Source organism: Gymnoscopelus microlampas, assembly GCF_963454915.1.
Source record: "Gymnoscopelus microlampas genome assembly, chromosome: 1".
Classification (NCBI taxonomy): domain Eukaryota; kingdom Metazoa; phylum Chordata; class Actinopteri; order Myctophiformes; family Myctophidae; genus Gymnoscopelus; species Gymnoscopelus microlampas.
The window spans coordinates 4,444,620-4,516,708 of record NC_139962.1 but is presented as its reverse complement, the minus strand read 5'-3'; the positions used below and the strand labels follow the sequence as shown (position 1 = coordinate 4,516,708).

At 40.7% G+C, this 72,089-nt stretch overlaps 1 protein-coding gene across 2 annotated transcripts; it reads right to left on the bottom strand.

Moving 5' to 3' along the window:
* Positions 1-12,212: 12,212 nt before the first annotated feature.
* LOC311045889 (N-lysine methyltransferase SMYD2-A-like) lies at positions 12,213-39,006 on the bottom strand. Of its 2 annotated transcripts, XR_014600823.1 has the most exons (13): positions 38,622-39,006; positions 33,943-34,006; positions 33,276-33,386; positions 30,160-30,220; positions 28,997-29,124; positions 24,084-24,151; positions 23,336-23,438; positions 21,719-21,829; positions 19,684-19,807; positions 18,419-18,593; positions 17,919-18,027; positions 16,704-17,056; positions 12,213-16,281 (listed from the first exon to the last, which is right to left on the bottom strand). XR_014600823.1 is itself a non-coding variant. In XM_084057957.1 (12 exons), the coding sequence occupies exons 1-12, from the start codon at positions 38,792-38,794 to the stop codon at positions 16,973-16,975; spliced, it is 1,311 nt and encodes a 436-aa protein (XP_083914083.1). In that variant the 5' UTR covers positions 38,795-39,006; the 3' UTR covers positions 16,470-16,972. The 2 variants fall into 2 exon arrangements, 1 of the variants encoding a protein (XP_083914083.1); XM_084057957.1 differs by lacking the exon at positions 12,213-16,281 and having other exon boundaries at positions 16,470-17,056.
* Positions 39,007-72,089: the final 33,083 nt, after the last annotated feature.

The window sequence follows — 72,089 nt, the reverse complement described above, 5'->3', positions numbered from 1 at the left end:
GTCACTATATTATACAACCTAGTATACATATACTGTACCCTGTCACTATAGTATACAGCTTAGCGTAGGCCTACATATACTGTACCCTGTCATTACATAAACAGCCTGGATACGTATACTGTCAGTACTACAAATAGAACCAAATGGACCAGTGATGGGTCCATTTGGTTCCATTTGTACATACAAAAAAACTCAAAGACACACTAGAAGGAAAAAAAGTTATAACTTTATTCAAGCAAATAATGAAGAGAAAAGAGGGGAAGTTAAAGTATGGAGGTCAGGCAGAAACCTTGTATGTCCAAAATTGTTACTTTTTAAAATAGACACAAAATAACCTGCGTGCCAATGGATCCAATGTAATTATCATGATCTTTGCGTTGTGAGCTTGTAGATCGGCCGTTTGTACTGCTTTAGTGTGTGACACCGTCACACGGTATGACCAAGTAAAGAAATGTATTTACGACAAAAAAAAATTATATATATATATATATACATATACATATACATATACATATACATATACATATATATATATATATATATGGAGATACAAGGTTTCTGCCCGACAACCAATGATAGACCGTGTCACTACTATCACTTACCTTGAACAGCAGCCACGACAACAGCAAATGAAATAAAAAAAACACTAAGAAAGAAGCAAATGACACAGCGCACATCATTTGCTTTCTCTTTTAGTTTGCACAGACCTACAGCATAGATGACTGTTAACACAGTGTTAATGGGGCTACATGCTACCATAATGATACCAGATATAAATCACATAGCTCCACATCACATACATTTGTACACACAAACCACTAGTGAAGAACTAGTGCAATAGACAGGCAAGAAGAAAGAAATGTGTTTGTGAAAAGAAAGATAGACAAAAATAAAAAATCGATCAAATAACTCAGACACAAAAGTAAATAAAAACAAATAATGTTGTTATTGCTTTATTAAAGCAAAGAATAGAGAAAAAGAGGAGAAGTTACGACCACATATGGTCGTATGGGATGTGGACCGATGTGATCAAAGCTTTGGGCGCAAATGACGTGAAACAATAAATAAAATCACATAAATCCACATCACAGAAAGGCACATGGTCCTATGTGATGTGGACCAACGTGATGAAGCTTTACCCACAAATCACGCGATGCAAATGACGTGAAACGATAGACGACGTAAATGACCACATACATGGTATGGTAGCATGTAGCCCCCTTAACAAGCAGCAGCTGAAATCAAAAGGTTCCTACCTTCCTGCCATCTTCACTTACGGACTTCTTCTTCTTGTCATCTTTGTGTTCTGTAAAGACACAAAAAAGACAACAAAAACGTTGAGTTGAGCAGGCCTTACAGGGTGACATTTTGGAAGCCAAGATGGTCTGTAGAGCCATAAGCTGGTCACTGACAGGGCTGTGTCACCATTATGGCATTTTACTTGAGTAATTGTGATTAAGGATTTAATTGTATTGTACATGAACATTGAACATGTTTGAAAATAAATCAACATTTTTGTAACTAGAAGAGTGGGCAACCGGGAAAAGTGGGCACTTCAATGTGTAATTGGACATTTCTATTCCTCAAAGTAAGTAATTAAGTAACTTAAAGGAGTAGTTCACCCACAAAATGACTTATTTTCTATCAATTGCACACGCCATGAAGCCTTGAATTCATGGATTTGTTTTTGTCGCATTCCTATGCCAATAATTAGATTCCCGTCTCCTACCGGCTAATGTATCCGGTAGGATACACAAAGTCAATTATTTGTGTCTCCTACCGGAAATACACCCGGTCATCAAATCATTGGCTTAGTAATGAGACAAAAACTAAATCATGAATTCAAGGCTTCATGGGGTGTGCAATTTATAGAAAATACGTGATTTTTTGGGTGAACTACTCCTTTAAGTACATGATTTGAAGACGCTTGACTGGCCTACAGCCACTGTGGGCATAAAACAATATGTTTTAGGTCTGATAATGATGTACCCACCCGTACATGTTCACATCATGTATACTTTATATTACTTAAAGGGATAGTCCACCCAAAAACATACTTTTTTCTATCGATTAGTCACCCCATGGAGCCTTGAATTATGGACCGGTAGGCACAAAGGAGACTCTTTGTGTCTCCTACCGGAACCGCTGCCGGTCATCAAATTATTGGTTTAGGAATGAGACAAAAACAAAAACATATCCATGAATTCAAGTCTCCATGGGGTGACTAATCCATAGGAAAAAGTGTTTTAAACTATCCCTTTAAGACAGGGGTCTTCAACGTTTTCAGGCCAAGGACCCCCTAGCTGAGAGAGAGATGAAGCAGGGACCCTTTCTATATTGTATAGAATTGTGTTTGAGATAAACTTTTGCTGCTCCTTTTTCCCCTCTACACCTATAACTCTTTGCTAAAAAATAGCCGATCTACAAGCTCACTACGCCTCGCAGCGCGAGGCGTTGTGAGCTTGTAGATCTGCTATTTTTGGCTTAAGTTCTCCTCAGCAAAGGGATGCTAGGGTTCAAGTGGTTAATGTAAAAAAGATTTGGCGGACCCCCTGTAGTAACTCTGGGTCCCAGACCCCCTGTTGAAGACCCCTGCTTTAAGAACATTTTGCAAATTCTTCATTTTGCTTTACATTTTGGGAGAAACATTGCCAATTTAGCAAAGAGGTGCCATCTGTTCCTGTATCAAACACCATGTTCAAGTAAAGTCTACAACGCTTATCATTTCATCAAGTTTCAGAAACAACTAAAGACATTGGCTCTCAAATGTTTTCATATCAAGGACCCCCACATGAATATTCATTTGGCCAAGGATTGGGCCTGTTCCTTACTTCCTTCACATTACCACGTTACCAATGATACAAATGAAGGCTTTGTTCTATTTAGTGCAGCACAGTGGTTCTCAAAGGACACCCATAACTCTGAGAGTGTACAAATGGAACCAAATGGACTGTAATTTGTTTCCATCTGTACACTCAAGAGTTACACACCCGTAAGGGTCCATTTGGAACAGAGCCTTCATTAGCATCATCGTAACACCTGTGAAGGGAAGTGAGTAAGAGGCCCGATTTATTTCCAATATGGCCGCTGATTCCAAAACTCCAGTTTGTGCCTCCTACCTCCAGCATGGCTGTGTATTACAGTGAAATTGGTGACCTTCAGAAAACATGCGACCATCTCGTGGACTTCACAAAAACATCACCATGTCCAAATGTAAATAACAACCGTTTGTTTATGAACAGAGCAACTCTGTTCATAAACTAACAGCAGTCATTTACTTTGGATGTTTGACATGTGATGGACACGATGGACACATCTTTTGTCAGGTCACCAATTTCTCCATAACACTGGAGGAGGCAGAATGTTGAGGGTTGGGATTCGGCTCGAAAATAAAACCACAGACGTCTTGGTTCAGCTCTCAGCCGCTAGACCAGTGGCTCTCAAAGTGATGTCTGATATCAGCCATCAGTTACCATGAGTATAAAAACCCTAGGGTTTATACTAGACCGGTCACAATTATTACGTAATAGCCTAATTGCAATTATTTGAATTTGCAATTATGTTTTGCATAATCGTCATATGTTAAAAATGTTCATATATTTTCAAACATTTTGTGGAAATAGCAGATCTACCAGCTCAAAACTTGTTGCGATGCGACACGTTTTGAGCTTGTAGATTGGCTATTTCCACTCTGCTAATCCCACTATGAATGTATTTGTTGTAATTAAATGATGTATATTATGTGTCATATCTACCTTGCGCAACTTTTGTTTACGAAGCCCTAAAAGCCAAAAATAAACTACATTTGTATTCATAATGTTCCAATGCTCAACGTCAAACACAATTAAATCTTTGATCACAATCAATCATGTGACAATGAATCGTCAACTTCCATTTTGTAATGGTGACACAGCCCTAGTTTATAATGGCCAGCAGTGGTGGAAGAAAATACTGATTTGCTTTTACTTAAGTAAAAGTATCACTACTGCAATGTAGAAATACTCTGTTACAAGTTAAAGTCCAGAATTCAAAATTCACTTGAGTTAAAGTACAAAGGTACTGGTATCAAAATGTACTTGAAGTACCAAAAATAAAAAAAGTACACATTATGTAGAATATCCTGTTTCACAAGTTTACAAAATATATTAAAATCTTTTGAAAATAGCCGATCTACAAGCTCACAATGAGTCGCATCGCATTGTGAGCTTGTAGATCGGCTAATTTCAAATGGCCAAAATTATATAGGGCTGAAGTGGTTAATATTTTTTTTGTAATTATAGTCAAAATCTACAAAGTAACTAAAATAAAGTTTTCAAATAAATGTAGTGAAGTAAAAAGTACAATATTTGGATCCGAGATGTAGTGGAGTAAAAGTAAAAGTATCGAAATTTGGAAATACTCAAGGAAAGTACAAATCCCTTAAAATTGCACTTAATACAGTACTCAAGTAAATGCACCTAGTTACTTTCCACCACTGCTGGCCAGGTGTGATCCAGGTACGTACCGTGCGGGGCCTCCCGCCGCGTGGTTGAAGATAGCTGGTATTAATAGAGCCGCGTAGGTTGTATGGCACCACGTCCCGAGCACCGTACGCCTTGTATCTCAAACGGAGAGCGTTCGTTGGCACCGTTATACGTTTCAGCTACTCAGGGCCTCGTTGCTGCGTCGACTCCATCGAGGTTCCATCTTCAAGCCCCTTGTCCTGAGTTACTGACACTCTATTACCAGCTATCTCCTGATGACTCCATCCATCCAGGACCTTCACTGAAGAACTCATACAGTGAGTCAAACGCTGAGTCATAGCTAGAAGCCATGACTCAGCGTTTTTAACTCACTGTATGAAGTAGATTCAGTCCACTCTGCAGAAGGTCACCACATGATTAACCTGCAAGACACAGATATACACCAATATTACATATAATATATTGTAGAATAGATTATTAAGATTGTAAAACAAAAAAACAAACAAAAAATACATATATATATATTCCTTAAAGATAGGGTAAGTTATATTTGTTTTGTATATATTTGTAAAAGGTTAAAGTATTATATTCTGATATAATCATTGCTACAGAGTGTTTGTTCGGTCACAGGGGTCTCTCCAGCTCTTTAATAAACACAATATAGTACATGTTCAGGTAGGTGACACAATGTAAGCCAATCAGGAGAGGCACTGAAAATGCATGTTCTGTTTAATAAAGAGCTGGAGAGACATGGGAGACTCCTTTTACTGAACAAACACTCTATAGCAACGAGAACTACCAGAATATAGAGCTATTTAATATTGTTACTGAACAAACACTCTATAGCAACGAGAACTACCAGAATATAGAGCTATTTAACACTTATTTTAGGCTAGTGTTAAGCATACGTTCGAAACTGTCGGGCAAAAATCTCTCGTCCTACTTGATCTATGCTACAGCGTCGCATAAAGCATCAACAGTAGCAGATCTACAAGTTCGAAACGTGGCGCGAAGCGACATGTTTTGAGCTTGTAGATCTGCTACTTTTGCCATTTTTGAATCCTGAAAAGGTTTTGGACATAATGAGGTTTCCTCCCAATGGAGACGAGATTATAGTTTCACCTTAGCCTTGGATCAAGACTCATCATTATTGTTATCGATTTTGATATCGATATTTTAGATTAATCTAAAGAGTAAATAGAGTTTTTAATCTCCTGTTACAGTGTAGCGCCGTTATCTCTAGTATGAATGTGAAAGGTGCTGTACAAATAAGGTTTTATTATTATGATCTAGCCCTGGTCCAGAGCATCAGTGACTTCTAACGCTCTGCCAGGCGCTCTGCTCTGCTTATAGACAAGGAATTCCTGTCCTGCGAGGGCTCCAACAGTAGTGAAAATAAACAAAACGATTTCACTACACACCTAAACAAAGGCTGTTTTGTGTTGCTGAAAGTCTATTCTCGGAGGTGGGACCTCTCAGCACCTCACCTTCTCTGTAAAATACACTTTTTGGCCAGAAAATAATATTTCACCAGGAAAAAAAATGTTTTTGGTTGCTCCACTGCGCCCTCTACAGATCTGGTCAATGGAATGTTTCTATTGACCAGATTTTTGCCTTCCGGTGAAATATTTTCTTTTCTGATCAAAAAGTGTATTATACAGAGAAGGTGGGGTGCTGAGAGGCTTCCCACGTCCGAGAATAGACTTTCAACAAGTTTTTGGAGTGTTCTTGAACACTCCAAAAAATAGTGTGTGTAGTTAGTTCCATGTTAAAGTCTCAAACATCTTGATAAATGTATATTACTCTAAATATAAAGTGTTATCCCAAAGCTACAGATGTTATCCCACCATATGAACCCTTTGTGTTCAGCAATATTCCGTATTATTCAATTAATAAATGCTTTAATCTGGTCTGTCAGAACATCACTGTGTATATATGTACATCATTCAATGAGTGTAAGTGGCACTGATGCAGCAGGTGAACGCCGGTATTACACCCCGTGTAATCCAGGAAATACAATGATGTTCATCCACAAACGGGATTAAAACACTTCTTTATTAAACTATACTGAATATCAAGAGAACACCAAGACCCCGTACGGATAACATCTGTGGCTTTAAGATAATAACTTTATATTTACAATGTATACAGACATGTAGACGCACGAGCCTTAAAACACAGAAAACCACACTATTTGGGAAAGTGGCACTGTTGCAGGTGACCGCAGGTATTACACTCCAAGTGAATGTGGAAATAGAATGGCGTTCAGACACACGCGTGATTAAAACACGTCTTTCTTCAACGTTAAGTAATATTACGGAACGAACCTGACCCATATGGACGGGTAACATCCGTGTCTTTGGGTTTAAACGCATTATATGTTGGATTGGGCTCATTTATGGGGATTTATGAGACGTTTAAAACTAACAACAAACATCAGACTCGATCACCATAAATAAAATCCCTGACCAGTCTTAAAGCCTAAATAGATTATAAACCCACATGAATGTAATGTTTGTATGGTGGGGTTAGATCTACAAACCCCCACACAGTGAGTGTGGTTTAAGCCAGGTTTAAACTTTAGGTGACATTTAGTTGTGATCATTTGGAACAAATGTTTGTTGCAATAGCCTTGAATCAAGACTATTATAGTTGTATTTTCTCAATTTTTACTTATTTGCATATCAATGAGGTAAAAACTGATCAAAATGACTAGTTTGATGCATTTTCTCCCTCGGTTATAAAACACAATATTTCATATTTATGTCCATTTTGGTGTCATAATGATTCACAGTCCTATAACACCTCGAATGCTTAAATAATAATGGTGTTAAATATTAGTGGATAAAAACGTGTCATGTTGATGTAAATCAAACATCAGTTTTACCTTCACAGAGCAGAGTACTGTTGCGCGTCGCAAACAAAACTATTCAAATCAAGCAGGCGTGGTGCGCCTGCGCCCAATTTAAACCCATATTCACATCCGGTCTAAAGCCCCGCCTACTGGATCCGGTGTGTTGAACGTGTACGCGGACGCATCATTTCCGTTTCCGTTTTCCAACCGGATCTTCTTCCTGCAGAGTGAATTGATCCCTGCTTTCAAGTAATCAACACTAAATCATCAACTCCTGTGTGGAGGATGCTGCAGTGGTGTAAAGTAACTAAGTACATTTACTCAAGTACTGTACTTAAGTACAATTTTGAGGTGTTTGTGCTTTACTTGAGTATTTCCAATTTCCAATACTTTTACTTCTACTACACTACATCTCAGAGTCAAATATTGTACTTTTACTCTACTACAATTATTTGAAAACATTAGTTATAGTTACTTTGTACATTTTTATTATTATTACAAAACATACATTAACCACTTCAGCCTAGTGAAAATAGCTGATCTGCAAGCTCACAACGAGTAGCAAAGCGATGCCTTGTGAGCACACACAAGGCATCACACACACACACACACACACACACACTCACACACTCACTCACTCACTCACTCACTCACTCACTCACTCACTCACTCACTCACTCACTCACTCTCTCTCTCTCTCTCTCTCTCTCTCTCTCTCTCTCTCTCTCTCTCTCTCTCTCTCTCTCTCTCTCTCTCTTCCTGTGATAGTAGATGAGTGGTGGAAGAAGTAGCTTATATTCAAACTTTTATATTAACTTAAATTATTATAAACAAATGATAAACTTGTTATAATAAAAGTAGTGATAATATAAACATAGCTACTCTGTTACAAGTAAAGTCCATCTATTCTCAATATGCATATGTGTAAAAAATAATAATAAAACATGTTGGACATTCAGCTGATATGTGATTCTTCTTGTAGTTTAAATCGTGCATATTTAATGAGACAATTTACATATTTTAATAAATTGTCTATTTAAAACCACACATCAATATGAACTTGTTTTATTTATAGCTTCTGTTTCTCAAAGTGGGGTCCGAGGACCCCCAGGGGTCCTTGGTGAGGTTTCAGGGGGTCCCCAGCAAAATGATTTAATACAGCATCACAATCATTTTAACCACTTTATCCATATTAAATATCAGATATACAAGCTCACAGCACGCCACTGATATTTTAGAAATTTTTTGAAAAATCTGGAAAATGTGTGGGAAACGTTTAAAAATGTTTAATTTCTTAACATAAATCTTCTCTTCTGGGGGGCCCTGGGGGTCCCTGCCCTGGCACAACATCATTTCATATGGGGGTCCGTGGCCAAATGCATACATTAATTTGGGGGTCCTTGACATGAAAAGGTGTGAGAGGTGGTTTATAGCAGCCATAGTCAGACACATGTAGTGTCTGCTGATGGACACTAGATGGCGTCTGAACAGCAGTTTTGCCAAGTGCTGCTGGAAAAGGAAACCAGCATCTTATCTCCATTAAGATGGTCAATGTAGGGGGAAAAAAAATACATTTAGATTCCCATGTATGAAATATTACCCAAACTATTCTCTGACAGTGGTGGAAGAAGTACTCAGATATTGTACTTAAAAGTGGCAATACCACAATATAAAAATACTCTGTTACAAGTAATGTTCAAATGTTACTTGAGTAAAAGTACAAAGGTGTTGGCATAAAAATGTACGTAAAGTACCAAAAGTAAAAGTACTAAAATGTTAGTACTTAGGCCAATATGACCCCAGGGAACAACTTAGGAACTGTGACTAATTCTCTATCCGGGATGAAATACCCAAAATGACCATCTTGCTAAACCGTTGGAGCTACAGATTTACTGAGGTGCTCAAAATGTTCAGAATACTTATGATTAGGGAAACATAGTAAAGTGTAAAATTTCTAATTTGATATTTGACAGAACAGCTAAAAGAAACGTATTACAGTCCAGGGCCATAGGGATATTTATGCGCAAATCAATCTAAGAGCACCGCATTTGTCCCAGATGTAACCCAGGGCATGCTCTAATGAGCAGCCATGTGTATGTTGCTGCCACTCTCTATCAAGATGTAAAACACTGCCGATATTCCCTGAATATTGGATACAGCAACAGGTGTTGGTAGGATTTTGCCATGAATGGGAAGCGGTCGTGTCAGTCCATAGATACAGTACAGAAACACTGACCTGTAATACACTTTATTATTATACATCAGTGTACAGAAAAGAACAAGAGAATCAGAGAATTACGTTATGCATTCCTTTGGAGTGCCTTGATAATACATATATCCTCGCTGGGGGTCCTTGTCTCTTTGACATCAGTGGTGGAAAAAGTACTCAACTTCTTTACTTAAGTAAAAGTACCTATACTGCAATATAGAAATACTCTGTTACAAGTAAAAGTCCAGAATTCAAAATCTACTTGAGTAAAAGTACAAAAGTATTGGCATCAAAATGTACTTAAAGTACCAAAAGTAAAAGTACTAAAATGTTTGAAAATAGCCTAGGTATAAAAGAGGACTAAAGTGGTTAATGTATGTTTCATAACATCATCATTTATATCTAAAAAGTAACTAAAGTTTTCAAATAATTGAAGTGGAGTAAAAGTACAATATTTGCCTCTGAGATGTAGTGGAGTAGAAGTAAAAGTATTGGAAATTGGACATACTTAAGTAAATGTACTTAGTTACTTTCCACCACTGCTTGACATGAACCTGTTAGAGAACCAATGCTGTAAAACAATCAGGATTCAGACAGGTGCAGCAGCGGCCATCTTTGAATCCTCAGTCAGGGGATCAAAGGCCTTATCTAGACACCCTAGAGCACTGATTCTCAACCTTTATTAATGCCAAGGACCCCCAGGTTCATATGCATATAAGACCAGTGGTCCCCAAACTTATTAGCTCGAAATCCAGAAGAGAAATTTGTCTCCCTATAGACCCAAGCTAGTGAAAATAGCCGATCTACAAGCTCACACGTTGTGAGATTGTAGATGGGCTATTTTCACTACTTCTCAAACATTCGTTTTCTTTTTTTCCCCTTCTTTTATTTATTCATTACATTATTTTGAAAAATCATGACATTTCTTTTGAATTCATACATTTTTTTGCATCGTTTTGGATTTATTTTTGAAAATGTAATAATTAGAAACTAATTGTAGTAAAGTAAAAAGTAAAAGGGACATTTACTCGCGACCCATAAGAATTGGTCCGCGACCCAAAGATGGGTCCCGACCCACTGTTTGGGAACCACTGCATTAGGCCACCACAGAACCCCCCGTTTGACATCGTTGCTGTCGGGCAGAAACCTCTCATCTCCATATTGCATATTTTAACTTTTTTTTCCCGTAAATGAAGGCCCTACTTGATCATATTGTGTCACACAAAAGCATCTAAATGAGCAGATCTACAACTCTACATCTAAACTCGAGATCTGCTACTTTTGCCGTTTTTGAATTTAAATCCTGAAAGATAACAGATAAGGACATATGATAGACCTCCAGAAAAATGCTATTATGCGAACGCAGAATTTAACGCAAAATGGCGCATAATTATGTGGGGGTAACGTTTTTTCAAAAAGGCCGCATCGCATTGCATAATATGCGCTTCGCATCGCATATTTCGCAACTTTTCACATATTTCGCAACGTTTCGCATGTCGCATATTTCACAACTTCCCGCAATTTCACCGCATAAAATTGCAAAAAACCCTGCATATTTCATCGCAAAATCAAGGATTTTAACCCGCATAATCAAGGGTTTTAGCCCGCATAATCAAGAGTATTAGCCCGCATAATCAAGGATTTTAGCCCTGCATAATCAAGAGTTTTAGCCCGCATAATCAAGAGTTTTAGCCCGCATAATCAAGGATTTTAGCCCTGCATAATCAAGAGTTTTAGCCCGCATAATCAAGGATTTTAGCCCTGCATAATCAAGAGTTTTAGCCCGCATAATCAAGGGTTTTAGCCCGCATAATCAAGAGTTTCAGCCCGCATAATCAAGGATTTTTGTCCGTGTTTTTCTGGAGGGTCTAGAGGTTTCCACCCGACAGAGACGATAATGATTTTCCATTTCCGAGACACCGGTCTGTAAAATCCTCAGTGTAAATGTAACTCTCAGAGTGTACAGGACGGATCCCGCGTTGGAACAACATCATGATCATATCATTTACATTGAATTTTAACCCATTCAAATCGGGAACGCTTCTGGAGTAACCACTTTAACCATCGTTTCATACTTAGAGCTATTCAAAAATAGCAGACATACAAGCTCATAGCGCGGCACCGAGTGCCGCCCAATGAGCTTGTAGATCTGCTATTTATTTATTTTTATCGTGAAAATGTGTGCAAATCTTTGAATATATATATATTTTTAAAGCGAACATTTTAACTCAAATCTTTGCTTCTGGGGGATTCTACAAATGTCTTCTAAATCCTAACAAAAAAACAAAACAAAAAAACAACGTATGTTACTATATACATAGGCTATCAGTGGTTCTGAAACCTTTTCATGTCAAGGACCCCCAAAGTGATATGCATTTAGCTACAGACCCCCCCCCCCCCCATCTGAAAATGTTTTGTTCCAGGGACCCCCCCTAGAAGCAAAGATTTGAGTTAAAAGTGTATATATATATATATATATATATATATATATATATATATATGTATATTCAGAGATTTGCACACATTTTCACTATTTCTTTCCTCAAAAATAGCAGATCTACAAGCTCGTGCCGCGCCATGAGCTTGTAGATCTGCTATTTTTGAATAGCCAAAAAAGTCTTAAAATGTCACAGTATGTGGTCCCGGATTGAATGGCTTAAAAGAAAAGAAAGAAAACAAAAAAACGTTCATTTTGACATTGTTGTCACAAGAGCAGAAAGCAGAACCTTTATTCAAACAAAACATTCACATTTTCTCACAAATCATGCCGAAAAAAAAACCAAACGAGGCAAAAACTGGAACTGAGATCAGCGCTCATTAGTGAATAAATTAAATACAGCTGGTTCCTAGATAAGATGCTCACTGGTACAGGTCATACTGGGACCAGTACGACCGCATATAGTGGATCATAAAGCCTCGTGTGATGAAACGAAAACCAAAAAAAACAAAACAAGGTTCTGTTAAGACGATCAAAGCAACAATCAAGATTTGTTTTCATCTCTTCATTTTGCTACAGAGTAGCTGATGCAGGGTCACTGATATATGATTCACAGTTTTAAGAGTAAACACAACCAGAGCCTTTTTCCTGTAGACACGTTGGACCAGACTGGACTGTAATATAGCCACCGTGTTTCTGCTTTGAACCACTTAATACCCGGAACGCATCTGTGTCATTTTAGATTTGAGCTGTAATAACCATTATTTTATACTTTGGCTACTTCTTAAAAATCGTGGACATTTGTGCAAATCTTTGAATATCATTTTTTTTAAAGCGAACATTTGTAACTGTCAAATGTCTATTGTTGCCATACATCAGTGGTTCTCAAACATTTTCCATGTCAAGGACCCCCAAAATGATATGTATTTGGCCACGGACCCCCATCTCAAAATATGTTGTTCCAGGGACCCCCCAGAGGCAAAGATTTGAATTAGAAATGTTCGCTTTAAAAGTATATATATATATTAAAAGTTTTCAAGATTTTTCAAAAATAGCAGATCTACAAGCTCACAGCACGGCACTCGGTGACGCGCTGTGAGCTTGTATATCTGCTATTTTGAATAGCTAAAGTATAAAATAATGGTTAAAGTGGTTACACAGATGCGTTCCCGGTTTTAATGGGTTAACCACTTAAGCCCCTATATGCTTAGTTAGCCCGGAGTCCACCAGGGCTCTACACTAGGCCCCCCCCCCTCCGGTTTCCGCTCTGCGGAACATAACTATACTTCTAAGACTTTGCTGCATAACCTTTGTGCTTCTATAAGGTCAAGTGTCAACCGATGCGTCGCATCAACGGAAGTCACATCAAAACAACTCAAAATGTGTCGTGGACGACCCTTTCGCAGACACAGGACAAATGTATCGTCTCAGACGCTTCGTAAAAACCTTAAAGGCCAATTTTTCTGCTTTAAGCAACAAGTGTTGAACGTCACGTTTCACGACGTTGCGAGTTTGAGGCGTTCATACCGTCTCCCGACTCACGCGTGATAGTGAAATACAAGACCGGGAACGCATCAGTGTCATTTTTTGATTTCTTTGGCAATTAAAAAATAGTAGATCTACAACTCATGTATGAGCTTGTAGATCCGCTATTTTTGAAAAATCGTTTAAATGTTTGCAAAATCTTTGAAAAAAAAAAAATATATATATTTTTTTTAAAGCAAACATATTTAACTCAAATCTTTGCTTCTTTTATATTTTATTCCAGGGACCCCCCAGAAGCAAAGATTTGAGTTAAAAATGTATAATACAGTATATAATCAAGGATTTACACACATTTTTACAACATTTTTTTTTCAAAAATAGCAGATCTACAAGCTCATAGCATGTGAGCGGCTATAGGGGCGGCCATAGCTGAATGGTTAGTGAGCCTGCCTAGGGAGCCAGAGGCCCTGGTTGCCCCAGGTTCGATTCCAGGCCAGGTCAGCATATGTGTCGATGAAATGAAATTTGTCCCTGAGCAAGACTCTTAACCCCTAATTGCTCACAGGTTCTCATTGGAAACAAGACCGCAAGGACTTTCATGAACGACCTGTTAAAAGGAATTATCCTTATCCTTTATGAGCTCATGAGCTTGTAGATCTGCTATTTTTGAAAAAAAAACGTTGTAAAAAAATGACAAACATGACACGTTTGCTACGAATACATATTAATGCCGTCCAGAACATCGCTTTCAAAAAAACATCAGCTGTGGCTCAGAACACAAACCTACTGTGGCAACAACAGCACCGGGTTCTAACATGACCCGGGTCAGCTCTGGGTTCTAACATGACCCGGGTCAGCTCTGGGCCAGAACCACAGGAAAAACCCCAACTGGACAAAAGAAAAAAGAACTATAACGGTAGAAAACACTGTCACTAATCATCACAGTCAAGATGAAAGTTTCATTGCCCTGAAACATTTTCACTTCTTCACTGATATTCATGCATTTTAAATCTATTGGATTTAAGGATGTGTTTCAATATTTCAAGTCATTTGAACAATTAAAGAGTACAAAAACGCCATAATGGAGTTGCGGGAACTTCTTCACGTCACAGGCCTTGATGTACAGTATTTGCTCAGAGAGAACGTTGCATATTCCAATGTTTGACCTAATTTGCGTGTGACTGACAGAAATACACACAGCTTGAGCTGCCTAAGCGCTTTTCTGCAATGCAACTATGTTGACCCATTTAGACCGGGAAAGAATTTTTAGATTTCTTTGGCAATTCAAAAATAGCAGATCTGCAAGCTTCAGTGCCACGCTACAATCTTGTAGATCTGCTATTTTTGAAAAATCGTGAAAATGTGTGCAAATCTTTGAATATATGTTTTTAAAGCGAACATTTGTAACTCAAATCTTTGCTTCTGGGGGGTTCTACAAATGTCTTCTAAATCCTTACAGTTTTTTGAAAAAAACGTATGTTTCTATATCAGTGGTTTTCAAACTTTTTCATGTCAAGGACCCCCAAAATGATATGCATTTGGCCACCGACCCCCATCTCAAAATATTTAGTTCCAGGGACCCCCATGAAGCAAAGATTTGAGTTAAAAATGTTCGCTTAAAAAAAATATATATATATAATCAAAGATTTGCACACATTTTCACGATAAAAAAAAAATCTGCAAGCTCATACTGTAGCTTGTAGATGGGACGGAGCACCCTGGGTCCGGACGGAGCACCCTGGGCCCTGACGGAGCACCCTGGGTCCTGACGGAGCACCCTGGGCCCTGACGGAGCACCCTGACGGAGCACCCTGGGTCCTGACGGAGCACCCTGGGCCCTGACGGAGCACCCTGGGCCCTGACGGAGCACCCTGGGTCCTGACGGAGCACCCTGGGTGCCTCAAGTAGACACTAGCCCCAACCTTTGGAGAGTGAGCGCTGCTCGTACTCAGGTTCCTATGCAGAGGGCCACAATCGCTGCTCGTACTCAGGTTCCTATGCAGAGGGCCATAATCGTCTCGTTCAGTGCATGTGTATTTCTCTGGACGTGATGTCCAAAGCGCTCTGTCATTCAAAAAAACACTTTCAGTGGACACAGCCCCCTATTTTATTTGTTACAATAAGTGTTAAATTGCTGTATATTCTGATGGTACTCACTGCTATAGTGTGTTTGTGCAGTAACAGGAGTCTCTGTGTCTCTCCGGCTTTTTTGTTGAGACAGAAAATGCATTTTCAGGTCGGGATATCAATTTTATCCAATCAGGATAGAGAACCCAGTCAGGATACAGATTAAACAAGTGGAATTGGAAGTCATGACACAAAGAAATGAGCAGACACAACATTAGAACTGGAACACTGTAAACAAAAAAACAAAAAAAAGCTGATAAATGGGTACTCTCTCCTGATTGGCTGAAATGTTGTCACCTACCTGAAAATGAATTTAATTGTTAATCAAAGAGCTGGAGAGACATGGAGACTCCTGTTACTGAACAAATACTCTATAGCAGGGCTCTTCAACGTTTTCAGGCCAAGGACCCCCTAGCTGAGAGGGAGATGAAGCAGGGACCCCCTCTATAGTATAAAATTGTGTTTCAGATTAAACTTTTTTTGTTTACTTGGTCTGCTCTTTTTTCCCTCTATCACACAAAGATTTGGTGGACCCCCTGTAGTAACTCTGAGGACCCCCTAGGGGTCCCGGACCCCTTGTTGAAGACCCCCTGCCTCTATAGCAATGATTACTATCAGAATATAGAGCTTTAACCTTTTAACAAAAAAAAACTTTTTGTTTCAACCAAAACATAATATCACTTAATCTACCTTTAAACCATTGGTTCTCAAAGTGGGGTCCGAGGACCCCCAGGGGGTCCCCAGCTAAACGATGGACAGGGACCAAATGGACCCTTATGGGTCTGTAACTCTGAGTGTACAAATGGAACCAAATGGACGCTAACGGGTCCATTTGGTTCCATTTGTACACTCTCAGAGTTAAATTAACATTTTTACAATATGAATTGGGGTCCCAGAGACATACATGCCATTAAATGGGGGTCCGTAGCCAAATGCATGTCAAACTGGGAGTCCTTGAAATTAAAATGGTTGAAAATCACTGCTAGAGAGCCGTAAAAATCTTCTCTTATGGGGGTCTGTGGCAGTTCACTGGCTTATCTTCTCAAATGGGGGTCCGCGGGCTAATAAGTGTCTATTTGGGGGTCCTTGGCACGAAAAAGTTTGAGAACCACTGCTTTAAACAGTAACAAAAAAAGAGAAAAAAGAGCAAGGTAAACGATGCATGCCGTGCAGATGCAACTTGTTTTCTTTTGTTGCTTGAAGAGAAGGTGTTCCCTCCTTCTTCTTCTTCTTTAGTCAGATTTATTACTAAGTTGGTGTGCCAGGTGTCAGGCACCGAAAAGAGACCATTTACACAAAGCTCCCAACGCGCCGCAGGCAGCGTGGCGCGCTGTTCGAGCGTGTGGATCTAGCGCTCTCTCTTTCTTCTCCCTCCTCCTCCTCCTCTTCCTCTCTCTCTACTTCTGCTCCTCGATCTCTCGCTTGACCTCGGCGACGTAGTGGTGATCCTTCCCGTGGGCCACCTCCATGATGGCCGCCGCCTGGACAGAAGAAGAAAATACATTCACACCATCGTTAAAAGAATTTTATAATGGATTTGATCCGTTTAAACAGCCAGTTGTGTAAAGTAACTAGGTACATTTACTCAAGTACTGTACTTAACACATCGGGTGCCGATCACGGTCTGAACCGTGGGTTTACATAGTGGCGCTCTGGTGCCGTTCACGGTCTGAACCGTGATTTCAGTCTTTTTGTTTTTTTCGTTTTTCTCCGCACGGTGGGGGCTAGAGCAGCCCTGGTAGTACCCATTGTGATCTTGAGAAGGAAGGGCCAGATAGATCACCGGAAACAAAAACATGGCTTCCATCCGCTTCCTGTCTATTTCCTTCTTTAAAACGCCTACATCTCCGAATCCGTTTCCGGTGGTGAAAACCCCCCCCGACTGAAATGTTATGGTTCCAGGCTGTAGCCAGGGTCATCACTCAACATGAATGGATGCTTTTTTTTTACGTGGATTCACTGGTCGTGGAGTCTCGAGCTTTAAACAGCAAAGCGCAGTCAATGGGGAGAATGCTGGCACCCAACGTAAGTTGTTATGAAAAAATGCTGGCACCCGATGTGTTAAGTAAAACTTTTAGGTGTTTTTTTTTTACTTTACTGGAGTATTTCCAAGTTTTCAGTACTTGTACTTCTACTCCACTACATCTCAGAGGCAAATGTTATACTTTTACTCCACAGTAATTATTTGAAAACTACTAGTTATTTTGTAGATTTGTATAATTATTACAAAACAAACATACATTAACCACTTCAGCCCCATCTACATTTCGGCCATTTGAAAAAACCGAGACAGACAGAAAAAGAAGAACATGTCTATATATATATATATATATTGTGTTTTACCTTCTTCAGAGCCTTGACTCCCTGACTCTTCCTCTCCAGACCCAAGTAGAGACGCCCCAGCTTCAGATACATGGAGGCTACGTTCAGAGAGAACGGCGGATAGTGCACACTGCAAACCAGAGACAACGTCATTAGAAGCATTTAACCTTTTAACTTTCTAGGATTTATTATTTGTTTTACCCATGTAGCACTCTGAGATTCCCTGTGAATGAAAAGAGTGCAATACAAATAAAATGTATTATTAGGCTATTATTATTCATTTACAGGACTAGCAGATCTACAAGCTCACAACATGTCGCAATGTAACTACTTTTGTCTGACACTGTGGTATGACAAAGTAGCGGCATTCATTTACCTAAACACAAATAAAACATGAAAAAAATTAAATATGCAGAGTTTCTGCCGGACAGCAACGACATTAATGGACTAACAAACGTTCTCTTCTAAAGACACAGACACAGAACAGGGGACCTTCAGCTTTCAAAAGGGATTCTCCTGACCTGTAGGGCCCTACGATCTTCTCCCCGTAGCTCATGGCCTGGTCCCAGTCCTGCATGTACAGACACACGCCCATGGCCTGGTACATCATGTGCAGCATGTACACGTTGGTGTCCCCGAAGATGGAGGCCATCTTCTCCTGACTCAGCTCACACATCTCCAACAGCTCGCTGGGAGGTGCAGGGGGCCAAAGGTCAAGGAGGAGGAACCACCACCAGGGTTTTTACACTTCATTAAAAACCAAGACTAAACACTAAAAACAATCATTTTAGTTTATTGGTGCTCAAAGTGGGGTCCGGGGAAAACCAGGGGTCCTTGGGGGGGGGGAGGGGAGATATGATGGTGGGAAAACGGAAACAAAGATGATGTTTTTCAGTTAACTATATCACTGGTTCTCAAACTTTTCCATGTCAAGGACCCCCAAAATGACATGTATTTCGCCGTGGAGCCCCACCTAAAATATTTAGATGGGCTAAAATATTTTAGATGAGCTTGTAGATCTGCTACTTTTGCCGTTTTTGGATTTGAATCCTGAAAAGTAACAGCTTTGGACGGTTTCCACCCGACAGAAACGAAATACAGTATTTGATATTAATATATTTGATATCCCCAGCGAAATGTGTTAATATAGCAGCATCACAATAATGTTTACTTTTTATACTTTGGCTATTCAAAAAATAGCAGATCTACAAGCTCATAGCGCGGCACCGAGTGCCGCGCTATGAGCTTGTAGATCTGCTGCTTTTGAAAAATCGTGAAAATGTGTGCAAATCTTTGAAAATATATATTTTTAAAGCGAACATTTTTAACTCAAATCTTTGCTTTTGGGACCCCCTGGAACTCAATATTTTGAGATGGGGGTCCGCGGCCAAATACATATAGTTTTGGGGGTCTTTGACATGAAAAAGATTGAGAACCACTGATATATAGAAACAAATGTTTTTCATGTTTTTCACTGTTGGGATTTAGGAGACATGTAGAATCGGCTTCAGGTCTTAATGGGTTAAGACGAACTAAAACAAGTAAATAGTCTTTGTTTTAGTTTTCCCACCATCATATCTTCTTCACCTTCTATAAATCTTTGTTTTTTATTGTTCAAAGATGAACTAGCATCTTTGAACACAAAGATGTGCCTTGTTTTTTTTACAACTTATTTAGACTTTCGTCATAATATCTGAATAACTAAAACTAAGGCTGAAAACGAAATAAAAACTAAAACCCAGTCAATTCCTAAAACTAAAAACGACTCATGTGGATGAAAGGATATTCTTGTAGTGCTTGGCCCTCCTGAACTCCTCGATGACGTTCTTGGCGTAGTGGACCATGGTTTTGATGTCCTCTGGGTCAGGAGGAGGGTCCAACTTCTTCCTGATCTCCATCTTAGCTTTGTCCTGGAGAGAGAGGAGAGAGACAGGCAGACAGACAGACAGACAGACAGACAGAGGGGGTTATTATTAACCCACAATGTATATCGTTGCTGTCGGGCAGTAACGTCTTATCTCCATATTCTAACTTTAAGTTTTTCCGTAAATGAACGGCCTATACTTGATCATACTACATCGTCACACAAAAACGGCAAAAGTAGCAGATCTACCGCGTTTCGAGCTTGTAGATCTGCTATTTTTGCCGTTTTTTGATTTGAATCCTGAAAAGTAACAGTTTTGTACATGTGAGGTTTCCACCCGACAGAGACGAAATACAGTATTTGATGTCAAATGTAAAACTTCTTAATGTAGAAGAGAGGCTGCTCCAGCCAGCTCTACACACATCCTGCCAACAGCATCCCCGCCCGTTCTTCTAGACAACGCTGTCCCCAGTCGAGCCGTGGGTTGTTGTGTGTGTTGACAAACATCCACATGGAAACCATGGTTATTACTGCTAATCACAAACATGGACTACTAATGGGCAGGGTCTCATAAAACGTTAAACACTGGAGATGAATCAACTCTCCTCCACATAAGCATGGAGTACTCACCACTAAAACTCGTGTTGTAAGTGTTAACATTTACCACCCCTGGTTCCTAGTATCAATCACTTAGCTGGGGATACACTCAGGAACCCCCCTCAAGGTTCAGCTGGGGGTCCCCGAAGCCCACAGTGAAAACCAGTGGTCTAGAGGAGTAATGATGAGTTCTTAAGACGAGTGAAAAACAGAAAGCACCAAAATGGTGGCACCGCGCGTCTTGAAGGAGTAGCTCTGAGAGGATAGAACGGGGACATGAACACTGACCCGGATGACACAATGAGGTCACAACATGAGTTCTGCAGCCTCGCCGCACAGTCTGGGCTGATAGAATAACTCAGTATTATATCACTGCAGTGATATGTGTGGATATTTATGAATCTATATAGTCAGTTTCAGACATGCACTGTATTATGGAACTTTTCCAGACTTTAAACAGAGTATGAATGTATGAACGCAACATTCCGGCTCAGTAGGATCGGACATGCAAAGGACTTTTTTTTTTGCTGGCTGGACCCTTGACTTAACTCATTGAGTGCCATTAACGTGTTTCACGTGTTTTCAAAAACTTTTTGAAAAAAAAACAAAACAAAAAAAACAAGATATCGTCATCTGAAGATTTGCAGCTCCATCCACTCCTTGTTTAACTTATAACTTAAAAAGGCTGTATCTCGCTTCCTAAGCACTTTTTTTTACTTTGAAAAAATAAAAAAATAAAAATTGTAATGGCCAGAAATAGATAATAATAATTTGGGCACTCAATGAGTTAAGTCTGGGTAATGTCCGATTGAGCCCAAAACGGCTCAATGCGTGAATGGACGCGGTGATTGTTCGGTGAATTTACATTCAGCGAGTGGACGTGTTGATGACGCTTCTATTGTGGTGTTTGGGTTGATAGATACAGTAGAACCAGTTTCATTCTGCTTTTTACTAGCGTTTGAGTTGGAAACATTCACCGGTCAAACTTCCATGAAATGGCTCATAAGCAGTGGTGGAAAAAGTAATCAAATGTTTTACTTAAGTAAAAGTATCACTACTGCAACGTAGGTACCAACAGTAAAAGTACAATTTCTTTTGAAAATAGCAGATCCACAAGTTCGTGTAGCTGCTATTTTTGAATAGCCAAAGAAATCAAAAAATGACAAGAGATGCGTTCCCAGTCTTACAGGGTTAAGTGGGAGTAGCTAAAGTGTGAGTCCACTACCCAGACTGCCCTAACCTTATCAAACGGGTTACATTTACCTTCATGTGTGAACGCATCTGAAACGGACATTCTCCTTTTGCATGCAACATGTGTGAAAGGACCAATGAGAAAGCAGCTTATGTTAGTGTTGGGTACCTTGGACCTGGTGCTGCATTCCATACAGTCACAGGTGAAGAAGTAGGAATCTATGAGCCTCTCGTTCCTGTCCTCTGTCGGATACAGCAGATCTATGTAGCTGTTGAACATCTGGAGAGAGAGAGAGAGAGAGAGAGAGAGAGAGAGAGAGAGAGAGATTAACGTCTTAAATAAATGAAATGAAAACTAAATAAACTAAAATGTTAGTGAGGGACTAGTGGAGAAGAGATCCAGTAGAACTAAAAGACAAGTCATTTCATGTTTGGTTGTGCTAGGGTGTTGCATGCTGAAAATAGCAGATCTACAAGCTCACAACGCGTCGCCCTGCGATGCGTTGTGAGCTTGTAGATCGGCTATTTTCAGCAATCAACCAAGTGTAAAATCAGCCATTACGACGCCATCAAGGCACCGCCAACATACAATTTAGTCGACTAAATCAACTGTAGGTTTAGTCGACTATAATCTTATGATATTTAGTCGACTAAAACTAGACTAACAGTAAAACATTTCAGATGACTAAAATATGACTAAAACTAAATGGAATTTTATTCAATAGACTATGACTGAAACTGAATCAAAATTTGCTGTCAAAATCAACACTGGAACCACTTTTAATCAGGGGTCTCACCTCGTCCCCAGGGTTCTATCAGGGGTCTCACCTCGTCCCCAGGGTTATATATCAGGGGTCTTACCTCGTCCCCAGGGTTCTATCAGGGGTCTTACCTCGTCCCCAGGGTTCTATCAGGGGTCTCACCTCGTCCCCAGGGTTCTATCAGGGGTCTTACCCCGTCCCCAGGGTTTTATATCAGGGGTCTCACCTCGTCCCCAGGGTTCTATCAGGGGTCTTACCCCGTCCCCAGGGTTTTATATCAGGGGTCTCACCTCGTCCCCAGGGTTCTATCAGGGGTCTCACCTCGTCCCCAGGGTTCTATCAGGGGTCTTACCCCGTCCCCAGGGTTATATATCAGGGGTCTCACCTCGTCCCCAGGGTTCTATCAGGGGTCTCACCTCGTCCCCAGGGTTATATATCAGGGGTCTTACCTCGTCCCCAGGGTTCTATCAGGGGTCTTACCTCGTCCCCAGGGTTATATATCAGGGGTCTTACCTCGTCCCCAGGGTTTTATATCAGGGGCCTTACCTCGTCCCCAGGGTTCTATCAGGGGTCTTACCTCGTCCCCAGGGTTCTATCAGGGGTCTTACCTCGTCCCCAGGGTTCTATCAGGGGTCTTACCTCGTCCCCAGGGTTCTATCAGGGGTCTTACCTCGTCCCCAGGGTTTTATATCAGGGGTCTTACCTCGTCCCCAGGGTTTTATATCAGGGGTCTTACCTCGTCCCCAGGGTTTTATATCAGGGGTCTTACCTCGTCCCCAGGGTTTTATATCAGGGGTCTCACCTCGTCCCCAGGGTTCTATCAGGGGTCTTACCTCGTCCCCAGGGTTATATATCAGGGGTCTTACCTCGTCCCCAGGGTTCTATCAGGGGTCTTACCTCGTCCCCAGGGTTATATATCAGGGGTCTTACCTCGTCCCAGGGTTTTATCAGGGGTCTTACCTCGTCCCAGGGTTATATATCAGGGGTCTTACCTCGTCCCCAGGGTTATATATCAGGGGTCTTACCTCGTCCCCAGGGTGGATGTCCCTCACAGCTCTGACGTCGGCCACCGTGCCTTTATACGTCACTATGACGTTAGGCTGACAGCTGTGGTTCATCAACGCTACGCTGAACACAGGGGACAGAGAGAGAGCAGGACATTCAAATGACAAGTAATACAAGTTTTAGAATATCGTTGTTGTCGGGCAGAAAGTCATCTCATCTCTGTATCATTTTTGGGGCGGTGTAACCGCCCCCTATAAGTGAGGTTTGGACACTGACCAATCCTGCACCGTGATTGGCCAATAGTCTACAACGCAGTCTACAAAGTGACGTTTTTTGGAATGATGTCACATCCACGTACTTCTTCTCTCATTGACGATGGATCATCCCAAAGCTGTGTTACGGTGCCTAAAACAGCGGGCCTATTTTTTTTAATAGAACGACTTTATGCGATTTGGCGGACAAGTGCGCTATTTAATAGAACAACTTTATGCGCGATTGGCAGGAAATTAGTTAACATGAATCCAACACTGGTGATAGCGCTGTCAAACATTTCTATGAAGCTTTCTATGAAATCTATGAAAGGGTTTAATCTGCAACACAATTTATTGTGTTGCTTCATCTCTCAGCTAAGGGGTCCTTGGCCTGAAAAACTTTGAAGACCCGAGATCAAACAGTGCCGTAACTCTCAACAGGTCTGGTTCATACCAATCCCTGATGATGATAAGTGTGTTTTTAAATTAATACAAATGTTTAATCACACCATCTTACTCAGGAAAAACAGCCGATCCTAGATGGGAAAGCTCCTCATCCTCAATGGTGAAACCATTGCAGTTCACCTGGAGAGAGACAGACAGACAGACAGACAGACAGACAGACAGACAGACAGACAGACAGACAGACAGACAGACAGATAGACAGAGGGAGAGAGAGATAGCGTGTCAGTAATGTAATATCAGAGTAGGATCAGTACTTCTCTAAAAATACATGTTATATACACAAGCTATACTGTTCCTCCATTTTGCTAGAAACCCCCCCTGGAACCTACCCTCAAGGACCTTAGCAGGACCTTATAGGATCTTATAGCACCGGTGCTATAAGCTATAATTCCCATTCCGTATACACAGAATCACAGTGTGTGTGTGTGTGTGTGTGTGTGTGTGTGTGTGTGTGTGTGTGTGTGTGTGTGTGTGTGTGTGTGTGTGTGTACTGTTCCATAACTGAGCGCCCCTGAACTTGATAGAAAATTGATACAGACCAGTACAGAACGTTGGTGAACATTGAGAGATAATGTGTAAAAAAAAGAAAAAAGTGGCAGGCCGTCCAGTGCGGCCTGAGGTAAGAAAAGTGCCGTTTTCAGACAATACTGGACACTGGAAAGGAGACGGCTCTTTGTCGTGGCACTTGTGAGATACGCACGCGTTCAGGGAGACCCCCTCTACCACCCCACACTCTCCGCTAAGCGGGTGAGGTGTAATTTGAAAAGTGTGTTTAGACAGCATTGGTTCTCAAAGTCTACAGCTGATGGTCAACAGATGGCGCTGGTGGGACGTCCAAAGAACAGATGGGAAAACTTTGTTTAAGTTAACTTTGGGGAGGAGACCTGTCACAACTATTGTTAATATTATGATGAAGTTATATTAACACATACTGCTACTTTTGCTACTTTTGAATTAGAATCCTGAAAAGTAACAGTTTTGTACAAAATGAGGTTTCCACCTGACATAGTCGATATGAAACAGCCTTTCTCAGAGCTGTGGCAAAGAATAAATCAAAGGTCGGCAAGTAAGTTTAGCCTCATGGGCCAATGTTTTTGTCAGCCATTAGAAGGCAGGCCAGAACATAAATCAACGGCTAATTTAAGAACTGGAGCATGTGTGTGTGTGTGTGTGTGTGTGTGTGTGGTATAATTGACCCGTGTGTATAATCAACATATAGATAGAAATGTTTGAGTAATGTCGAGCGTCTACACCAGGGGTGGGCAGCTTTGATGATGGAGAGGGCCACTATATTTCCACACTCACTCCAGAGGGCCACATTGCATATACTGTACTGTCGGGCCATTCTATGTCACACGAAAGTTTTTGCCGTAGGCCGGGGCCCCGTCCTAACTACTTCTACAGTGAGAGACCACAGTGCAGCTCCCAGGGACCAACTCCACTTTTTTAACATAATGCCAGTACCTTGGTCAAGGGCAATGGCAGGAGTGTGTACTCGTCTTCTAATGAAGACCGGAGGACACCCACGCTAAAGAAAAAGAGAGAGGCCGCACACTGTCTTAACTCATTCAGTGCCAGACTTAATTCTGGCTGTGTGGTCCTAGTGCCAGGATTTTGCGATTCTCTTTTTTCAAGTAGTCACAGAATATTTATCTCCAGTATGATTGATCCCCTGATGGTTGCTAATCACTGAGGGTTTCACTGTGTGGTTTCACGAATGTCAACGAGGTCATCGCGACCTCGTTGACATTTGTTGTCCACCTTTGAAAATAGCATGTCTGGGCCAAAAATACATAGTAAAACACAGGAAAAAAGGTATTTTTTGAAATTATTTTAACAGGGAAGTGAATGGAGCAGTAAATCTTTGGATCGCGTTATCTCCTGGTTCTTTGTGAAAAACGAGAATCCGGCACCCGTCAAAATGTTTGGATGTGCGTGCACCTCATGACCGCTATAGAAACCCACGCAGCACGCAGTCCTTCTTATCCTACAGAGCCCAACAAGACCTCTCTCCTAGTTCGTGGTCTCGAGAAACAGTATAATGTTTAAGGTATGTAGAACGTTTAGCACGTTGGTTCTCAAAGTGGGGTCCGGGTACCCCCAGGGGTACTTGAGGGGGTTCCAGGGGGTCCCCAGCTACATGATGGACAGGGACCAAATGGACCCTTATGGGTCTGTAACTTTGAGAGTGTACAAATGGAACCATTTGGTTGACATGTGGCACAAATGTGTGCCTAAACTAGCTATAATAGTAGTATATAGCAGGGGTCTTCAACGTTTTCAGGCCAAGGACCCCCTAGCTGAGAGAGAGATGAAGGAGGGACCCCCCTCTATAGTATAACATTGGGTTTCAGATTAAACTTTTTTTGTTTACTTGGTCTGCTCTTTTTTTCCCCTCTACACCTAGACCTCTTTGCCGAAAATAGCCGATCTACAAGCTCACAACGCCTCGCAGCGCGAGGCGTTGTGAGCTTGTAGATCTGCTATTTTTGGCTAAAGTTCTCCTCAGAAAAGAGATGCTAGGGTTCAGGGGTAGAGTGCTAGGGTTCAGGGGTAGAATGGCCGGGTAGAGTGAACTGGAAAACCGCAAGGTTCCCAGTTCGATCCCGGGCTGGGGCGCTCCCCTAGAGTTAGTGTCGAAGTGTCCTTGAGCAAGACACTGAACCCCTAATTGCTCCCGATGAGCAGGTTGGTGCCTTGCATGGTTTCCTCCGCCATCGGTGTATGAATATGTGTGTGAATGGGTTAATGGCACAATCAATGTAAAGCGCTTTGGATAGAAGCGCTATATAAATGCACCATTTAGGGTTCAAGTGGTTAAGGTAAAACAAAAAATCATATCACACAAAGATTTGGCGGACCCCCTGTAGTAACTCTGAGGACCCCCTAGGGGTCCCGGACCCCCTGTTGAAGACCCCTGGTATATAGAAATATAATGTGACGAGACAATATATCGTCTCGTCACATGATCAAACTTGTCATGACGTCGGACAATAACATACATATGACGCAGCAATCATCATATTACCGTAGTGGCAGATGGGTGAACAGCCACAGCTAATGTCTGACTACTGCCATAAGTGCTAGTAGGACACGGCCCAAAAAACACACCTGATTGTCAGCCACACATGCTGGACGACAGTGTGACAGGGGCCTTAACGAGTTCAGGACAGCTGTACACACACACAGAGAGAGAGAGAGCAACGCACACACACGCGCACACACGCACACGCACACACACACACACACACACACACACACACACACACACACACACACACACACGGTGTATGGCATAGAGGAGTGTGTGTGTGTGTGTGTGTGTGTGTGTGTGTGTGTGTGTGTGTGTGTGTGTGTGTGTGTGTGTGTGTGTGTGTGTCAGTGGTGGAAAAAGTACACACATTTTGAAAAGTATCAATACTGCAATGTAGTAAAAGTACAACATTATTTTTACTTAAAGTACTAAAAGTAGACAGTACTCATGCAGAATGTTCTGTTTCACAAGTTATCATATGTCTAAAATGTATAGAAATCTTTTGCAAGTAGCTGATCTACAAGCTTGCGACGCATTGTGAGCTTGTAGATCAGCTATTTTCGAAAGGCCAGAATGTATATAGGGCTGAAGTGGTTAATGTATGTTTTGTAATAATAATCCAAATCTACAAAGTAACTAGTAACAAAAGTAGCTAAAGTAAAAGTACAATAATCTGCCTCTGAGATGTAGTGGAGTAGAAGTAAAAGTATAGAAAATTGGAAATACTCCAGTAAAGTCAAAGTGTGTGTGTGTGTGTGTGCGTCTGTGTCTGTGTGTGTGTGTGTATGTGTGTGTGTGTGTGTGTGTGTGTGCGTCTGTGTCTGTGTGTGTGTGTGTGTGTGTATGCTGACACAGAACCCATGCAGACCAGTAAAGATCACACAGCTGTCACACAGACCACACCCCTCACAGACCACACCCCTCACAGAGGTTCTTCTCGGTCCCTGGTTCCCAAACTGGGGGCCGGGACACCCAGGGGGGGGGGGTCCCCGAATGATGAACCTAACCTAACCTAACTAAATGTAATGCCTCAACTCCTACAATTCCAAGTGCTTGTCAGTGTGTGTGTGTGTGTGTGTGGGGGGGGGGGGTCCCAGTGTTGATTTTGTCGACTAAAACTACGACGTAAATGTTCGTGAACTACCTTTTTTCACTGACGAAAAACTAAATAAAAACTAAACTAGAAAATGTGCTCCTCGGAGCACAGGTCTCCGCCAGTTTATAAAGAAATCTTGGCTTAATCCTGTCTTACCTCACTTCAAAAGATATAAATGATCTTTTGAAGTGACACACCTATTTATAGGTCTCTATTTCATCATGCGTCTCGCTAGCCAATCAAAGCACACCCTTTCAACATATTGTCACGTGTCACGTGAAGCTTGGTGTCAATGTTAGCTTGGTGGACACACGGAAGGACGAGAACAAAAACATAGTCTCCTGGCGGAGACAATAAAAACTATTGACTAAAGCTATGACTAAATATATTGACAACTTCATCAACAAATAAAAACTAGACTAAAATGTTAGTGAGGGACTAGTGGAGAAGAGATCCAGTAGAACTAAAAGACAAGTCATTTCATGTTACGCTCGGGTGTTACGCTCTGAAAATAACAGATCTACAAGCTCGCAGCGCGACGCGTTGTGAGCTTGTAGATCTGTTACTTTCAGCATGCAACCAAGTGTAAAATCAGCCATTACGACGCCATCAAGGCACCGTCAAAACACATTTTAGTCGACTAAAACTAGACAAAAACTAAAACATTTCAGATGACTAAAATATGACTAAAATTGGAATTTTATTCAAAAGACTATGACTAAAACTAAATCAAAATGTGCTGTCAAAATCAACACTGGGGGGGGGGGTCCCCAGTTCATCTCAAATAATGTGCGATCGGGAAGGTTATGTAATAATTGTGGCCGTTGGGTCTCACCTGTGCAAACAGCTCCGTCAGAGTCTGGTCGTCGGGGAAGTCGTGGATGTGTGTGGAGTAGAAGTGATGCAGCGCTGCGATGTCCGTCTGGTTCATCTCCTCCTTCTCGCTGTCCAACTTGTCCAGATCTGAAAGACACAGAGATATTACACTTTGCACCTCTTGGTTCTCCAACATCTCAGTGTCACTAAAAAATCACACCCTGTGTGAAGGAAGCGGTGCCTTTGGGGCGGGGCTTAACTCATTTCAGTTCGTCCCTATTGGTGGTCTGAGTCCACTTACCAAATTTGTACTTGGTAGCATGCTGCAAACTGGAATAATGGCTGTTTAAAGCCCAGCCAATGGGCAGACAGAGGGGGCGGGGCTTAAGTAATTACAGTTTGTCCCTATTGGTGGTTTTAGTCCATGTCCAAAATGTGTACTCCGTAGCATGCTGCGAACTTGAGTTATGGCTGTTTAAAGGCCAGCCAATGGGAAGACAGAGGGGGCGGGGCTTGAGCAATTCATGCTCGGCCCGTATTGGTGGTCTAAGTCCACATACCAAATTTGGACTTGGTGGCATGCTGCAAACTGGAGTTATAGCTGTTTAAAATCCCGTGCTCATCCCGTGCTCATACGGGCGGACGTCCCTGGACCCCTCTTTGATAACCGGTGGCACGTGTGGCAAATGAGAGGAGAGATGGCATAGGCAATCTCCAAGTCCGTGTGTGTGTGTGTGCGTGTGTTTGTATGTGTTGCTTCTTTGCCGTGCTCATCCCGGGCTCATACGGACACACAGACGGACACACAGACGGACACACAGACGGACACACAGACACACAGACACCGAGTCAAAGCCACGTACAGAGCGGTTGGCACCGCTAAAAAGTGAGCTTCAGACGTCCTAAAACGAACTGAAACGACTACTTCTCCACAGTGGTGTAATGTAACTAGGTGCATTTACTCAGGTACTGTACTTAAGTACACTTTTGAGGATTTTTTTTACTTTACTGGAGTATTTCCAATTTTCTGTACTTTAATATCAATCTCTACAAGTAACACAGATGGAATTTGACATACATGCACACACGTGCACGCACGCACACACACACCATGTAATTAAGCATACCCACACACATGTAACCAAGAATACGAAACATAATTAAACACACAGGCCTACTTACGAGCCTCAAATTCAGATAGGAGCAGCAGTCTTTCTGAGGGAGTGCGTTCTGTTGTGACTTTCTGGAAACACACACACACACACACACACACACACACACACACACACACACACACACACACACACACACACACACACACACACACACACACACACACACACACACACACACACACACACACACACACACACACACACACACACACACACACACACACAAAATAAAAGGAATGAATTGAATTGTTTTCTCTAGCTGATGGTGACAAAGACCAATGCAGTACAAATGTCTTGTCTTCTTCTGGTCAAAAGTTAACTTGAATAATTCAGTTGTTTGGCTGCTATAAGCCAATAAGTGTTCCCAGTGCTGTGTTCACAATTAGGAGCAGCGACAAAAAAGAACTGTTTACAAGTAATTTTCTCCAATGACGTGATGAAGCACCTATTGATCATACTACACACGACAAAAAAGGACAGGTTACAATTGGTCTATTTGTTTATGGCTCATTGGGGAGAACCCTTCCCTCCTTTTTTCATCATATATTTGAGTATAATTTTCAGGTCCATAATTACCCAACACGTAGCTCAAATAACCTCAGACCCCCAAAGGCCCGTACCTCTCAAAGCCAGTTTAATATAGGCTTCAGAGGGTCAAAAATATGGAATTCTCTGCCATTACATCTATGGAAGCTGTCTTCTCACCAATTTAAGAAGGTTCTAAAATCGCTTCTCTTAACAACCAAATCCTTCCATACGGTCTGCCTAATATAATATAATAACATTTCCCCTTGAGGTTTACGTTTTGGTTCCCCTGACTTTTATTGTTGCAATATGTTTTTGCTGATTCTTTCTTTTTTTGTAACAGTGTCCATATTGGTCTTTTCCGTTTGGTACTTCATCTGTATGACATGTCTATTAATGTTTAAACTGTAATGGATGTGTATATTCCAAATTGATGTTAATTTTATCCTATGAAGGTACAAATTGTCCCGGAAAATGCCACTTCTCAAGCCCCTGGAGGGTTTTTAGGCATTCTCCTTCACATTTTTACCGAATCTTTGTGTATCATTTTTAAATGTTCTTGTAAGTGATAATAAACAACAAACACTCAGTGTTACACAAAAGCATCAAAAGCACTTTTGCTATTTTTGAATTTGAATCCTGAAAAGCAACAGTTTTGGAGGTTTCCACCCGACAGAGAAAACTATTTCTTTGCTGTTAAAGCTGCACTCTGTAACTTTCATGTCCTACTGGTCTGGAGATTCAAACCCAGGTCACACAAAATATTATTTAATTATTTTTAATTAGATTTTTCCCCCCAAAAATTAAAAAAGAGAAAAAGTAATTGAAAAAACACGGCCCCTTCAGTGTTTTCAATGAATCCATCATGGTTAAAATGGAGTTTACTTTGAAGTACATGCTTAGTAATGTATGAATAATGCTATACAAATGATGAATTCATGATGAATTAAGTATTCACTAATGCTGAACTAATGCTAAATAGTGTATAGTTGAAACGTTTCCTCTACCTCCTGAGCCACGTCTAACCCCATTCGGTTAGACGTGGCTCAGGAGTTCTCAAACTTTTCCGTGCCAAGAAGAAGTATAAATGGTTAAAGATCCTGTATTATCCAGACCAGTGCTACTATCCCGGCTATGCTTCTAATCTTGGATCAGATCTGGGGCGGCAGGCAGAGAGGGTCAGGAGGTCGTGCGGCCGTTTGGGAAGTTGCCTGGTCCAGTTAACCACATGAACCCTAGCGTCCCTATTCTGGGCATGACAGAATAGGCCAACATTCACTTAACCCATTAAGACCTGAGGCCATTCTTAAAAATGTTTTCTAAATCCTAACAGTTTTTTGAAAAAAAATCTTTTAAAAAATGTTTCATGATTTTTCATAAATAGCAGATCTACAAGCTCATAGCGCGGCACTCGGTGCCGCGCTATGAGCTTGTAGATCTGCTATTTTTGAATAGCCAAAGACATCTAAAGTGACACAGATGCGTTCCAGGGACGCATCTCTGTCATTTTAAGATTTCTTTGGCTATTCAAAAATAGCAGATATACAAGCTCATTAGCGTGGCTATGAGCTTGTAGATCTGCTATTTTTGCAAATATTTGAATATATATATATTTTTTTAAAGCAAACATTTGTAACTCAAATCTTTGCTTCTGGGGGGTCCCTGGAACATCATATTTTGAGATGGGGGTCCGCAGCCAAATACAATTAATTTTGGGGGGTCCTTGACATGAAAAAGATTGAGCACCACTGATATAGAAACATACGTTCTTCAGAAAACTTTAAATTTAGAAGACATTTTCTAGAATCGGAACCTCAGGCGTTATGATAGGTTAAAATATCAGATCTACAAGCTCAGCAAAGAGATCTTGGGGTAGAGGGGAAAAAAAGGAAGGGGCCAAGGATGGAGCCATGGAGGACCTGAGTAAACAAAGTACATAGGGTTTAAGTGGTTAACCCCTGAACGGCCAGGCCAACAGAGTGGCAATACAATTCTGTTGAATGCTTGTATAGAGTACAGAAGTTCTGACGTCACTCGTTCATCCCCTGGTTCGTAAAGTAATTTCTCTATGGAGAATAACATTGGGTCATCATAGAATCGTCTCATATAAGAATTGTGGCGAAAATGTAACTAATTCGTTGGAAGTAACATTATCGTTTTCTCACCGTCAGTTGATGCTTCATATCCATAAGAGTCAAACCACCAGGGTTTATTTTTGGAACACAGTTCTTATTTGACGCGATATTAAACACATCTATGGACTATGGGAATTCAGAACGGGGGGGGGGGGGGGGGGGGACCGCGACCCAGGTAGGATGTGTAAATTACGTCAGACTTCGGTGCTCTATACAATAACAATAAAAGGGATTCTGATTCCACTTTAAAAAGGGATAGTTCACCCCCAAAATGACTTTTATTCTATCGATTCGTCCCCCCGCGGACACTTGAATTCATGGATTCATAAGACAACAGTCTCCTACCGGAACCGCTGCCCAATTTGGGCATCAAATTATTGGCTTAGGAATGCGACGAAAACTAGAAAATATGTATGAATTCAAGTCTCCATGGGGGGACGAATCTAAATATATATATTCTTACTTGTCTCATGATGATTCTGGCCACCAGGCGGACTGTCTCCGATGGACACCAGTTTTCTCCATAAGCGCACATTGCTGAACACTCCATTTTATGCATGGTCCAGTCACCTTTCTGAAAACACACACACACACACACACACACACACACACACACACACACACACACAGTAAAGGAGAGAGGACAATTATTACTATTGGTCATTGCACAAGTGAGCTTGTGGATCTGCTATTTTTGGCAAATGTTCCCCTCAGAATAGGGATGCTAGGGTTCAAGTGGTTAATAATTCTTTTTTTTTGTTTAAAGATTTGGCGGCCCCCCCTGTAGTAACTCTGAGGGCCCCCTAGGGGTCCCGAACCCCCTGTTGAAGACCCCCGCCGTAGCGAGTATAAAACAGTTTTGTCCTCCAAGAACCTCGCTCGGTTTGGCCAGCCCTGCGCGCAGAGACGTAAAAAGCAATGCGACACGTTGAGCTGGTAGAGACACATGTGAATGTGAAGATGAAATATTTTAGCTTTTTTGCTGTGCCTAAAATGCCAAACAAATTGTGAGGCCAGGTGTAAGACAATGATAGAGGAAACCAAGCTGTCTACACACATGAAATACATGCATAACAAATGTGTGTGTACAGAAACAAGACAGACAGACAGACAGACAGACACACTCTTACCTGACATTCCACATTGCAGTAATAGGCCTGTTTACATTTACCACACTTGGAGAGACCTTCTTTCCTGCAAACACATGAGAAGACACACGTTAGAATAAAAAACTGTAGAATGTTTCACGGAGCTTCCAAACTCTTGACACATAGAAAAATAATCACATGCACGGAATGTATTGACAGAAAGTAACTCATAACCTGTCTACGGTAGATTTTAATGAAACAAAAACTGAGAGGTCGGATAATTCAAGCTTTCCGCTCAGCTGCAATGTTGGTGAGTTACGGTAAACGTTGTTTAATACAATCAGAATAAAGGACTTTTCTGTTTGGATGTACGGACTGTGAAGGGTTGGTATTGCAACTCTAGATGCCAAATAGCATTATAGCATCTACGTCACTTGCGTCTAGGTTTGCTCCGCTATCAGTGTGTGAATGTGTGAATGTAATGCACATTGTACAATGCTTTCGATAAGACGCATTCAGGATTTCAAGGATGGCACATTGGACATCAAGGATTTCCAACGTGCCACCTCATCCCCAAACACATACACACACACACACACACACTATTTCCTAACCACGTGTCAATGAATATTCAACATTGTATTTTTATCATATCATCTCTGTCAGGTGTAACCAGTCCAAAACTGTTACTTTTCAGGATTTAAATAAAAAAATATCAAAACTAGCAGATCCACAAGCTCAAAACAGATCTGCTACTTTTGATGATTTTGTGTGACACTGTCGTATGATCAAGTACGACGTTCATTTACAAAAAGATGGTTCGAATATGGAGATAAGAGGTTTTTGCCCGACAGCAACGATATAGAAAAAGTACACAACGGTGCAATAATTTGGTCTTGGTTGCTCAACATTGTAGCAACGATGACAAAAACAATAACAAGGAGAGTAGAAGAGAGGGGAAAACAATCTATATATGTGACCAAATTTGACTGGGAGACAGTCATCTAGCATTTTTTTTTTCATGGCATATGAAAGCAGGGACTCATAGCAAAATAACGATATATTGGTTAATAAGTAGCTTCTTAAGTAGAGAAAACCACTTGAATTAGAGGTTGCTAGCTCTAACCTCTAACCTTCATATCGTAGCTACATGTTTATGCATTTATTTCATATTTACATGTCGATTTAACCCATTAAGACCTGGAACTGTGTCATTTTTAGATTTGAGCTAGAAAGCATTATTTTACACTTTGGGCTATTCAAAAATAGCAGATATACAAGCTCATAGCGCGGCACCGAGTGCTTGTAGATCTGCTATTTTTGAAAAATCGTGAAAAATGTGTGCAAATCTTTGAATATATATATTTTTAAAGCGGACATTTTTAACTCAAATCTTTGCTTCTGGGGGGTCCCTGGAACAAGATATTTTGATGGGGGTCCGCGGCCAAATACATATAATTTTTGGGGTCCTTGACATGAAAAAGATTGAGCACCACTGATATAGAAACATACGTTTTTCAGAAAACTGTTGAGATTTAGGAGACATGTAGAATCGGCTTCAGGTCTCAATGTGTTCTGACACTTGTCTGACATTTATGTGAAGAGTCTAACTGGGCTATTAACTCATTTTTGAGGAAAAAATAGTTTTTCTGCTTTCCTGAAGAATGGGCACAAGCGAGATGACCGTCTCCCAGACAAAAACAGTCACATATGTGTGTAGTAATCCCAGCACACGCCGATGGAGGTGCTTTTCAAGGTGCAGGGCACACGGGGTCCTACTAGTACTTCTAACGCAGCAGCACCCATGTGTTCCATCTATATATAGCTGGCTAACCTTTCACTGGACCTGGCTGACAGTGTCACCAGTCACCACGCTATGGCTCTAGCTACGGTACAGTACCTACTGTACCTACCGCTATCTAACTCCCTGTGGAATCAACTGATAGAACCAGCATTGGATCTCATAGTAAGCCCTCCCCACAACAACATAGCCTTATCTAAACAGACACTGCAGTGCCTTCCCAACAAAAAAGGGAGAACAGCAAAACATTGCAGATGATGAATTGACAGGTGGGCTACAGCAGCGAGCAAACTGCCTGGAACTTCATCTTAACCACTTCAACCCTCTGTACCACTGTTTCCCAAACACTGGGTCGGGACCCAATTGTGGGTCGCGGACCCATTTTTATGTTTTTTTTTGTTTCCTAAATTTTTTTATTATTTCAAAATATTATCCAAAAAAAAAACGATAAGAAAATGAAAACACAAATGAATTTTCTGTTTTCATTTTTTTTTTCTGTTTTCAAATTAAAACATTGCAGGAGATGAATTGACCGCCATCTTTGCTACACTCTCTGCATAGATAACACATGAATATGAGTGAATAATGCAGTGTCATAACAAGTTACAATAGAGGATATGCGCATGCTTGAAGTGAATGGCACATCGAGTGGCAAATCGAGTGGCAAAGAAACATGCAAAATTAGTTTAACATTGTTTAATGTTGTTTAATGCAATCAGATATGACTTTTCTGTTTGGATGCATGGGCTGTCAAGGCCAGAAAGTATTTTTTTGACACTCAGTAGGCATTCCTGCATAACTTCCGGGTTTGATGATGATGTCACACGCATATCCTCAATTTAGGCATTTAATGCTTACTTAATCCAGACAGAGCGATTTACAGTAAGCAAGGTAAACACATACATCAAATGCATAGAGACAATGTAGTGCCTCAGTAAACTAGTTCTGGTCCATAGCGTTAGGAGTTTCTCCTTAACGCTATATGTTACTTTCCAGCCGTTGCCCGAACACCCTCGGTAGCGCAGCCTCATGTCTTTAGTAAAAAATAAGAAATACACTTCCGCTACCCGCCAAAACAAAGACAGTTTTAAGATGTTGAAAGTCTACTTTCCTTAGTGGGGACACTCTGAGCCCCCCACTTCATGTCTAACATACACGTTTTGGCCAGAAAAGAAAATATTCCACCGGATGGAAAAACATTTAGTTACTCCACTGCGCCCCCTACAGATCAGGTCAATGGAACTTTTCTATTGACAATATCTGTAGGAGGCGCAGTGGAGCAACTAAAACATGTTTTAGAGTCATCAGTAAACTATGATCACAGGTAAACCCAAGAACCTGTCTGTCATCAGTCTAAAACAGTATATTATCAAAAAATAAATAATCTCTACATTGAAATTATACAAACTGCCGCAAAAAAAGTGCCAGGTGTCTACAAATGAAGCTGGCATCTGTCTAAATCAGCTGGTTCTCAAAGTGGGGTCCGGGGACTCCCAGGGGTCCTTGGGGGGGGTTCCAGGGGGTCCCCAGCAAAATGTGTTAATATGGCATCACAATAATGTTAACCTTTGGCTATTAAAAAAGAGCAGATCTACAAGCTCATAGCCGCGCTATGAGCTTGTAGATCAGCATTTTTTTTTGTGTGCAAACCTTTGAATATATATATTTTTTATGAAAACATTTGTAACTCAAATCTTTGCTTCTGGGAGGTCCCAGCTGGCACAACATATTTTCAGATGGGGGTCCGCGGCCGAATACATATCATTTTGGGGGTCCTTGCACGAATTGGCACGAAAAAGTTTGAGATTGAACCACTGATCTAAATGACATGCATGATTATCAAGATATTCATATTCCTATATTGACCTGGTGAAGCAGAGGTCACAGTGAATATTAATAACATTGATAACAGTATTAAAGGGTAAGTGATATATTTTAGTATTTTTTTAAAGGTTAAAGTACTATATTGTGACAGTAATCATTGCTACAGAGCGTTTGCTCGGTCACAGGGGTCTCTCCAGCTCTTTAGTAAACACAATATAATACATTTTCAGGTACTGTAGGTGACACAATTGAAGCACAATTGAATTTTACTGAACAAACACTCTATAGCAATGAGTACTATCACAATATAGACCACAATATAGAGCTATTTAACACTGTTACTGAACACTCTATAGTAATGATTACTATCACATAGAGCTATTTAACACTGTTACTGAACAAACACTCTATAGTAATGATTAGATCTATTTAACACTGTTACTGAACAAACACTCTATAGTAATGATTAGATCTATTTAACACTGTTACTGAACAAACACTCTATAGTAATGATTAGATCTATTTAACACTGTTACTGAACAAACACTTTATAGTAATGATTACTATCACATAGATCTATTTAACACTGCTACTGAACAAACACTCTATAGTAATGATTAGATCTATTTAACACTGTTACTGAACAAACACTCTATAGTAATGATTACTATCACAATATAGAGCTATTTAACACTTATTTTAACCAAAGTAAATCACTTACCCTACCTTTAACCTGGTGAAGCAGTAATATTAATATTCCTATATTAACCTGGTAAAGCAGTAATTACAGTGAGCTGCTCTCTCAGTAACAGTGAGGACATAGCAGTAATATTCATATATAATAACAGTAATAATAACCTGGTAAAGCAGTAATCACAGTGTATATTAATATATATATATATATATATATAATAACCTGGTAAAGCAGTAATAACAGTTTATATTAATATAACATATATATATATAATAACCTGGTAAAGCAGTAATCACAGTGTATATTAATATAACATATATATATATATAATAACCTGGTAAAGCAGTAATCACAGTGTATATTAATATATATATATAATATAATATAATATAATATAATAACCTGGTAAAGCAGTAATCACAGTGAGCTGCTCTCTCAGTAACGGTGAGGACATAGCAGTACGCAGGGCAGCTGAACAGCAGCTCCCCCGGGTCATAGTGCCTGACCGCCCGCAGCCCTCTGTTCTTCCCCGGGCTGAGGAAGCGCTCCGTCCCCTCTATGCCGAGGTTCTTCATCAGGAGGATCACTGAAAACGGCTTTTTAATGGAGATCACTGAGGGTTTGCAGGCTGTGATGCGCTCTGATCCTGTCGCTATGCTGTTGTTGTGTCTCTCGGACGCTGTATGTACATGTTAGGATGTATGTGTGTGTATGTAGGCTGTGATATGTATGTATGTATGGCTGCTGCTGCCCTGCTTCTCAACAAACGGTCTGACAACACGCCATGTTGTTTTCACTACTGCATTGTGGGTATTATGTTCTTCTTCTGGGGACCACTTTGTCTAGGCGCCGGTTGGTGTGTTGCTGCCCCCTGCTGTTGGTCTCGGGTACTGTCCGTTGTACTGTCCATTGTTTATATACAGCAGGGCTACTCAACTTAAGATGGTTCAGGGGCCACTCAGCAAAATACCAAACCCTCAAAACCCCCCGAAATGCATAGAAGACTATGCATTATATACCTATAACACAATACAAACACAATGGTCTTACACCTGCATTAGGCTACTATTCATGATTTTGTTTTTGGCAGGTGCAAGGGTATGGCACCTGCCCTACCTTGCCATACCCAATTGACGCTCCTGTGTATGTCTGTTTACAGACAAAAAAGGAAGCAACCCATACAATTGAATGGAAATGTATATTTTTTATCCTCTGCTTCACAATAAAACAAATTGAAACAAAACATTTTTTTTAAATTTTATTTTGGTATGGCCATGACAGGCCACAGAGACGCTGCATGCGGCCCGCGGGTTGAGTAGCACTGAATACAGTAACAGTACTATGTGACCTTCCAGTACAACAAATACTGTACTGGCATATATTAAACTTGTGTTAACCATACAATTTTCAAATCAATGTAAATCACCCATTCCTGAGAATATGTGATTTAATTTATGTTTTACTCTCCAATTATGCCGGGGGTTTATTTTTTTCTAGATCAAGGTCTTGGCTATTAAACCCTAATGGGCTAGCCTGACATCATAGCTCATGTTTAACCTAATAAACCATCAGACTTATAGCATAATAACACATCTTGCACAGTGTGTGTGTGTGTGTGTGTGTGTGTGTGTGTGTGTGTGTGTGTGTGTGTGTGTGTGTGTGTGTGTGTGTGTGTGTGTGTGTGTGTGTGTGTGTGTGTGTACTACGGTGCTTTTTGCATAGGCTTTAATTTGCTATCACATCACGCTCTTATAATGTAATTCGGCGTATTAGTGATAATATAACCATTCCCATAAGTGCGATAATTACAGTTAGTGTCATAATTCATTAAAAATACTGATAGTTGATAAATAAAACAATTAAAATAGTGCCTCCCATAGACGGGTTTCCGCGCGACGTCATCACAGAGTAGAATGCGCAATCTGCACATGCCCGGGTAGAACGAACCGGAAGCGCCCTTCACTCTGTTGTTGTGTTCGGGATTTAGATAGGCATAATGCTGCTATTATAGGCATAATAGGCATAATGCTGCTATTATATACAAACAGATCCAACTTCCGACAAATCATTTTTATTGAGTAAACAAGATATTACAAACTGCATAATTTAATCTACTTTCATTAAACCCGGTGAAGACCATTTTTTTATGAATGGACATTTGACCAGAACTGCTGCGGGTACTGGCGCCCTCTATAGGCTCACTTTAGAAATTAGATGCAAATCCCTCTCTTGCGCGCGCAGCATCCTCTCATGTTTACTAACAGGAAACCCGTCTATAGGGCATTTAATAGAAAACAGCAAGATAACATTAGACCATCAAACTGGAAAATTCAAGTTTTATTTAAAAAAAATAGTTTTACCACATCAAATGTATATGGTTTACACCAAGATAATACATGTAATAGCATCCTCAGGCAAACATATTATATATATATATATATATATATATATATATATATATATATATATATATATATATATATATATATATATATATATATATATATATATATATATATATCTGCTGTCCGGCAGAAACCAGTTAACTCCAAAATGGAGTTAGGAGGTTTTGTTCATCATTGATAAGAACAGCTGAATGGACCTCCAAGCTCACAATGAGGTTGGAGGTCAAAAGGGGGTGGAGCCTGGAGTCAGCAAAACCAGCTAACTCCGGTGGACTTCACTGGTTTAGCAGAAAATTTGAGGATCCAATGGAGTTAGCTGGTTTTGTCAGAAGCGCTTTAAAATGATTTTCATTGGTTCAAATTTTTTTTTACCAACACACAGACGTAAAGGGTTTTCAATAGCACTGATTTATGGAAAAACATGCAAAAGCGTCAAAACAGAGTTAGCTGGTTTCTGCCGGACAGCATATATAATTGTTACCGTTAAAGGTATTGTAGGCAACATTAAGCCTAAATTTAAAAAATATTTATATATTTTGCATTTTTTCCCCTCTACCAGCCACTATATAATGATGCTGGGGTGTTTTCCTGCATTGAAACACAGTCCTCTTTCTGAAAACCGTATTGTCCCTACTGTTTATGTTATGTATGTGCAGTTCGTTTCCCCGGCCACCAGGGGGTGATGCAGGGAGGACTTCCATAGACTTCCATAGAGTCACACGGACACGGATGCGCACATGCGTGCGTTAATTTACGTCCCGGACAACATAAACAATAGGGAAAATACGGATTTCAGAAAGAGGACTGTGTTTCAATGCAGGAAAACACCCCAGCATCATTATATAGTGGCTGATAGAGGGGGAAAAATGCAAAATATATATATATATTAATATATAAATATTGTTTTAAATTTAGGCTTAATGTTGCCTACAATACCTTTAACACTTGAAGGGATATTTCACTTTAAAAAAAAACGTTGGGTCATTTTATCGTCTACTCAGGCTTTTGGGAACACCCCGGACAGTTTTTAAGTTGCTTGATTCAGTATTTAGATATTTGATAGTCATTTTATCAGACACGCCCCCTTCCTATACAAACCCAATGTTACTTCAAACTCTATTTTAACCATGTTAGATTCATCGGAAACACCCGTACTTGGTGCTGGTGACTGATATTGTCCTTCTAATACGTGAGGAGACCGTGTTTTTCCAATAACTTTTTTCATTCATATTCTTTGGAAAATGAAAATAATTAAATACAACTAAAAATGGAGAAGAGATCAACGGTGGAGCAACACAGACTTTTTAAGCCTTTTATTTATTTAGGTACAAGTATAGACTGACGTTTCGGTCTTTCGACCTTCCTCAGAGTCAGCTGATTAAAAATGGAGTTTGAAGTTATAATGGGTTTGTATAGGAAGGGGGCGTGTCTGATAAAATCAACATCAAATATCTAAATACTGAATCAAGCAATTTAAAAACTGTCTGGGGGCCTCAAAAAAGCCCGAGTAGACCATAAAATGACCCAACGTTTTTTTTAAAGTGAAATATCCCTTTAAAACAAATGAATGTGAGAATTTAAAAGAAGAAAACAAAAGAGCTGGAGAATGTCTCTAAAGCAGGGGTTCTCAAACGTCTTCATATCACGACCCCATATTATGAGGGAATTGTTTGGCGACCCCATCACCCTGGTTGTCTGTCTGTGAGAATGATCTCCCCGCTCGGTAATGTTACATCTCCATCTGTAAATTGAACGGTTTGTTGACTCAAATGCCGATCGGAGACTTATTTTGTTTGCTGGTTAAACTATACACAGTGACGTGGTCCATGTATTTGTGCCCTCTCGGTATCGGAGTAGGGCTTTCACAAATAGAGATTTTTACTGGTCGACTAATTTGCCCCAGTGGTAGTCGACTAGTCGACTAGACGATGTTTACCTATTACCATTGTTTTAATGCCAGGCCCATTACTATTATTATTATCCTCCTGCCTTTATTTTTATGCCGTTTTAAGGGAAGTGCTTCTGGCACAGCAGCACAGCAGCGTCTCCAAGGATCCTCAAAAGGGGGTTATACAAGCCGAGAGTTCCTGGTTTAGAGTGGTGTTCGATTTTTTTACATTGCCAACTCTCACATGTACATAACGTTCAGATTTCAAATATAAAGTGCTGACCCCGAGCCACGGATGTTACAAGTTGATGCGTTCTGCGATAAGTACCCGTATCTCCCGTATTGTTCAATAAAAAGCATTTTAATCCGATCTAATGGTTGGGAGGTGTATTGCACTCTGATGATCAGATTAAAATGCTTTTTATTGAACAATACGGGAGATACGGGTAATTATCGCGTTACGGATCAACTTACGGATCAACCGACACTCTGTGTGTCGATCGTCCTGGAGCAATATATTCTGTGGCTCTTGAAAGGTTGGTAAAAATACTCTGGCACTGGCTGATTTAATTCATTAATTAATTCTGGCACTCAATGAGTCAAATTTACCCGAAGACCTTAGGTGTGACTAAAACACGAAGACTCTAGGAGGGTCAATTTGATATCTCTCTCTCTCTCTCTCTCTCTCTCTCTCTCTCTCTCTCTCTCTCTCTCTCTCTCTCTCTCTCTCTCTCTCTCTCTCTCTCTCTCTCTCTCTCTCTCTCTCTCTCTCTCTCTCTCTCTCTCTCTCTCTCTCTCTCTCTCTCTCTCTCTCTCTCTCTCTCTCTCTCTCTCTCTCTCTCTCTCTCTCATATGAAAGTAGCTATTCTTCTTCTTCATAATAACATTTTTAAGTGCTATACTGTAGTTATAGGAGTGACTGAGACAACAGACTGAAAAACAATGCTTTATAACCGAATGCCACCATTGGAGAGAAAGAAAGAGTGATATTATTTAATTTCATAACAATTCACTATGAATATAACTTGTAATGTAGTGAGATTGAAATAGAGTTATCAGACAGAGAGACAGTCTGTCTGTCTGTGGACACACACACACACACACACACACACACACACACACACACACACACACACATACATGTGTATATTTAGGAAAAACATTATAGCTCGATCTGCTATTTTCACTCCTTTAAAAATAAATATATATTTCATTTTAATTTTTTTGTGAAACATCTTTTGAAATAATTAAAAACTAAATGTAGGAAACAAAAAATAAAGGGTTATTTACTCGAAACCCTGAAAAATTGGTCCGGGACCCATATATGGGTCCCGACCCAGGGCCTCATACTGGGGTTTGCCTAAGTCCTCCTTAAGCACGCCCCTGTACGCTAAGGCTGCAACAACTAATCGATTAATCGATTAAAAAACGATTACTAAATTAGTTGCCAACTAATTTGATAATCGATTAATCGATAATGGAATGTAATTAATATAATAATTAATGTAAAATTGGCTATTTTATCCAAAATGTAAAAAAAAAAAAAAAGTAAAGTGTTTTTAAGTAAAGTAAAGTATACATGATTAGAACATGCTTAAACATTCGACAATTAAGGTCTAATATTTCTACAAAACTACAAAACCTATATATCCAGTCGGATTTTTTTGGGGGCATAAACAAGAAGTTGAAGGATAACATTAAGTCTGATAATGATGTACAATGCGTGTTCACATCAAGTAAACTTTACATTACTTAAGACCGTTAAGTGCCCACCTATCCTGTATCCCCTTTTTTTTATGAAACATTTCAATTTAAAAGAGTACTGTTACCCTTTAGCCTAAAATATGTTGTTTTTTTTATCAAATCAAACAGTCAGAAGAAAATAAAAGGTACCATAAGGTGTCTTTTATTTATTTTGATAAGTATTTTATGGGTAGTAGCCTAATCAGCAGCTGAGCAAAATTGTATAATGTGTGCTTTTAAATTAATTATTCATCTGTATTGTCTTTATTGTTAGATAGAACATGCCTAAAACAACCTAAAATCAAAATTATAAGGTAATTGCTTAATAAGTGCGATAATCCGATTAATCGTTTAAATAATCGCCCGATTCATCGATTATGGAATTAATCGTTAGTTGCAGCCTTACTGTACGCTGGTGTGTCTTCAGGTCACATGACTGAGTGAAAATCTTGTCACAATGTTCACACTGGAATGGTTTTTCTCCAGTGTGGACACGCTGGTGTCTCTTCAGGTTAAATGACTCTCTGAAACTCTTGTCACAATATTTACACTGGAATGTTTTTTTTCCAGTGTGGACACGCTGGTGTCTCTTCAGGGAACCTGACTTACTGAAACTCTTGTTACACTGTTTACACTGGAATGTTTTTTCTCCAGTGTGGAGTGGACACGCTGGTGTGTCTTCAGGGAACCTGACTGACTGAAACTCTTGTTACAATGTTCACACTGGAAGGGTTTTTCTCCAGTGTGGACACGCTGGTGTGTCTTCAGGTTAAATGACTCTCTGAAACTCTTGTCACAATATTTACACTGGAATGTTTTTTTTCCAGTGTGGACACGCTGGTGTGTCTTCAGGGAACCTGACTGACTGAAACTCTTGTTACAATGTTCACACTGGAAGGGTTTTTCTCCAGTGTGGACACGCTGGTGTGTCTTCAGCTGACCTGACTGACTGAAACTCTTGTTACAATGTTTACACTGGAAAGGTTTTTCTCCAGTGTGGACATGCTGGTGTTTGTTCAGACTACCTGACTCACTGAAACTCTTGTTACACAGTTTACACTGGAATGGTTTTTCTCCAGTGTGGACACGCTGGTGTGTCTTCAGCTGACTTGACTGACTGAAACTCTTGTCACAATGTTCACACTGGAAAGGTTTTTCTCCAGTGTGGACATGCTGGTGTTTGTTCAGACTACCTGACTCACTGAAACTCTTGTTACACAGTTTACACTGGAATGGTTTTTCTCCAGTGTGGACACGCTGGTGCCTCTTCAGGGAACCTGACTCTCTGAAACTCTTGTTACACAGTTTACACTGGAATGTTTTTTCTCCAGTGTGGACACATCCACTTGTCTCACTCCAATCATCACTGTCTTCAGTGTCAGATTCAAGCTCAACTTCAACTTCAGAGCAGTGTGAAGAGATGTTTTCATCAATTTCACTTTTCACTGCTAGTAATGTCAACATTGATCCATCAGGCTCCTCTGGTCTTTGAAGTAGCTCCTCCTGTTCCTCTTTAATGTGTGAAGGCTCTGGTTTCTCATGGAGCAGACTGGGGCTCCTCTCCTGTTCAGAAGAATCCTCCTCTTTACACACAACAAGGTGCAGGATGTCTAGGAGCAGAACAATAACATGATATTGAACAATGGATTTCTAAAATGTAACACTATTCTTCCTTTGTCCATGTAGAACAGGGGTCGGCAACCTTTTCAACATGAAGTGCCATGTTTTTATCTTCTTGATAGTCAGTGTGCCTTACGTTTAAGTATGACACCACATCAAAATGTAGTATGTCCACCTGATTGTGATTGTCCATAGGCTATACATAACAAACATTAGACTCAATGACCCAAATATCTCCCATACTGCCTCCCCAGTCAGAGTTATCAGTTTGAATGAATGTAGAATGATGTGCAGGATGTAATTTGTATATAGATTTGAGGAGACTTAATTTAACTGACTAAACCTTTTTTGAATATTTGATTTTAAAAGGAAAAAAACTCTCATGACTCTGAGGAAGGTCGCAAGACCGAAACGTCAGTCTATTTTTGTTTACTTGCACCGCACCAAATAAAAAGGCCTAAATTGTCCGTGTTGCTCCATCGTTCCTCTCTTCTGCTACTTTATTATCCCTACTCCTGTGACGCACCCGACTGGCCGTTTAAGGCTGAGGCGCAACGGTAGAAACACTTTGTTGAAAAAAACTCTCTCTCACACTTATGTCAGTGTGCCAATGATCATCCTGCTGGTGCCAATGAGCACTCGTGCGTAAGGGTGCCTACCCCTATTGTGTAATAATTCATTGTGATGTCATCGGTTTCGTAGGCTTGCCTTACAGCTGACCAGGGTACAGCTTACAGCTGACCTGGTCTGTTGTAGCCAACAGACCAGCACCACCTTCCCCACAGGAGTCGGCACCAACCGCCAGTCCTTCCCGCTTTACTCCTGAGGCCCACATCACCGTTCAACTCTACGTTACTCTGCAGGCTGCCATCACTCAAACCCAAGCTACCCTGCAGACCAATGCCAGCATTCCAACTCCACACTACACTGTTGGCCATCTCCGCTCAACTTCACGCTATACAATGTTTTCTCTATACTTGCCTACTTGAAACTTGCCACTTAAAGTTGCGGTTGAATGTATAGACCCCTTAACAGACGACGTCACACTGATAAGAACCAGTATGCGTGCTACCAGTATGCGCGCAATGAAACCCATTCTGTCAGGTCTCGCTAGGACGCGCCTCACTAGCCAGCACACAAGAGGGGGTTGGGGTGTTCTGAAACCAGCGCACCCCGAAACAACAGGTTGGGAATTGATTGCATGAAACAATCACCTGTGCGTCCAGTCTCAATGTTAGTAAACAAATAATTGGTCTATAGGCCAGAGGACGGCATCCTTCTTGACATGAGTGCCATGTTTTAATTTTCTTGATAGTTAGTGTGCCATGTCAACATTAAGTTTAATTATGACACCACATCAAAAAGTTATATTTCCAACTGATTTTGATTGTCCATATACTGTACATAACTGTTTTTTCTTCATCTTTATCGGGCTGTAATGATCATTAGACTCAGATCAATAACCCACTTATCTCCCAGACAATTTTCTATGTACCCTCTACACCAAATCTCTTTACCTAAAATAGCTGATTTACAAGCTAGAGATCTTGTAGATCAGTTAATTTCGGGCCCCCCCCCAAAAAAAATAGGGACGCTAGGGATCAGTGTTATTATTGTAACAGCTCTACAACAAAACAGAAAATATGAAAGAAAGAGAGAGCATATGAAACTTACTGAGGTGTGGATGGTCTTCAGGTTCCTCCTGTTTAATAGAAATGTCCCTGGCTGAGTCTGGAGAGTTCATCTTCACCTGCAGTCTGGACTCCACACACTGGTCTGAAATGAAGTAATTGAAAAAGTACTTTGTTAACTGAAGAAAAAAATAACAATATTTGCAGAAGGCAAAGGAAAAATGGCAAAGACCAACTCTCCAACATATGAATCTTGGGAGCAAAGATTACAGGATTCATATATTAGGGAAGAAATCCTTCGTAATTTTGGATTACACAAGGAAGAATGTGTCAAAAGGTGGATTCCTGCGATGCAAATAATGGTCTTAAGTGAATAAGGTGAAAGTAGCCAATCAGTTTTTCATGTTTCTGCAACCAGACAGAGTGAGCAATTTGTTTTAATCATCAGGATATAATCATTGTCATGATGTATTTTGTCATGATTATTTCTTAGTAAAATTAGATATTGTGACAGCCCAACAACAGAAGAGAAAAGAATAGTGGATGGTCTTCAGGTTCCTCCTGTTTAATAGAAATGTCCCTGGCTGAGTCTGGAGAGTTCATCGTCACCTGCAGTCTGTCTTGTTATGGACATGACAAACCTAAAATGCTGTTCTAACACAGTATTGGTGAGACGTCAGCTATACTCCATATGAAATATGAAATCTAGCCTAGCTGTAGCCCTGAAACATGGCTGTCATACCATGACAGTCATGGGCCCACTTGTTTCTGGTTTGCGATTTTTTACGGGGCCAGGCTTCCAGCATGGACCCGTATTGTTATTCTGATTATTCCGTTTCTTCTGCCACTTTTGGCAGTTCTGGCTGAACCGTGCAGTCGCTTTTTATGAAACTCGGCCATATGATAGATGGTCATGAAAAACGATCAAGAAATAATTCTCACAATCTTTCGTCAAAAGGTGGCGCTATAGCACTCAATTGAAAAATGCCAACTTTGAACAGGTACAACTCATGCCCTGTTTCACCTACAGCCATGAAACTTCGATGCACACATGCGTCTCCTCATGCTGAACAACTTTCACACTCTGACTTTTGACCTCTGACCTTTAGATCTCCCACCATTTTGAATTATATGAAAAACAGTTAAAACCTATCTCCTCCTGGGTTTGAGCAATCTGCACGAAACTGTTTACACATGAACTTTGGACCTATGCCAAAAAACGTTTGCAAAATATTTTCCATAAGTGAAAAAATGAAGCTTTAATGAGCCAATGAATATTGCAGTTTTATGACAATTATTCATCTGCCCCTAACACATACATGCAGACTTACCATTCTTTGAAACTTTGCAGAAATGTAAAGGGCCATTCCAAATATCACTGAAACCAATCTTACTCCAATTGGTCAAACGGGGGCGCTATAGCAATTTTTTGAAAATGTAAACTTTAAACAGGCAAAAGTCATGCCTCGTTTGGCCGACAGCCATTAGACCTGCTTACACATGTGCCTTGACTAATGAGGAACACATCTATCACGTTGACCAGTAAGCACCGCCCTTAGATTGTCCGCAATCTTGAGCAGTTTGAAAAACACTTGAACCCAGGATTTTTCAGCTATTTGCGTGAAACTGTATGATCAGTGTGATCTCTTTTTTCAGAGGTTTGTCTGTTGGTCCAATAGCGTCCCGCTTAAGTGTATGTCTCACAACCTCAAGGTCACAGGTTCAAGCCTCACTTGGTGCAGACTTCATCTAAGTTGCATTTCACGCAACATGACTATCAATGAATACATTTGCAATTGTTAAAGATAACATGAAATACTTAATTGAGTGTTTTTTACATACTTCATTGTGAAAATAGCTGATCTACAATCTCACAACTTTTCAGATAGCAATGAGAGTATGTTTTTTCAATGTATAACATACTTCATTGTGAAAATAGCCGATGTACAATCTGACAACTTTTAATGGTTTGTGAGCTTGTAGATCGGCTACTTTCACTAGTTTTGGTTCTGAGGAGATGTACAATTTCTTCATTGGTAAATGGTTTGTGAACGAGTGATCTTTGTGTTAGTGAAACAGGGGCTTGGGTCATGACAGAAGGCAAGAGTTTGTGATCCTCAACAGACAATATCAGCCTGGACAAAGCTATAGCACTATAGGTAGTGTTGCAGCTACCTAAGAGTGCCTCACGATCGCAAGGTTGCCGGTTCAAGCCTCACATGATGCAGACTCATTTAAGTTGAATTGCAAAAAACATGACTCAATCTATTCCATTTCCATGGCTCTCTCTCTCTCTTCAATCTATTCCTTTTCTATCTTTAATCTATTCCGTTTCCATGTCTCTGTCTCTTCAATCTATTCCGTTTCTATCTTCAATCTATTCCGTTTCCATGTCTCTGTCTCTTCAATCTATTCCGTTTCTATCTTCAATCTATTCCGTTTCCATGTCTCCCTCTCTGTCTCTTCAATCTATTCCGTCTCTCTCTCTCTCTCTCTCTCTCTCTCTCTCTCTCTCTCTCTCTCTCTCTCTCTCTCTCTCTCTCTCTCTCTCTCTCTCTCTCTCTCTCTCTCTCTCTCTCTCTCTCTCTCTCTCTCTCTCTCTCTCTCTCTCTCTCTCTCTCTCTCTCTCTCTCTCTCTCTCTCTCTCTCTCTCTCTCTCAGGCCCTCATTGGAAACAAGACCGCAAGGACTTTCATGAACTGACCTGTTAAAGGAATTATCATTTCTCTTTCTCTCTCCTGGCCCCGTATTATCGCTGCTTGCAGCTATATTTTTACATTTACAACTCCCACATCTACATAAACGTTCAGAATTCAAAATTATATTTTTATGTGGACAAAACCCACCAGTTCAAAAGATATAGGCCTATGGCCCTATGTCAAACCATCTATTGCTTGTATGCATATTATAGACATGATGCAAATTCAACAGATTTTTTTTCTCTTTTCAGCATTTAGAGCTGAATTAATATTCCCACTGCGTGTTTGCCGTTTTTGTAAAATTGTGATGTAACAATAAGGTTTACACTGTATATAATTTGAAAAATAAGGAGAAATCCTTTGTCAATTACAATAACAGCAGACAGGTGAGTTTGTAGCTAAACTGTCAGATCATTTCCAATTCCATGCATTGCCTGGATGGTCATTCTAGGTCTGACACAATACAGCATGACAGATGTTTAGTTGGTATAAGGATTCAAGGTGCATGAAGACATGGAGCTCTAACTTCACTTGACAATCACATTAACATTACAGACAGACTCTGTCTGACAGAGTAAAGATACTACTGGTGGTTTACAGGCCGTGACCCCCCAAGATAATCATATTTGAACTGAGGACCCCCCACCCTGATAAGGGTAGGAGTTGAGGATCTGCTATTGTGAAAATAGCAGATCTATAAGCTGACAACGCCTCGCGAGCTTGTAGCTCGGCTATTTTCAAAACGTTTGCCTATTTCTTATATTATTTGACAATTTGGCCAATGTTTGACCAGTTTTTTATAGTACTTTGTTGATTACTTTTGATGCAGTAAATTATTTTCGAGGTATTAAAAAGGTCTTAAAAGTCCTAAAATTGTCACTTCACTGTCACCTGGGGATCCCCCAAAATCATGTGGGGACCCCCCTGGGGGGTCTCCACACACCGATCCACAGGTTGACAACCACTGAACTATAGGGTTACAGTGACAATAGTGACGTCAACAACAACAAAACCATAGCCTGGCGTAGCCGACTATATCAGAGTGCAATTTATTTTTGCACTCGCAGATTCGTCTGGTCCCAGGCTAACAAAACAAAAAAAAGCATTCTTGCAGGGGCCCTCATACAAGGTTATTATGATTATGCATGCACTTCATGGTATCACAGCACCTCCAAGGCCTTAAAAACAAGGCTCCAAACATCCCAAAACAAACTTGTAAGGCTACTGTGAAACTTCTTGGCCTCAATCACAAAACCCATCTAACCCCTGCTCGTTTTGCTAGGATTGGATGGCTAGGGTTGAGGACAGAGTACAGCAACTTGCTATGGGCCTGGTCTTCAAGATACACCACAACATTGGGATCCCCCTGTATTTGTCAAAATACTTCCAAAATGTTAATGATGTCCATGATTATCATTTTCATTTTCTCATGCTTCCCCCCCTTTTTTTGAATATATTTTTGGGGCGGTGTAGCCGCACCCTACAAGTGAGTTTTGGACACCGACCAAAAGATTTGTATACCCCCTAACCCTGCCATTGTTAATGCAAATCGATACTTTTGCAAAGTCAGCCAATCACATTACAGCTAGTGTCATCACCACTTACTGTAATGTGATTGGCTGACTTTGCAAATTCAGGACTGTGATTGGCTAGCGAAACACATGACACATGTGCAGCCCTATGAATAGCAGTATGGACTTTAAAAAAAGTCATTTATCCTTTTTTTAAAGTGAGTCATGTTGTGATGACCACACACCGCCCACTTCACACTGGGTGTGATTTTTGGGGCGGTGTAGCCGCCCCCTATAAGTGAGTTTTGGACACCGACCAAAAAAATTGTGTACCCCCTAACCCTTCCATTGTTAATGCAAATCGATACTTTTTTCATATCAGCCAATCACATTACAGCTAGTGTCATCACCACTAACTGTAATGTGATTGGCTGACTTTGCAAATTCAGGACTGTGATTGGCTAGCGAAACACATGACACATGTGCAGCCCTATGAATAGCAGTATGGACTTTAAAAAAAGTCATCTATCCTTTTTTTAAAGTGAGTCATGTTGTGATGACCACACACCGCCCACTTCACACTGGGTGTGATTTTTTATTTTCTCATGCTTTTTAGCGGCGCTAGCCGCTCTATACCTTTAGGTATAGAGCGGATATTAGCCCTCTATACCTGGCTTTTGCGTCAACGTTCTGATTGGTCAGGCTCGCCAAGGTTCTGATTGGTCAGGTCCGTCAACGTTCTGATTGGTCAGGCTCGCCAAGGTTCTGATTGGTCAGGTCCGTCAACGTTCTGATTGGTCAGGCTCGCCAAGGTTCTGATTGGTCAGGTCCGTCAACGTTCTGATTGGTCAGGCTCGCCAAGGTTCTGATTGGTCAGGTCCGTCAACGTTCTGATTGGTCAGGTCCGTCAACGTTCTGATTGGTCACTATTCATGACATCACTAGCTGTAAAAGTCCGGAACATAAACACTCTGGGTACGGCTTATAAATTGTATAGATTATTTCATAACACATACATATCTTTCTGGTACCACATTTATACACACGCACACACAAAGTTTATTTTTTAGGTACCCACTCTATCAGCCAGCTATGACAGATCAGTTTTTGCCACTTACCTTGGAATGCATTTGGTGATTCGCTTCCAATGGCACTATTTAGTGCCACTGGAAGCCTTGAAATAAATTTACAGAGATTTAATATTGTTTCTCTAGTAGAAACACATATCTATGACAAAATATATCAAAGGCGCCGCTACCTTCACACAGGTGTGATTTTTTTTGTACATGGTGGTATTTTTATGTTGATTTGAACTGTTTGGTTGCTACTATATATGTCTATGAAATTAATTCAAGGACCCCAACGGAAACAAGTCCGCAAGGACTTTTTTGGCCGGACCTTTTAGACAAAAGCCTTATAATTGTAACTGTGTTGTTTTACATTATTTTGCCTAATAAACATTTCAATCAATCAATCAATCAATCAATCAATGATCACAACACCAGAGGCAGCTCCACAAATCATGTTCAACCCTTTTTTGGCTCAACAAAGGGAAGTAACTCGTTCTCATTCTATTCATCAAAAATGTGGAATGCCCTACCAAAAGGAGTAAAGGAGTGTAAAACCCTACTCACTTTCAAAACTGCCCTAAAGATACACCTTCAGGACACTGCAATTCTAAAATGGCCACTGTCCAAGACAAGTCTTAACCTACCCCAAGCCCTAACCTACCCCCCCCCCCCCCCCTTTTTTATTTTTCTTCTCTTGTACATATTTTTCACTCTTCATACCAGTAACCTGTAAACTGATTGTATGACATTCTGTATAGTAGTGTGTATATCTGTCTGTCTCTTATATGTCATCATGATGTGTGTGCATGGGGATCTCATCTTAAACAAGCTCAGTGCTTTATGAGTCTTCCAGTTTAGTAGACCTTGCATTGTGAATGTGTACTTCCATGTACTGTATTTCTCATGTCTTACTAAATAAAGTACATCAATCAATCAAACCATGTATTGCTGCTGCTGCTAGCATACATGTATTAATGCTGCTGCTATGGTCTGGAGCTATTGTTTGTGTTTATGATCACCTTATAACAACCTAACAGCTATTAAAGTCATTGGATTTATGTTCCAACTTAAATGATGCGTTAATAAAGACAAATAGATTAAACAAGACGTGATCCGTTCATCTAAAATGATACATAGATGTAGCCCTGAAACATGACAGTCAAGGAACCGAGAGTTCCTGGTTTAGAGTGGTGTTCTATTTGTTTACATTGCCAACTCTCACATGTACATAAACGTTCAGGAGTGCTTTATACCCCTGAGCCACGATGTTAGAAGTTGATCCGTTCCGTGATAAGTACCCGTATCTCCCGTATTGTTCAATAAAAAGCATTTTAATCCGATCATCAGAGTGCAATACACCTCCCAACCATTAGTGTCGCATGGTTGAAAGAGTCGGAGAAAATATGGAGAAAATGGCCGGCGATCGGATTAAAATGCTTTTTATTGAACAATACGGGAGATACGGGTACTTATCGCGGAATGGTTCAACTTGTAACATCCGTGGTTCATGGGTAAACACTTTATATTTGAAATGTGAACGTTTATGTACATGTGAGAGTTGTGAATGTAAAAAAAATCGAACACCACTCTAAAGCAGGAACTCTCGGTTCACATGATGTGAACCATGGCTAACATAGATGCAAAACAACCTGAATGAGTTGATCTTTATACCTGCTGTGTTTCAGTGGTTGAGCTGCTAACAAACGTCCTCCTGCTGCTTAACGACGACACTGTTTAGAAACGACACGTTTTACTTTTCTTTGCATTTTACTTTGATATAAATCTATGGTATTTTAAAGTGTCAACAACAGTCAGTCAACACACCATGCTGTTTACACTACTGCATTGTGGCACTAGAGCAGTGTTGCCAGGTTTTGTGAGAGAAATAAGCAACCAGGTCTAGGAAAACAAGCCCAAAAGCAGGCCACATGAGCACTTTCCTATATGATCTATCTAGCCTATTTGAAAAGAGCAACTAGATCTGCTATTATCTTTGAAACATTTTAACAACACAAATCTGGTGCGGGGGTCCCTGGCCCAAAATACGCAACTCGCGGGAACTTTTAATATTTACAAGAAACCTTACTTATAATAACCAGACATGGCAACCGTGCTTTGTTGTTCTTCTTCTTGTCTGGCATTTCAAGGAAGTTGCGTCCGACTCCAATGAGTAGGTGCGCCGCCTACTGGGCAGGAGAGGAATAAGAAAATGTGGCACTACAGATTCCCAAACTTTTCAGACGTCACGTGACCCCCAAAATAATGACATTTGAAATGGGGACCCCTCACCCTGACAACGAGGCATTTAGTTAGCATTACATACAATTACTTATTATCCCAACCTGAAAGTGAAAATGTAGCTACACCCCGCCTATTCATTTATTTAATAGTGAGCTGGAGAGACACCCGTTACTGAACAAAAGGGGGTTTCAACCTTTTTCATACATTTGGACGCGGACCCCCATCTGAAAATGTTTTGTGCCAGGGTCCCCCAGAAGCAATGATTTGAGTTACAAATGTTCGCTTTAAAAATATATAAATATTCAAAGATATGCACAAATGTTCAAGATTTTTCAAAAATAGCAGATCCACAAGCTCATGCTATGAGCTTGTAGATCTGCTATTTTTCAATAGCAGATCAGAATCGTTATCAATGAGAACCAGTCATACAACAGGTTTATCAAGTTAAGGGCTAGCACGCAGGAGCACATTGACAATGTATTAAAATTGCATTAACATCAACATTGAAGTTCAACCTGGACTCGACTAGTGTCTCTCTCACAACAACTGTGGATGGTCGTGTCCAGCAGTCCTATTTTAGACATGTTATTAATACACAACACAAACAACAACTTTTAAAGAGGTTTTGACATGTTTATTAATTGAAATTCAGCCTCTCAACATCTAAAAAGCTATGAGGTCAAGTTTTCAGGATGGATGGGGGCTGGGGTTGGTTGGTGGAGGAGGTATCTCTCTTCAGTTATAGCAGGGGTCATCACCATGCTTTCTTGTGGTGGACATTTTGGTCAAAATTCCATTTTTGCCACGGACATACAAAATGAGTGGACAATAATATTACCAGAAACACAGAGATAGCCCTGAGGAATGACCATGTAACAGCCAGGTCTGTAACTCTGAGTGGACAAATGGAACCAAATGGACCCATTTGGTTCCATTTGTACACTCTCAGAGTTATGGTGGTCCTTGCAAATAAAACATTTGTGAACCATTAGTATTAGTAGGACTCCTAATGTTCCATACATAGTGTCATAGTAAATCAGAGTCATACATATTCTGAAGAAAACTAAATAAGAACATTATAATGGTAAATAAAAAAAAATGCCACGGACAAGGCCAAGCAGTGTTGATTTTGACAGCAAATTTTGATTTTGTTTTAGTCATAGTCTTTTGAATGAAATTCCATTTAGTTTTAATCATATTTTAGTCATCTGAAATGTTTTAGATTTTGTCTAGTTTTAGTCGACTAAATATCATAAGATTACAGTCGACTAAATCTACAGTTGACTTAGTCGACTAAAATGTATTTTGGCGGTGCCTTGATGGCGTCGTAATGGCTGATTTTACACTTGGTTGCATAAACACCCGAGCGCAACACCCGAGCTCAACCAAACATGAAATTACTTGTCTTTTAGTTCTACTGGATCTCTTCTCCACTAGATCCCTCACTAACATTTTAGTCTAGTTTTTATTTGTTGAAGAAATTGTCAATATATTTAGTCATAGTTTTAGTCGTCGTAGCTTAGTTTTTATTTCGTTTTTATTTCGTTTTTGTCAGTGAAAAAAGGTAATCGACCAACATTTTTCGTCATCATTTTAGCCGACGAAATCAACACTGAGACCAACAGCCCTAATCTGGGCGCCGTCTTACCCATTATCCCTAAACTTCTCTGCCATTTTTTACTATTTTGAGAAAAAAAAAATCAAATAGTTGAAATAGCAAATCTACAAGTTCACAATGTGTCGATGTAGATTGGCTATTTGAACTACTTGAAAATGTTTTTCAAAATAGTAAAAAATGGCAAAGATGTTTAGGGATAATGGGTAAGACGGCGCCCCGAATAGGGCCGCAAGTCTTTGCCACGGACACATTTGTCTGTGTACGGACATATTGATGACCCCTGGTTATAGTCTTGCTTGATCTAAAAAATCACACCTGTGTGAAGGTAGCGGCGCCTTTGATACATTTTGTCATAGATATGTGTTTCAATATTAATATCTAATATATAATATCAATATTAGTTTATACCCCAGTTAATAAGAATACAGAGGACAAACATAAGGATGGACATACACCTGGACATACGTACACACAGAGAAATACTAGAGAAACAATATTAAATCTCTGTAAATTTATTTCAAGGCTTCCAGTGGCACTAAATAGTGCCATTGGAAGCGAATCACCAAATGCATTCCAAGGTAAGTGGCAAAAACTGATCTGTCATAGCTGATAGAGTGGGTACCTAAAAAATAAACTTTGTGTGTCCGTGTGTATACATGTGGTACCAGAAAGATATGTATGTGTTATGAAATAATCTATACAATTTATAAGCCGTACCCAGAGTGTTTATGTTCCGGACTTTTACAGTTTATATAAACCATCTAATTTTGTATTCATGATATAATATTGATGTCATGAATAGTTCCCTTGCTATACTATGTATAGAGCGGCGCCAGCGCCGGTAAAAATATGTTTTTTGGTCCACCCAGCTGCTGAACTGGGTTTAGTTGGCAGCCATGACCTGGTCCACCCAGCTGCTGAACTGGGTTTAGTTGGCAGCCATGACCTGGTCCACCCAGCTGCTGAACTGGGCCAAGCGGGAGTAGACGCCGGGCACGGAGGTGGAGCTAACCCTAACAAAAAAATTAATGAAAAAAGTAATCGAAAATACACGGCCCCCTCACGGAGGGCAGGGTGAGTCACCAGAACCAAGGACAGGTGTTTTTGATGAATCTAACATGTTAAAAATGGAGTTTGAAGTTATAATGGGTTTGTATAGGTGGGCGTGTCTGATAAAATGAATATCAAATATATAAATACTGAATCAAGCAACTTAAAAACTGTCTGGGATGTCTATGACATATTTTATTTTCTGCCCAAAAAGTGTATTTTACAGAGTAGGTGGGGTGCTGAGAGGCCTGAAAACGCCAGGTTATTGTGTTAAAAAAGACATATTTAGCCATTGGACAGAATGCCCCCGCCCACTGTAAAAAAAGATCGCGAAAATTGCTAAAACTATAGAAAGCAGTAAAAAAATGTTTTAACACTCATCTTTTATTTACTTTAATTACAATCTAAAACATAAACCTTGGTTGTAAAAAAAAAAAGTTGTCCTTTAAGGCTTTCATTTATTTTCAATATATTCTTTGGAAAATGAAAAGAATTAAATACAACAAAAAATAAATGAAAAAAGTAATCGATTAGGAGGGCAGGATGAGTCACCAGAACCAAGGACGGGTGTTTTTGATAAATCTAACATGTTAAAAATGGAGTTTGAAGTTATAATGGGTTTGTATAGGTGGGCGTGTCTGATAAAATGAATATCAAATATCTAAATACTGAATCAAGCAACTTAAAAACTGTCTGGGAGGCTCACAAAAGCCTGAGTAGACGATAAAATGTTTGGGTTTTTTTAAGTGAAATTTCCCTTTAAAACAAATTAATGTGAGGATTTAAAAGAAGAGAACAAAAGAGCTGGAGAATGTCTCTAAAGCAGGGGTTCTCAAACGTTTTTATACCACAACCCCATATTATGAGGGAATTGTATGGCGACCCCATCACCCTGTCTGTCTGTGAGAATGATCTCCCCGCTCGGTAATGTTACATCTCCATCTGTGTAAATTGAACGGTTTGTTGACTCAAATGCCGATCGGAGACTTATTTTGTTTGCTGGTTAAACTATACACAGTGACGTGGTCCATGTATTTGTGCCCTCTCGGTATCGGAGTAGGGCTTTCACGACTAGAGATTTTTACTGGTCGACTAATTTGCCCCAGTGGTAGTCGACTAGTCGATGTTTACCATTGTTTTAATGCCAGGCCCATTACTATTATTATTATTATCCTCCTGCCTTTATTTTTATGCCGTTTTAAGGGAAGTGCTTCTGGCACAGCAGCACAGCAGCGTCTCCAAGGATCCTCAAAAGGGGGCTATACAAGCCGAGAGTTCCTGGTTTAGAGTGGTGTTCGATTTTTTTTACATTGCCAACTCTCACATGTACATAAACGCTCAGATTTCAAATATAAAGTGCTGACCCCGAGCCACGGATTTTACAAGTTGATCCGTTCTGCGAGTACCCGTATCTCCCGTATTGTTCAATAAAAAGCATTTTAATGCGATCTAATGGTTGGGAGGTGTATTGCACTCTGATGATCAATACGGGAGATACGGGTACTTATCGCGGTCGTCCTGGAGCAATATATTCTCATTCTCTCTCTCTCTCTCTCTCTCTCTCATATAACTTGTAATGTAGTGAGATTGGAATAAAGTTATCAGACAGACAGACAGACTGTCACCTGCCCCTCAAAATGTCTGTGCACGCCACTGCCAAACAGTCAGGGGGCCCCATGAGATGTCTCTCTCTCTCTCTCTCTCTCTCTCTCTCTCTCTCTCTCTCTCTCTCTCTCTCTCTCTCTCTCTCTCTCTCTCTCTCTCTCTCTCTCTCTCTCTCTCTCTCTCTCATGAAAGTAGCTATTCTTCATAATAACATTTTTAAGTGCTATACTGTAGTTATAGCAGTGACTGAGACAACAGACTGAAAAACAATGCTTTATAACCGAATGCCACCATTGGAGAGAAAGAAAGAGTGATATTATTTAATTTCATAACAATTCACTATGAATATAACTTGTAATGTAGTGAGATTGGAATAGAGTTATCAGACAGAGAGACAGTCTGTCTGTCTGTGGACACACACACACACACACACACACACACACACACACACACACACACACACACACACACACACACACACACACACACGTGTATATTTAGGAAAAACATTATAGCTCGATCTGCTATTTTCACTCCTTTAAAAAAATATATATATTTCATTTGAATTTTTTTGTGAAACAACTTTTGAAAGAATTAAAAACTAAATGTAGGAAACAAAAAATAAAGGGTTATTTACTCGAAACCCTGAAAAATTGGTCCGCGACCCACATATGGGTCCCGACCCAGGGCCTCATACTGGGGTTTGCCTAGGTCCTCCTTAAGCACGCCCCTGTACGCTAAGGCTGCAACAACTAATCGATTAATCGATTAAAAAACGATTACTAAATTAGTTGCCAATTAATTTGATAATCGATTAATCGATTAATCGATAATCGATTAATCGATAATGGAATGTAATTAATAAAATAATTAATTCGATGTAAAATTGGCTATTTTATCCAAAATGTAAAAAAAAAAATGGAAAGTGTTTTTAAGTAAAGTAAAGTATACATGATTAGAACATGCTTAAACATTCGACAATTAAGGTCTAACATTTCTACAAAACTACAAAACCTATATATCCAGTCGGATTTTTTTTGGGGCATAAATAAGAAGTTGAAGGATAACATTAAGTCTGATAATGATGTACCATGCGTGTTCACATCAAGTATACTTTACATTACTTAAGACCGTTAAGTGCCCACCTATCCTGTTTTTTTAATCAAATCAGCAGTCAGAAGAAAATAAAAGGTACCATAAGGTGTCTTTTATTTATTTTGATATGTATTTTATGGGTAGTAGCCTAATCAGCAGCTGAGCAAAATTGTATAATGTGTGCTTTTAAATTAAGTATTCATCTGTATTGTCTTTATTGTTAGATAGAACATGCATAAAACAACCTAAAATCAAAATTATAAGGTAATTGCTTAATAAGTGCGGTAATACGATTAATCGTTTAAATAATCGCCCGATTCATCGATTATGGAATTAATCGTTAGTTGCAGCCTTACTGTACACTGGTGTGTCTTCAGGTCACATGACTGAGTGAAAATCTTGTCACAATGTTCACACTGGAATAGTTTTTCTCCAGTGTGGACACGCTGGTGTCTCTTCAGGTTAGATGACTCTCTGAAACTCTTGTCACAATATTTACACTGGAATGTTTTTTCAACGGTGTGGACACGCTGGTGTCTCTTCAGGGAACCTGACTGACTGAAACTCTTGTTCCACAGTTTACACTGGAATGTTTTTTCTCCAGTGTGGACACGCTGGTGTGTCTTCAGGTTACCTTACTGAAACTCTTGTTACACAGTTTACACTGGAATGTTTTTTCTCCAGTGTGGACACGCTGGTGTGTCTTCAGGTCACTTGACTGACTGAAACTCTTGTTACAATGTTTACACTGGAAAGGTTTTTCTCCAGTGTGGACACGCTGGTGTCTCTTCAGGTCACCTGACATTATGAAACTCTTGTTACACAGTTTACACTGCAATGTTTTTTCTCCAGTGTGAACACGCTGGTGTGCCTTCAGGTCACCTGACATTCTGAAACTCTTGTTACACAGTTTACACTGGAATGTTTTTTCTCCAGTGTGTACACTCTGGTGTTGCTTAAGAGAAAATGAAGACTTGAAACTCTTGTCACAATGTTCACACTGGAATGGTCTTTCTCCAGTGTGGACACGCTGGTGTGTCTTCAGGTCACCTGACTTACTGAAACTCTTGTTACACAGTTTACACTGGAATGTTTTTTCTCCAGTGTGGACACGCTGGTGTTTGTTCAGACTACCTGACTCTCTGAAACTCTTGTTGCACAGTTTACACTGGAATGTTTTTTCTCCAGTGTGGACACCTCCACTTGTCTCACTCCAATCATCACTGTCTTCAGTGACTTCAGTGTCAGATTCAAGCTCAACTTCAACTTCAGAGCAGTGTGAAGAGATGTCTTCATCAATTTCACTTTTCACTGCTAGTAATGTCAACATTGATCCAACAGGCTCCTCTGGTCTTTGAAGTAGCTCCTCCTGTTCCTCTTTAATGTGTGAAGGCTCTGGTTTCTAGTGGAGCAGACTGGGTCTCCTCTCCTGTTCAGAAGAATCCTCCTCTTTACACACAACAAGGTGCAGGATGTCTAGGAGCAGAACAATAACAATGATATTGAACAATGGATTTCTAAAATGTAACTCTATTCTTCCTTTGTCCATGTTATTGTTGATGACAACAACATCCTCTGTGTAGTTCTGTGGATATGTAAATGTTGAACACTGTATCTATTAGATGTTTTTCTCTATCTGATTACCCTGTGGTGTTGTCCCACCCACTGATAGATAACGTGACCTGTGGGTGTCTATTTAAGTGGGTGAGGTACACACTTCTCCAGTTTGACCCCATGAAGAAGAGCCTTGGCTCGAAACGTTGTCAATAAATTTACATTGGAGCAGATGAGTGTGTGGGTTTGGGGACTGCACATAAGTCCGACATCCCATGACTCCGACTACGTGGCTTCCGCGTGCGGTTAAGGTTAGGGTTAGGGTTAGGTATAGGGTTAGTATAGTAACCGTCGGAACAATGAGCCGTCGGAACAATAAACCGTCGGAACAATGACATGGCACCGTGGGTTTATTCTTTTTCTTCATATTACCTTCCAACCCAGCACCTCAATGAAGTGATGTGCGTATTCTATTAGTTTTCATATGAGCTATACTCCATATGAAATATGAAATCTAGCCTAGCTGTAGCCCTGAAACATGACTGTCATACCATGACAGTCATGGGCCCACTTGTTCCTGGTTTGCGATTGTTTTTAGATTTACAACTGCCACATCTACATAAACGTTCAGATTTCAAATATAAAGTGCTGACCCCCGAGCCACGGATGCAACAAGTTGAGCCGCAAAAGGTCTAAGTACCTGTATCTTCCGTATTGTTCGGCGGCAATTTCCTATATATATTTTTTGGTAATGTATCAGAGCGCAATACAGCTCCCAACCAGTAGTGTTGCATAGTTGAAAGCATCAGAGAAAATTCGGAAACAATGGCCGACGATCGGATTAAAAAGCTTTTTATTGAACAATACGGCAGATACAGGTACTTAGACCTTTAGCGGCTCAACTTGTTACATCCGTGGCATGGGGGTCAGCATTTTATATTTGATATCTGAACGTTTATGTAGATTTGCGCTGCAGTAATCTGATCACTGGTCAGTCAGTCTATCATAGCAGCACTTGATTCTTGCAGCCCAAACCCCACGGGCATCTGCTTCTTTCACACCCACAGGCAGAATATGTAAAGAACAGCGATTTCATCATGTGTCTCGCTAGCCAATCACAGTGCTGAATAGAGTCAGCCAATAGTCAGCCAATTACAGTACAGCTAGGAGTGTGCTAATGTATGAGCTAATCACAGTACAGCGAAGGGTGTACTAATGAGATGTCCCAACCCCACTTATAGGGGCCGTTACACCGCCCAAAAATAGACCAGCGGTCGGCGAGATCGACAATGTAGGAATTTTTTTGTTTCCTACATTTAGTTTTTAATTATTTCAAAAGATGTTTCACAAACAAGGTGCCTATGGTGTGTGCACCACAAGCCAACATGGCCAATTTGTTTAATCATCGGGATATTATCATATATTTTGTCATGACTATTGCATAGTAAAATGTTCGTATTGCGACAGCTCTACATCAGAACAGAAAAATATTTAAGAAAGAGAGAGAGAACATTAAACGTACTGAGGTGTGGATGGTCTTCAGGTTCCTGTTTAATAGAAATGGCACTGGCTGAGTCTGGAGAGTTCATCTTCACCTTTAGTCTGGACTCCACACACTTGTCTGAAATGAAGGAATTGAATAAGGACTTTAGGGTTCCGTGGTTCTACTTCCCCTAAAACGGTGATCATTGGGTATTATTAACCCATTTAGACCTGAGGCCCATTCTAAAAACGCCTTCTAAATCCTAACCTAAGTTTTCTGAAAAACTTGAAATATTTATTCCAAAATTACAAACAATGTACAGTATGTTGCTATATACTGTACATAACAACAAGAACCCTAAAAGGGGTTCCCGCCCTGAAAGGTATAGTTACAAAAACGGGTCCCCGCCCAAAATGGGTTAATATATGAGGAAGAATGTTCTTCCAAAAATGGTGTTAAAATTACATTTTTATGTGGACAAAACCCACCAGTTCAAAAGATATAGGCCTATGGCCCTATGTCAAACCATCTATTGCTTGTATGCATATTATAGACATGATGCAAATTCAACTGATTTTTTTCTCTTTTCAGCATTTAGAGCTGAATTAATATTCCCAGTGTGTGTTTGCCGTTTTTGTAAAATTGTGATGTAACAATAAAGTTTACACATTATATAAATAAGGAGAAATCCTTTGTCAATTATAATAACAGCAGACAGGTGAGTTTGGAGCTAAACTGTCAATTTGCAACCCATGAACAAGACATGGGAGATCATTTCCAATGCCATGCATTACCTGGATGGTCATTCTAGGTCTGACACAATACAGCATGACAGATGTTTAGTTGGTATAAGGATTCAAGGTGCATGAAGACATGGAGCTCTAACTTCACTTGACAATCACATTAACATTACAGACAGACTCTGTCTGACAGAGTAAAGATACTACAGGTGGTTTACAGGCCGAGACCCCCCAAGATAATCATATTTGAACTGAGGACCCCCCACCCTGATAAGGATAGGAGTTGAGGATCTGCTATTGTGAAAATAGCAGATCTATAAGCTGACAACGCCTCGCGTTTGTGAGCTTGTAGCTCGGCTATTTTCAAAACGTTTGCCTATAGACCCCTTAACAGACGACGTCACACTGATAAGAACCAGTATGCGCTAAATGAAACCCATTCTATCAGGTCTCGCCAGGACGTGCCACACTAGCCAACACACAAGAGGGGGTTGGGGTGTGCTGAAACTAGCGCACCCCGAAACAACAGGTTGGAAATTGATTGCGTGAAACAATCACCTGCGCATCCAGTCTCAATGTTAGTAAACAATTAATTGGTCTATTTCTTATATTATTTGACAATTTGGCCAATGTTTGACCAGTTTTTTATAGTACTTTGTTGATTACTTTTGATGCAGTAAATTATTTTCGAGGTATTAAAAAGGTCTTAAAAGTCCTAAAATTGTCACTGCACTGTCACCTAGGGACCCCCCAAAATCACGTGGGGACCCCCCAAAATCATGTGGGTCCCGACCCACAGGTTGAGAACCACTGAACTACAGTGACAATAGTGACGTCAACAACAACAAAACCATAGCCTGGCGTAGCCAACTATATCAGAGTGCAATTTATTTTTGCACTTGCAGATTCGTCTGGTCCCAGGCTAACAAAACCATACATGTATTAATGCTGCTGCTATGGTCTGGAGCTATTGTTTGTGTTTATGATCACCTTAAAATAACAACCTAACAGCTATTAAAGTAATTGGATTCATGTTCCAACTTAAATGATGCGTTAATAAAGACAAATACATTAAACAAGACGTGATCCGTTCATCTAAAATGATACATAGATGTAGCCCTGAAACATGACAGTCATGGAACCGAGAGTTCCTGGTTTAGAGTGGTGTTCGATGTTTTTACATTGCCAACTCTCACATGTACATAAACGTTCAGAAGTGCTTTATACCCCTGAGCCACGGATGTTACAAGTTGATCCGTTCCGCGATAAGTACCCGTATCTCCCGTATTGTTCATTAAAAAGCCTTTTAATCCGATCATCAGAGTGCAGTACACCTCCCAACCATTAGTGTCGCATGGTTGAAAGCATCGTAGAAAATTTGAAGATAATGGCCGGCGATCGGATTTAAATGCTTTTTATTGAACAATACGGGAGATACGGGTACTTATCGCAGAACGGATCAACTTGTAACATCAGTGGCTCATGGGTAAACACTTTATATTTGAAATGTGAACGTTTATGTACATGTGAGAGTTGTGAATGTAAAACAAATGGAACACCACTCTAAAGCAGGAACTCTCGGTTCACATGATGTGAACCATGGCTAACATAGATGCAAAACAACCTGAATGAGTTGATCTTTATACCTGCTGTGTTTCAGTGGTTGAGCTGCTAACAAACGTCCTCCTGCTGCTTAACGACGACACTGTTTAGAAACGACACGTTTTACTTTTCTTTGCATTTTACTTTGATATAAATCTATGGTATAAAGTGTCAACAACAGTCAGTCAACACACCATGCTGTTTACACTCTGGGAGATATGGTGAGGAGTATGTTGTCTCATTTTACGAAAAACAGGGTGTTTGCAAAGATGACTTTAAACTCTCCCCTGTGAAAACAGAAGAGGTGTTTAAAAAATTGAGTGCTCTTCATCAACACAGAGCCACAGGCCTCGACAATATCCCCCCCAAATTTCTAAAAGACTCAGCCGCCTCCATTGCTCCAATCATTACCCACATATTCAACCTCTCCACCACACAGGGACAGGTCCCCAACGACTTCAAAAAAGCAAGGGTGACCCCTCTGTTCAAAAAAGGAAACCAATTAGACCCTGGCAACTACCGCCCTATTTCTATTCTAAGCTCCATCTCGAAAGTCATGGAAAAAATAGTCTATGAACAGGTCGACAAGTATCTTGCCGAGAAAAATCTAATCTACAAATTCCAATCTGGCTTCAGAACAAACCACTCCACTGACACATGCCTTCTCTATTTGAACGACTCTATCAAACAAGAGATTGAAAAGGGCAAATATTGCGGCATGGTCATGCTGGACCTCCAGAAGGCTTTTGACACCGTTAATCACCCGATTATGATCAATAAGCTCAGAGCAATAGGTTTTGATGACACGTCAGTGAACTGGATGAGATCCTACCTGGAAGGGAGGGAGCAAGTGGTGGAAGTAAACGGCACCCAGTCCCCCCCCCCTCCCAGTGACTTGTGGTGTTCCCCAAGGAAGTATACTAGGACCCTTACTGTTCCTGATATATGTGAATGACATGTCGTCAGCCTGCGACTGCAACCTGTTCCTGTTCGCAGATGACTCGGCCCTGCTAGTCTCGGACAGGGACAGGCTGCAGGTTGAGAAAACTCTCAGCTCTGAACTCAACAAGATCTGCATCTGGCTCTCCGACAACAAGCTCTCATTACACCTGGGCAAAACGGAATGCATCCTCTTTGGGTCCACTCCTAACCTCAGAAAGGCAGAGAGCTTCACGATCAAAGCGGGTGATGATATCATCAAAAGAAAAAACGAAATTACCTACCTGGGCTCTATCTTGGAGGCTGACCTCTCTGGTGACAAAAATGCTGAAAAAACGATCAAAACGGTCCACAAAAAAAACACGCTATTTGCGGAGTATTGATCGTAAAGTCAGTAAGAAGACTCTGAAGACTCTTGCAGTGGCCCTCATACAAGGTCATTACGATTATGCATGTACTTCATGGTATCACAACACCACCAAGGCCTTAAAAACAAGGCTCCAAACATCCCAAAACAAACTTGTAAGGCTACTTCTTGGCCTCAACTACAAAATCCATCTAACCCCTGATCATTTTGATAGGATTGGATGGCTTAGGGTTGCGGACAGAGTACAGCAACTTGCTATGGGCCTGGTCTTCAAGATATATCACAACATTGGGATCCCCCTGTATTTGTCAAAATACTTCCAAAATGTTAATGATGTCCACGATCACAATACCAGAGGCAGCTCCACAAACCTTGTCCAACCCTTTTTTGGCTCAACAAAGGGAAGTAACTCGTTCTCATGCTATTCATCAAAAATGTGGAACGCCCTACCAAAAGGAGTAAAGGAGTGTAAAACCCTACTCTCTTTCAAAACAGCCCTAAAGATACACCTTCAGGAGGCTGCAATTGGAAAATGGCCCCTGTCTAAGTCCTAACCTAACCTACCCCCCTACCCCCCCCCTCTCTCCTTCTCCTTTTGTACATATTTCTCACTCTTCATACCAGTAACCTGTAAACTGATTGTATGACATTCTATAGTAGTTGTGTATATCTGTCTGTCTCTTATATGTCATCATGATTTGTGTGCATGGGGAACTCATTTGAAACAAGCTCTGTGCTTTTATGAGTCTTCCAGTTTAGTAGACCTTGTATTGTGAATTTGTACTTCCATGTACTGTTGTTCTCATGTCTTACTAAATAAAGTACATCAATCAAAACTACTGCATTGTGGCACTAGAGCAGTGTTGCCAGGTTTCGTGAGAGAAATAAGCAACCAGGTCTAGGAAAACAAGCCCAAAAGCAGATCACATGAGCACTTTCCTATATGATCTATCTAGCCTATTTGAAAAGAGCAACTAGATCTGCTATTATCTTTGAAACATTTTAACAACACAAATCTGGTGCGGGGGTCCCTGGCACAAAATACGCAACTCGCCGCAACTTTTAATATTTACAAGAAACCTTACTTATAATAAGCAGACATGGCAACCGTGCTTTGTTGTTCTTCTTCTTGTCTGGCATTTCAAGGAAGTTGCGTTTGACTCCAATGAGTAGGTGCGCCGCCTACTGGGCAGGAGAGGAATAAGAAAATGTGGCACTACAGATTCCCAAACTTTTCAGACGTCACGTGACCCCCAAAATAATGACATTTGAAATGGGGACCCCTCACCCTGACAACGAGGCATTTAGTTAGCATTACATTACCCTTCCGGCAGTCGACATGGGTGGTCGCATCGATGATCGCTCTCGCGTCCTGCGTACTCGTATACCTTTCCTTATCCTCATCCTGTGGATTATGGATTTACACCTCAACTCCGCATGGATCATACACCAGAAGGATATGGGATTATACGAGAAAGAAAAGGTAGAATCACACAATGACTTCTACCTAACTTCTGGAACCGAGAAAAAACACCCAGGTTATGGAACCGCGACGATCCACTCGACTATCACAGCCAACCCGAAGCGAAGAAACAAACCCCTGAATGGTAGATGCAATCGCAAGACGTACTTCTGTTTAATTCTACTACTTTCCGGAGACGTTGAAGTAAACCCTGGCCCTGTAACCACAAGGCAATCTGCTCGGCTTACAGCTGAATCCAACAGGCTAGCGGCCAACGTTGCCACCAGCAACGGGGTAAAACAACAACAAAGCCAGGCTGGAACAAAGATCTTCCGGAGCACCGGAGCTAGCCTAGCCTACGTTGCTACCGAAGCTAGCCTCGTCGACAACAACAATGGCTCCCCACCTACTCGACTAGGCGAATCAACCCAAATGATGAACCTAAACACCGACGTCGTATCCACCGCAGCCGTCGACGAGGACGCTTGCACCGACGCACAACGGCGATCAACCGGGAGATGCAGCGTAGCCGAGAACGTGGAACCAAGGAGTCACCTAGCTGTTTTCACCGGAGCAGAGACCTTGATGCACCGCTACAAACCTACGGTTCGTTCCACGGCCAGGGCCCCAGCAGAGACCGAGATGGGACCATTAGCAGAGGCCGTGCTGGGACCTCCGCGCCCCATCCCCCCCCAACCCCCCATCCCCCCCCAACCCCCATTGCTGGCTGCCCACGACGGAACAATGGCTTTGATGGACACTACACCCCCCTCCCCCCCCGAGACTGCTCCTAAACACCTCTCAGTGGATAAACACCTATCCATTGAAAAAATGATCAAATCGTTTGGCGTTGGCTTGCACATGATACATCTTAATGTGAATTCTCTTGCAGGAGACAAGCTAACACAAATCAAGCAGATGTTTTATGATGGTAAGGTTGACATTTTAACTTTCTCTGAAACAAAACTTGATCAAGCGATAACTGATTCTGTGATTGAGATTGAAAACTACAAACTCTTCAGAAAAGATAGGAACAGAAACGGGGGTGGTGTTTGCATGTATGTTCATACTGACAATGTCTGCATCCTTCGGGAAGACCTGATGGATGAAAACATTGAAGCTGTGTGGGTCGAGATCATTTTTAAACATTCCAAACCTGTGCTAGTCGGTACCATATACAGACCTCCTAACCAGACTGATTTCTATGATAGACTTGATGAATGCTTAGCTAAAGTGGACCATGCGGAGACGATTCTTCTTGGTGATTTTAACACTGACACGCTCCGCAAGGAAGCGTCAATGTATAAGTCATTCAAGGCGTTTTGTGATCGGCATTCACTCCACCAGCTGATCATTCAGCCCACAAGGCTGTGTGTTTCCTCTCAAACTACCATAGATCTCATTCTAACAACGGACAAGGAAAAAATCCTAAATAGTGGTGTTTCTACCTGTGGCATATCTGATCATAACATGATCTTCTGCACCAGAAAGAAACGTAAACCTAAGACCGGTTACCACAAAACAGTCACAATCAGAGACCTCAAAAATTATAAGAGTGAGGACTTAGATCACAGACTGGAGGAACAGGATTGGTCCGACGTTCTAAACAGCACACAGGCAGACGAATCCTGGCTTAGTTTCAAAACCAAATTCATTCAAATTTTGGACAGTGTGGCTCCCTTGAAATCCATCAGGGTCAAAACCCGCTCGGTACCATGGATGAATTCGGACATCCTTACTGCCATGAAAGCCAGAGACAAAAAGTGTTCTGAGCTTCATAAAAGTAGGATCAAACTAGCCAAATGTTTTAACAAAGGTCTCGAATCCCACGTAGCCAAACTTGAAAAGGAAAAAAACAAGCTAAGAAACAGGGTAAATAAAATGCTCCAGTTAGCAGAAAAAAGCTACCTCGATGACAAGATTGAGGAAAATCAAAAAAAAACAAGAGAGCTTTGGAAGCTACTCAAGAACCTCCTAGGCTGCAGCAAAAAATTGAAAACCAGGCTTTCAAACTTAAGCCTCAAGGTGAATGACACTCTCATTTCATCCAAACACGAAGTGAGTAAAATCCTCAACATATTCTTCACGACCGTAGCCTCAGATTTGGTTGAAAAACTTCCTCCACACTCTGGGAGATATGGTGAGGAGTATGTTGTCTCATTTTACGAAAAACAGGGTGTTTGCAAAGATGACTTTAAACTCTCCCCTGTGAAAACAGAAGAGGTGTTTAAAAAATTGAGTGCTCTTCATCAACACAGAGCCACAGGCCTCGACAATATCCCCCCCAAATTTCTAAAAGACTCAGCCGCCTCCATTGCTCCAATCATTACCCACATAGTAAACCTCTCCACCTCACAGGGACAGGTCCCTAACGACTTCAAAAAAGCAAGGGTGACCCCTCTGTTCAAAAAAGGAAACCAATTATACCCTGGCAACTACCGCCCTATTTCTATTCTAAGCTCCATCTCGAAAGTCATGGAAAAAATAGTCTATGAACAGGTCGACAAGTATCTTGCCGAGAAAAATCTAATCTACAAATTCCAATCTGGCTTCAGAACAAACCACTCCACTGACACATGCCTTCTCTATTTGAACGACTCTATCAAACAAGAGATCGAAAAGGGCAAATATTGCGGCATGGTCATGCTGGACCTCCAGAAGGCTTTTGACACCGTTAATCACCCAATTATGATCAATAAGCTCAAAGCAATAGGTTTTGATGACACGTCAGTGAACTGGATGAGATCCTACCTGGAAGGGAGGGAGCAAGTGGTGGAAGTAAACGGCACCCAGTCCCCCCCCCTCCCAGTGACTTGTGGTGTTCCCCAAGGAAGTATACTAGGGCCCTTACTGTTCCTGATATATGTGAATGACATGTCGTCAGCCTGCGACTGCAACCTGTTCCTGTTCGCAGATGACTCGGCCCTGCTAGTCTCGGACAGGGACAGGCTGCAGGTTGAGAAAACTCTCAGCTCTGAACTCAACAAGATCTGCATCTGGCTCTCCGACAACAAGCTCTCATTACACCTGGGCAAAACGGAATGCATCCTCTTTGGGTCCACTCCTAACCTCAGAAAGGCAGAGAGCTTCACGATCAAAGCGGGTGATGATATCATCAAAAGAAAAAACGAAATTACCTACCTGGGCTCTATCTTGGAGGCTGACCTCTCTGGTGACAAAAATGCTGAAAAAACGATCAAAACGGTCCACAAAAAAACACGCTATTTGCGGAGTATTGATCGTAAAGTCAGTAAGAAGACTCTGAAGACTCTTGCAGTGGCCCTCATACAAGGTCATTACGATTATGCATGTACTTCGTGGTATCACAACACCTCCAAGGCCTTAAAAACAAGGCTCCAAACATCCCAAAACAAACTTGTAAGGCTACTTCTTGGCCTCAATTACAAAACCCATCTAACCCCTGATCATTTTGATAGGATTGGATGGCTTAGGGTTGCGGACAGAGTACAGCAACTTGCTATGGGCCTGGTCTTCAAGATATACTATAACATTGGGATCCCCCTGTATTTGTCAAAATACTTCCAAA

Bases quoted from the DNA above. Each gene is read 5' to 3' on its own strand.
- LOC311045889 (XM_084057957.1), bottom strand. From the start codon at position 38,794: ATGAAGAACCTCGGCATAGAGGGGACGGAGCGCTTCCTCAGCCCGGGG. The intron at 29,125-30,159 runs GTAAGTAGGCCT...TGTGTCTTTCAG, and splicing joins CCTATCTGAATTTGAGGCTC to ATCTGGACAAGTTGGACAGC. The intron at 23,439-24,083 runs GTAAGATGGTGT...CCCTGTGTTCAG, and splicing joins GGATCGGCTGTTTTTCCTGA to CGTAGCGTTGATGAACCACA.